At 30.2% G+C, this 72089-nt stretch overlaps 3 protein-coding genes and 1 pseudogene across 9 annotated transcripts in view; 3 read left to right on the forward strand and 1 right to left on the reverse strand.

The window, feature by feature from the left end:
• Positions 1 to 729, reverse strand: part of LOC114194925 (uncharacterized) — a 4839-nt gene extending 4110 nt beyond the window's left edge. The window contains exon 1 of the mRNA XM_028085329.2: positions 191 to 729. Within this exon, the coding sequence (XP_027941130.2) occupies positions 191 to 558 (368 nt within the window). The 5' untranslated portion in view covers positions 559 to 729. The remainder of the gene's footprint in view (positions 1 to 190) is intronic.
• Positions 730 to 6750: 6021 nt separating this feature from the next.
• LOC114193170 (protein NUCLEOLAR FACTOR 1-like) lies at positions 6751 to 24895 on the forward strand (annotated as a pseudogene). Its single transcript, XR_014984232.1, has 26 exons — positions 6751 to 7056; positions 7722 to 7855; positions 8029 to 8065; positions 8157 to 8182; positions 8315 to 8395; positions 8494 to 8604; positions 8739 to 8830; positions 9581 to 9719; positions 10009 to 10132; positions 10425 to 10522; positions 10601 to 10717; positions 11507 to 11587; positions 12968 to 13150; positions 15690 to 15762; positions 16946 to 17005; positions 17129 to 17167; positions 17270 to 17358; positions 17872 to 17936; positions 18393 to 18439; positions 19393 to 19452; positions 20057 to 20128; positions 21370 to 21494; positions 21635 to 21740; positions 22696 to 22758; positions 23423 to 23494; positions 23978 to 24895. The product of XR_014984232.1 is annotated as a protein NUCLEOLAR FACTOR 1-like (transcript).
• A 12614-nt stretch (positions 24896 to 37509) lies between these two features.
• Positions 37510 to 41503, forward strand: LOC114193261 (Nop53 protein). The gene is made up of 12 exons (XM_028082990.2): positions 37510 to 37875; positions 38537 to 38709; positions 38884 to 38920; positions 39011 to 39036; positions 39142 to 39222; positions 39320 to 39430; positions 39571 to 39662; positions 40185 to 40304; positions 40389 to 40511; positions 40742 to 40808; positions 40905 to 40978; positions 41297 to 41503. The coding sequence occupies exons 1-12, from the start codon at positions 37707 to 37709 to the stop codon at positions 41301 to 41303; spliced, it is 1080 nt and encodes a 359-aa protein (XP_027938791.1). The 5' UTR covers positions 37510 to 37706; the 3' UTR covers positions 41304 to 41503.
• A 2034-nt stretch (positions 41504 to 43537) lies between these two features.
• On the forward strand, positions 43538 to 55772 carry LOC114194725 (uncharacterized). 6 transcript variants are annotated; one of them, XM_028085102.2, is made up of 19 exons: positions 43544 to 43671; positions 43786 to 43829; positions 43932 to 43995; positions 45473 to 45587; positions 45855 to 45928; positions 46204 to 46301; positions 47542 to 47713; positions 48368 to 48587; positions 49248 to 49374; positions 50679 to 50788; positions 50916 to 51011; positions 51996 to 52124; positions 52270 to 52403; positions 52782 to 52871; positions 53284 to 53323; positions 54329 to 54579; positions 54752 to 54929; positions 55009 to 55211; positions 55304 to 55772. In XM_028085102.2, the coding sequence occupies exons 1-19, from the start codon at positions 43603 to 43605 to the stop codon at positions 55595 to 55597; spliced, it is 2508 nt and encodes an 835-aa protein (XP_027940903.2). In that variant the 5' UTR covers positions 43544 to 43602; the 3' UTR covers positions 55598 to 55772. The 6 variants fall into 6 exon arrangements, with proteins under 6 accessions (XP_027940899.2, XP_027940900.2, XP_027940901.2 ...); XM_028085098.2 differs by having other exon boundaries at positions 43538 to 43829; XM_028085099.2 differs by having other exon boundaries at positions 43538 to 43829; positions 50919 to 51011.
• The last annotated feature ends 16317 nt before the right edge of the window (positions 55773 to 72089 follow it).

Here is a 72089-nt window from a genome sequence, read left to right on the forward strand (position 1 = left end):
AAAAACAACCCAATCCCAGTTCAGCCACAATGTCAAAGTTTCCATCCACGATCAGCTCCAGACACATCAGTCGCAGGTACAGACTTTCAAAGCCTCCAAACGCACAAAATTTGGAACTTTCCCACACCACCAAAAAAACCGAAACTGCGAGTAAAGATAAAAACTTTGGGCGGCATTAATTTTCTGGGACCTGAGGGGCAAGGAATCATAATGCTTGCGAATGTTGGACATGAGTTTCTCTGGGAGTTGGCTTCCGGGGTAGAGCTGAGTGAGGTTGCGAACGACACTTCCCCAGGCAAGTTTCCGCGAAGAGGCATCAGCTTTGGAGGAAGGAGGTGAATCGAGGTTGAGCGAGTTTCTGAAGGAGGCTATGGCTTCGGAGACGTTGCGGGTGAGCTTCTGGAACTTCTTCTGGACGTTGGGGATGGAGGAGGGGTCTTTAGGGGTGGAAGCCGGGCCTTCAGATCTGTGGTGGGTGCGCATGAGAACCTGCTCCACCGTGTCATCGTCGGCGGCGGCGGTGGCGCGGCTGGACCAGCACTCTAAAGCTGCAGCCATTGAAGGATTGGGTTGAGAGAAGAAGGTGGTGGGTGCAGATGCGGAGAGTGAGTGATGAGGAGTAATAAATGAGTGTAATCATTTTGCAATGTAACCGCCGGATATTTTGATGACAACTTTTTTAGGTAAATAAATCACTGAACAAACAAAGGAGGAAAACAAAAGGGACTTTCTTTCAGTGCCATTGCAACACAACAACATATGTTTTTCAACTATCTTCATTTCTACTTTAACACAGTTTTTTACTCACTGTTTTTTTACCAAGTCTAGCAACATAGAAAAACATGTTGGATGATTCAATAGTCATCAAATGATCCTGTTGTGTTTGTTCATTTTAATTGCTGTTTGCGGTTGACGATTTCATTTTTATGTTTATTTGTGTTCTTCATTTCTCGTTTTCAATTAACTATGTATGTGCTTGGATTAAAGTTTGAAGGCTCTTATCCATGTTTTAAATATGAAAAATGAAAGTTAAGTATTTTCAACTTTGACGTAAATTACCGAATCATATTTAGTTTAATTTTTCGTCAATTCAAATTCACCATATATTTTAACATTTTTTTTATTTTTCTTCTAAGTGTTGCTAATGAGAAATTATCTAATATCAAGAAATAATAGTTACTTTTAAAGCCAACGATGCTTAAGTTTTGCATACATTGTACACTTTTCTTGAGTTGGATTCTTACACCAACTAAAACTCCATCAAGCATTTATCACTAGAGTCGCTCTTACCATGTGGAAAATATACTATAAGCATTTATTTTACATAACTATTTTTTTATAAATATAAATATATAAACTATATTATAATTACATTTATAGCAAATCAATATTTTTAAATGTGTAAAGTACATCTGATCTTAAAGCGTATCATTAGATTCAAAATACTTATCTTATAAGTCATACAAAATCTAATATTATTTAATAATTTTAAAATGCATGAAATTAAGAATGTTTTCTATTGTATACTTATACTTATATACTTATTATACTTTGTTTACTTTTCTTACAAACAATAAAAATAGCATATAATTATAATTTAATAATTTAGTTAATAAAAAATACATTTTACATAAAATGATTCATTATTGACTATGAGAAACTAGTGTAACTTATAGAGTAATACTTCAATTCCTTGTCATAAATAAACCCAGCAATTTGAAAGGGGACATGGTTAAACTTTATATATATATATATATATATATATAAAACATTTTTTTCAGTCCAAGTAAGTGAGGCATGTCAAATATTAGTGAATAATGTCTTCAAAGCAAATTAAAGAATAAATTGGTGACAGTTTGAAGTCATGGATAGTGAAAAAAACCAATTTATTGCTCCTGGAAAATAATCTAATTAAAAAGCGATTCTGTCAAACTAGTTGAACATGTTGGCTTTAGCTTTGATCTTAAAAGTGTTAAGTTTTCTGAATGTCAAATTCTAAGGTTGCAGAAGTCATGTTTGGTTGGCTGCATGTGGAGAAACAAACCTATTACAGTTACCATAAATTTATATAAGGAAATATACTAAGAAGTGCTTTTGGATTATTCTTGTTCAGCCTTAACCATATTCACACTTTTCCTTCAATGTACAATAAACTAAGAAATTAAGATAAAAGGATAAAATGTTTAACTGATTTTTTTAAAACATGTGTGTTCATGTTTTCTGTCATTGATGTAAAGATTATTAACATTTTTTTTTAAATTTTATTGCAAATTTAGGAGGTAATATTTTACAAAAATTGCAATTTTGGTTCTTAACATTCTTTTTTCTGCAATTTGAGTTGTGTAGTTTTTTTATTAAGTTTTACTTTTGTCAAAATTCCGTTGAAAGAAAAGAGAAGCGAAGAGTGAATGCACTGATTACAGTGGAAGGTGGCAAAATAAATGATGATCGATGGTCACATTGATTGAATAAAGTGGGCCCAAGGGGGTTTGATAGGAGGCCAAAGTTGTTGGTACCTGGTCTGCCATGTGGCCCACATCGTTCATAAATCAATTAATAATGGGCTTTATCTGGCCCGTTAATTAGGGGAATCAATCAGTTTTGTGACAAATTACTTGCCTTTTTGTTTCCCCTTCGTTTTCTTTCCAGAGGGCCCACTTTCCGGACAACGAATCACTTTCCCTATACTTTTTCAGTCCAATAAATAATCTTAACTTTCAACTAGGTTTATTCTTTTGGAAATCAGAAAATATTTTTAATTATTTATTACATCATTGTTTGTGAAAAGTCTAACATCTTTGGTTTTTACCTCTAACTCCTCATGTTTGAGAATGTAAGTTTGACATACCAAGAATGATAAAGAGATTTTTAAAATTCAAAGGACAAGAAAATATAATTTATGGATTTTTTTTATAAATAATCGTCTTATTGATAAAAAAAATAGCAATATTTTTCCTTATTAATCTTCTTTAAATAATCAAAATTTCAGTCCCGTCCATACGCATTGCAAAGTCCATTTATAACATAAAAGATATAATTTAAGCAATGAAAAAAAATAGAAACAAGTTATTGTTTATAAATTTTATTTGAAAAACAATATCTTCTTTTTTTTTAGGGCTTTTTATTTTGTTTTTTATAAAATTATTAATTGCAAAGAGTGAGAATATATATATATATATATATATATATATATATATATATAAACTCATGGTTTGTTGAGCCCATGAGGAGGGTGTCATAAATGAAAATGAAAGAGACTCCCATTTCTATTTTCTTTCTGATTTTCATTTTTTTTTTCTTCCTTTTTGTTTTAATTAATTTTTAATTCTAAAATTAAAGGCCAAAAGGACTCTAAAAAAGTTGTTTCAATTTTTTTTAAGATTTATTTAAAACATATTTTTTATTTTTTGAAAAACAAATTTATTTACTTAGTCGAAATTTGGTGTTGACAATTATTTTTTTTAACTTCAGCAATTTTATTCTTCTATTTACTTTAATTCTCACTCTCATTTTATCGGCCTCTCCCTCCTAAATACAATAATTAATGAAATCATTTAGAATAATTACAAGAACACTAAAGATTGTGATAACCATGTTGTGCATGTGTTTTAGATTGTTCCATTTCAGACACCTCAACAATTAAGGGCGGTAATGTGGCTTATTTGGCCCGTTTAGGGCCACCTCGCCTTTGGCGAACAAAATGTTTGCCTAGTTAGCCTGTCTCGTTTTAAAATTGTCGAGATAATAATTTTGCTTGTCCCGCATAACACTGATATTTTCCATCCATACAAAAATTTAGAACATTTATGCAGAAGTTCAAAAGAAAAATAACCAACACACACAAGTGAAATTTATTTTTATGCAACTCGCTGGCAAGCTTGCCTACCTTGTCCCAACATTACACGAGCTACGAGACAATTTTGGTTGGGCCTATGCGGGTTGGCTTCACTTTGTCATCCTATTAGTGATGTATAAAAGGTTAATAAACAAATCTTCAGTTGTAAGGGTTGAAGTTGTAGGAGTTTAACCGCATCCATAAGCAATGCAAAGACCTGTTATAACATAGAAGATAATTTTTATGCAATTAAACAACAAACATAAGTTATTGTTTATAAATTTTATTTGAAAATAAAAATCTTATTTTATTTTTTAGGTTATTTATTTTATAAAATTATCAACAACAAATAGTGGAGATGAGGAGATGTACAAAACTCATGAGTTATTGGATCCATGAAAAGATGTGTGATAATTGAAAACAAAACGATGTCTCTTTTTTTATTTATTTTCATTGTTTTTTTTCTTCCTTTTTGTTTTAATTAATTTTCAAGTCTAATATTAAATTTTAAAACAACTATAAAGAAAACTTTTTTACTTTTTATTTATCATTAATTAAAAACATATGTTTGATTTTTTCAAAAATAATTTTATTCATCCGGAAGGAATTGAGTGTTGATACTTAATTTTCCTAATTTGATTTTTTTTTCTTTGGTTTTCTTCAATTCTCACTCTCGTCCTCTCTTGCCTCTGCCTGGTGAATACTATAATTGATGAACTTATTTTGGGGAATTACAAGAACACTGGAAGCTAGGATAACTGTTGTTGGTTTCAATATAGTTGAAAAATCATTTTGAGCTAGTTTTCCTAAAATTTCAATTGTTACATGTGTTAATTGTGTTATTGTTTTTTTTATAAACTTTTTTTCTTAAATATTGTCTTCATCAGGGTTGTGCAGATGTTTGAGGTTATTACACTTGAGGCACCTCAATAATATGGGTGCCAATGTGGGCCAGTTTGACCCATTTAGGCCCGTCATGTACTTGGCCTACAAAAATGTAAACTCAATAGTCTGACCCATTTTGTATAGGTCTTAGCCCGTGAGCCAGTTAATTGTTTTTTATTTCATGTGATAAAGCTTTGAACGTCTTACAAATTGGGAAACTTTAACATTTTCACCAAAATTAAGTAGAGACTTTGGAAAGCTGAAATATAAATTGATAATCCAACATCTTCATCGTATCCATATCCATAATTTGACATGCATGATGAGTTATCGAAATTTTAGCATATTCAGATACATAAAACATTAATATTTACCTCTTATACATGAATTTGGAATGACCATGCAAAAATTCAAAAAGAAAATAACCAACATACACAGATGTTATTTTTTTTGTGAGGGTCGCAAGTTAACTCGCCCCACTTGTCCCAAGCTCACGCGAGTTGCAAACTAATATAAGCTAAACCTACATGGACTAACATGCCTAGAATTTCGTTTGTCCCGTTATCCTTAATTAAATTATCCTAAAATGATTATTTAGAAACTATTTTTCAATTAGAGATATTTTTCTCACAACTTGTCTATTTGTATATATTTATTTCATCTTTATCTTTAAATTATATTACAATACTTTTTTAAATATCAATAGTTAAAAAATAATCTACAAGTTTCAGTATTTTTTAAAATATCAATAGCTAAAAATAGTCTATCACTTTCAATATTCTTTTAAATAACAATATTTAAAAATAATATATTACAGTATAAAATATTTATTATAAATATAGAATATATTTTATCTGTTCACACGACTTTTCTTGTTTTTATCATAATACTATCCGTGTTAATAGTTAAAAATAATATACAAGTTTCAATATTTCTTTTTAAATATCAATAGTTAAAAATAATCCACCTCTTTCAATATTTTTTTTTTAAATATCAATAGTTAAAAATAATATATCACTTTCAATACTTTTTTTTTATTATCAATAGTTAAAATAATATATCACAGTATAATTTATTTATCATAAATATAAAATACATTTGAGTGTTCACAATACTTTTCTTGGTTGTTGATTTCTGCTATTTAAAATAAGAATATTATAATCAATGCATACACTAAAATATTAGTTTGCCATGTTCATGAAGTTCATTTTATGTTGTTTTCATTTTTTTTTTCACAATAAAAATACATCCATCAACCACACACTAAAAAAAGAAGATTAGTCGTTATAGAAAAATGATATGATATAAGGTTAGTTATAAATGGCAAGATAAGATAATTGTATGTTTTATAAACCTAAGAATGATTAAACAAATAATATTTATTAAAAGGATATGGAAGTGGTATTTGGAGGAAAAAAATGCTTTTCCTTACGGTGATATAGCTGAATGTCATCCATGGTTTGAAGAGATTACATAATATTTTTTTTCAAGGTATGATTGAATTTACCTTTTCTCATAGGTTATAATTTATTTATTTATATACTTACCCTATTAATTCACACACATACACACACGTGTATATATATATATATATATATATATATATATATATATATATATATATATATATATATATATATATATATATATATAAATACACTTATCTTATTCTTTTATAACTGTATTATTATGATTAAAATCCTACTTTGGTCTACTAATTTTCATAAAAAATTGAATTACATTATTCAATTTATTTAATTAAATTTAATCTTTTAATTTTTTACAATGATTTAATCAGACGTTAATACTTTTTTTTAATTTATACATCAAAGTATTCTAATTAATTTGAATATTTAAATTTTTTAGGTGATGAAATTTAGTTAACTTTTTTATAAAAATTAAAGGATAAAAGGAATATTTTATTCTATTATTATTATTAAGGAATTTATAAATTAAGTGAGAGAAAAATAAGGTTATCATATTGGGCTGAGATTATTTATTATTTATAGGCCCGAATTAGAGAGCCGGAAGGCTAGCCTTTGCAAACCAAGTTAACAACATAAACCTCGTTGTGTTCTGCCGCCATTTTTTCCGAAAACCCCGGTCTTTGAAATTCACCAGCAAAAAACTTGAAGTGGAGTGAAGCCATTGCGTTGCAGAGTTGAGAATGGGGAAGAAAGCAAAAGGGTCAAGGAAGGGTAAGAAGGCGTGGAGGGCCAACATCAGCACCGAAGAGATAGAAGATTTCTTCGAGAAATCAACGAAGGACGCTCTTTCTGGTGGCTCTCTTCAAGCCCTTTCCAGTGATTCCCTCTTTTACGAAGACAAGTCCAAAGGTAATTTCTTAATTTCTTTCTCGCTTTCTCTTTTCTGGGTGTGCTTCTTTTTTATCGTACATGTTGCCTGTATCTGAAAATCGTCATTTTTATTGTTAGTTTTGATGTGAGTGGTCACGTCTAAATTACACAAAAAATAAAATTAATTTGGAAAATTAACGATTATAATTATCAACGTTTTACCATGATTTGAATAAGATTTCTTCATATGATTTTTTCTTTCAATTTTGTTGGAAACTGAGGTTTCATTATAGTATACCAACTTAAAGTTGAAATAGCTTGACATAATTTATTGGTAGAATTTTCATTTTAATTTGAAGTATAACGTTGGCTCACTCACTGACCATGAGTTAATTAGCGTGGATTATTCTATTAACTTGAACTGGATGACATTCTCCGGAGGATACCTGTGGTTTCTAAATCTAAAATCTAAAATAGTATACATTTGACATATTTCTTAGTAATTTCATCTTAAAAAAGAAATATAAAACCATACATAATACCTTATTTATGTAATGAGGATTTATGTTTATAGTGCTTCTGCTTAGGTGTTTGTTATGAAAAAAACTGTATTTTTTCATCAGAATGGTTTACAGCTTATAGTTCTTGTTCATCCCTGGATACATTGGGTTTGCCTAATTTAAATGATATGATTAAACTTATAGATCTTGCGGTGAAGAAGAAGATCGAGAAGCACAGGGAGAGAGTGCTGCACTGTGATAGTCTGCTACAGAAAAAGTGTTCTAAAAACCGGAAAACTGTGTCTGATGTGAAAGTGGTCAATCAAGATGATAATAAGGTCAGTATGTTGTACATTAATGCAGAAAGGACGGAGTAATAGTAGGAGGAGTTGGCTATGCAAATCTGTGTGGACATAAAGGAGGGGTTATTTATTTATTTATTTTTTGCTTTTTGTCTCAAACCCAATGTAGAGTTTTTTTATTGATATTTCTTGTTTCTAACAATGTTCAGGATGAGTCTACCATGTTTGATCTATGGAATGATAAAGGTACCTTCTATGTTTATCATTCAATGTTTTGGTTACTTTTTTGTGATAATTATGGATGTTAAACATGGTTTTATCTGATATCATCATGCAGGTGAGGATAACAAGCAAGTGAAAAAGGTATATTTTCAGTGCTGATTCTAATCTGTGGATTTCATATTTCATTCTATCTTTCAGTGCTTTAGTTCATAATATGATGGCTACCTTCTTTCAGTGCTTTAGTTCATAATATGATGGCTACCTTATTTACAGGTATCAAAGCCTACTCTCATTCCAGAAGTAGAGGTTGATCCTCCAGGCTGCTCTTTCAATCCCTCGTTTGAAAGTCACCAGGTAGTTTCAGAATAAATGACACTTTTCCCTGCTATTTTGATTCCTTTTTTTGTCATGAATCTTGATTGACAATTTTAAATTTGTTCCTGTTAAACCAGGATACATTAGCTTCTGCTGTTGCAGAAGAAATGCAAAAAGTCTACAAAAAGGAATTGGGCCCTGAACCTGTGCCATTAACTGTTCCTGGAGAAGCTATTGCTGAAGAAGATGTGAGTCTCATCATCTTCATTTATATAATTATTGGAGTTAAAAATGTTTGCTACATTTATTATGCTTTATAGAGGTACTTTCATTTGTATTGCTTCTGTGATTGGTTCTGCTTTGCTAACAATTTATTTGTCAGATGTATTTTCTTGATGTGGACGATGGGAATGATTATGATGATAGTAATCTTGAAAATGAGGATGAAAATGAAGATGCTGCATCAGACAAAAAGTTAGTATCATAAATTATAATTAATTGGACTGACTTTGTTTAAATATTGTTTTTGTGTAACATTATATTTTCCTCCATATTATTATTTTTGGCAATATATATTATTCGTCTTGTCATTATCTTTTATGAACTACATTATTTTTTCTCTTTATCTTCTACTTATTCTTTTTGTGATTAATTGGAGTTAGACGTTCTGCATAATAATTACTGTCTTTAAGTGTCTATCTATTTGTGATCTTATAATTTTGCCATGGTGGTCCTTAACATGTACTCAGTAATTTCTCTTGCTAATCTTTATCTTCTACTTATTCTTTTTGTGATTAATTGGAGTTAGACGTTCTGCATAATAATTACTGTCTTTAAGTGTCTAACTATTTGTGATCTTATAATTTTGCCATGGTGGTCCTTAACATGTACTCAGTAATTTCTCTTGCCAATGTTTATTAAGTTTCTTTGATGCATAATATATTACTGATTTCACATTGCCATTTTTGGTATGCACTGTCTAAATGTTACTTGTTTCTTACAGAATCTTCATTTTTGAATACTGTATTATACATACGTAGTATATTTGCACCTAATAATAGTGTATAGTTTTTTATTTTGTGAATCAATTATTCATGGATCGTTCTACGTTTTGGGTCGTGATTTTGACAACCATGCACCGGATCGTTCTACATCAATTGTATATACTTTTGATTTTTATTCTAGCTTAGCCGTCCTTTAATCTGACATTTTTGTTCCATGCAGCTCTTTTGATTTACATTTGCAACATAATTTATCGAAAGAAGAAATTGACTGCAAAAGTAATGTGAAATTTAGCTGGGAGACTCCAGCTGTTGGTATGAAAAATTGTAAATGGATAGGAACTGGAGAGAACATTATGGAGGTATTTCATGTTAAAATATTCTTTTTGTATATCTAAGATTTCATGTCTTCCAACCTCTGAAAATGCAAAATTTAGCACATTTTCATAGCCATTTGCCAGTCTGTAGCCTTGAAGGAATGGTTGGCTCTGGCACATATCTTGGCTTTATTGTAATTCTGTATTATGTATAAAATCCACCAACATGCACAAAAGTTCATAATCTTTGGATAATAATAGATATTCTCATCCTTCATTTGGCTGTATGCCTTGAAGTACATATTACATTGTTATCTCTTGCTTTCTTGTTTAGGATTTGGATATCAGTTCTTGTCATGGTCTCAAGGCAAAGTTGTCTGAGCATTGGATGGATGTCTACAAGACATCTGGGGGCAAAGATATCAGTTCACCTAAACAAAGCATGTTTTTCTCCCTTTGTAAGTTGATTGTGAATGATAATGATCAATTACAATATGTTGTGCATTTGAAATCTTAATCATTAATGGCCTAAATCTTTCCACTGTCTTCCCGTGATTGTAAATTCTGTGTATTCAGAAAATTTACTATTTCTTCTATTTTCTATTGGGCATTTGGTCTGATGGGGGATTACATTTTGGTTGTAGAGGGAAATTAGCAAAATGCTAAACCAAAAAGAAACAAATGACTTTTGCACTTTTAATTATTTTTTATAATTTTGTTGGCATTGACTTCATGTTGACTTGGTTTCAGGCAGCAGCTACCGGGATATACTTTACTGTAATAAGAGGCCTTTCTATTTCAAAGGCCTCGAAGATGCAAGCATTATGGATGCATACATAATGCATTCTGTAAGTATATTTCTGTATCATTCTATATGAAGTTATGGACTTTCTGAACGTCTTTGATATAGTGATTTTTATGCACAGCTCAATCATGTCTTCAGAACTAGAGACTCTGTGAAAAAAAATGATGCCAAACTGACCAAGCTTAAAGAGTATACTGAAAGTGATAAATTTCGAGATCAAGGTTTTACTCGACCAAAGGTAAAGGTTCTTAATTGTTTTGTTATGATGAATATTTTTATTTTATTTTTACTTTAATAGCATTACGCAATCAGTATTCTCCAATCTATTTTTTCTAGTACTTTTGACTTCTGTCATATGAAAACAAGTCCAAAAGAAGCATTTTATTTCTTAACATTTTTAAGGGTTAAATAAGTTTTTGATGCCTTCAAAATTGGTGGTTTGTATTAATATTGATACTTCCAATTCTTTCCCAGTGAATTTGGTCATAATAGTTATTTTGTTACTTTTGTTTATTTGGACAGTGTCACACGCAAGCATACCTAGCAATATCTTACTAGTGTGGCATGTCAACACAATTAATTCAAGAGTAATAAATTTAGTGTCAGGACCAAATTTGCATGTTTATTAAATTTTGGTATAAACAATATTGAAAATTTTTTAGAGGTGCAAATTTAAACATGGGTCAATTTTGGAAGTATAAAAAACTTATTTAACCTTATAATTAATAGATTTCTTTACTTGAAATTCATATTTCACGGTGGATTTGATAATACTCCCCCCCTTTCACCAATTCTTTGTTGATTGTTTAATTGATAAACTTAATATTCCTCTGAAATGAACTTAAAGTTAAAAGTAAGCTTCTATTTTTAAGAAATGCTAAACATATCTTCATGTATATATGCTTTCAGTTTCTTGTGGTAGTTCTTGATAAACTTAGTATTCCTTTTAAATGAACCTTAAGTTAAAAGTAAGCTCTTATTTAATGATTGCTAAGCATATTTTATGTATACTTCTGTGTTTCTCTAGGTTTTAATATTATTGCCATTAGCAAGTATTATGTATCGTGTTGTAAAGAGGCTTATACATCTTACACCTTCAGCTTACAAGGTATGTTGGTATTCTCACTTTCTAATATATTTTATAAAGTATAGTCATGCCAAGCATAATGAGTTAACTGAAATGACACACCAATAAAGTATAATGGCATAAAATTTATCCATGTCTTTACTTGTTGATATAAGCTAGGTATGTATTAAGGAAGTATATGATCTGTCAAACTATGAATACAATTGATTTTCAAATATAGAAAACTAGATCTATCTCCATGCGTTGTTTTATAATGATCTAGCAAGAACTCATGAACAAAGTAAAACATAGAAATGATAGAAAATGTTGGAGATCCCATATCCATTAAAGATGTGATCAAATTATAATATATAAGTGGGTGCAAACCTATTACTTTACAAATTGGTTTTGTGAGGTTGAGTTAGACTTAAAGTCCATTTCTAAGATGCTATATGAGTTTATCTTATTAGGGGTTGTTGGGCTTTTTTTGCTATTCGTTATTTGTTATCAGATCACTCATAAATATCTATTTCCACGCTTGAGATGTATAGTTGTTGGCATGTGAGGATGAGTTGGAGATTTTAGATTGACTATAAATGTGACCAAATTATTATATATAAGTGGATGAAAATCTTATCATCTTACAAGTTGGTTTTGTAAGGTTGAGTTCAGTTTAAGTTTACTTTTTAAGATAAAACATGATAATACTCAGTTAATTACACTTAGTTTCCCAAAAGGAGCTTAAAATTAAGAGAGCTTCATGGATTAAATCACATGTATGGGTATGAAACTTATTTTCTTGTCTCTTTTGGTCTTGGTAATTCAATGGAACATATAGAACAATTCAACAATTTAGATTGAACAATAAAAATGAATAGAAACAAGATTATAATCGGTGCATACCAAAGGAAACACAAGAAGAATCAAGAAATATTATGAATGGGTACACAACCCATTTTTGGGGTTTAGTGTCTCACAGCCAACACAGGAACAATTAACAAAGGAAATGAAAAACATGGAAAAAGACACCATTTGATAGAGTCAAGACCAGTGCAAAAGCAAATTCCCGCTTGAAAGTAAGATATTCAAGATAAGATTCATTTGGTGAGTAGTTCATAATGTGAGAAGGTCAACAAATGTTTGTGTAATGGATATAACCAATTCATATTATTGACTTTAATGCATGTCAAATTTCATTGGTGGCAAAATTCTAATGTGAGGGATAGATGTGTGTATTGAACCTTCATTATTACTTTGTAGGCCAAAATATTGCATATAAATGTAACTTTAAACTGAAATTTTGTTTGTTTCATTGATACTAGTGTTACTTGTTAATATTATCTCTCGTACCTAATTGTATTTTCCTTGAGAAAAATAAATAATTCTTTTGGTCCTTTATGGTAATTGTTTTCATTTTTTCAGGTCAATGTTGAACATAAGGATCGTTTTACCACTAAATTTGGAAGTGAAGAACATACAAGTGATATAGAAAATGTTGACGACGAAAAATGCGAAACCTCATAAGTCTTCCAAAGCATCTGACTTTCAAATGCTTTTTGGTGGAAATAACGAGGATGACTTCATGATTGGCATCAAATTCACGAGGTAATTATACACTTATAGTGTAGCATTGTTTAATGAATTTATTCTTTGGTGCATAAGAAGTGCACCTGAACATGGACTATGATATTAAGATTATTTCAATGCCAAAATTGTTTGTTATTCTAGTCCCAATTGGGTAGGATCACCATTTGATAGGATATCCACTTTTGGGCATTTCCACCAATTGTTTGTTATTCTAGTGTCAAAACCAGCCTGTAAGGTGTGATTTGCATCCACTTGTGGTGTAAATTTGTTTTTATCTCTATTCGATGTGAGATCTCCAACAGGGTAATCTGTTCATATTGGTGGAAATGTGATCTAATTGAGAGCAAGAAGCAGAGTATTGTTGCTAGATCGAATATCGAAGTTTGATATTAGTTATAACTACAATTGAGACTTCATGACTTTGGCAACCTCTCTAACAACTAATGTTTGGAGACATTCAAGATACTAAATTGTCTTTGATAATCTAAACACTCTTTATATTTCATCAAATCTAGTTTTTCATGGATGGATTCTCACTTTGTATTGGAGATGTTGAAGGTTTGATTGCATTAAATAGAGAGATATGATACAATTTGATAGGGAAATCATTATTAGATATTGGTTTTGTTCTTTATTATTGTATTATTGTATCTTTTGTTTGTTATAAATTAGAATTGGAATACTTGAGTGTACACAACACATGAAATTATTTATATTCCTTCTGCATTTCTCTCTCATGATCTATTTCGTCACTGATCCTTACAACATTTTATCAAGAATCTAAAGAGATGGAAATCCAAAGCGGTGCTTTCGCTTTGAGCCCATTGCACATTTTTAGCTTCCATCACTTATTTGGCAAGCTTTTTCTATTGAGTTTCTTTTTTTTGGTGAGCTCTTTCCGGCCAGCGACCACGACTGGCTTCACCTTGTGCGAGGACTATTTTTGCTGTTCGACATATGTCTTGCCTTCTGAACAATTTTACTCCCTTGGAGTTGCCTGCCACACTCTGAGACTTTTACTTTCTTGCAGCCGCCTTGTCATCTGAGCACTTTTGCTTTCTGACAACCGTCATGTTCTTTGAGCATCTTTGCTTTTGGTAGTTGGGTGTCCTTTGAGCATTTTTGTTTGCCGACAGTAACTGTTATGTACTCTGATTTGTTTTCTTTTCCTACAACCATCTTGTCCTCTGAGTAATTTTTGCTTTCAGACGGCCACAATGTCATCTATCCAGTTTCTCTCTCTGGATACATAATACATCCCAACTTCAGGTGGGGTGTTGATGATATGATTTGAAAGGATAAAACATAAGATTGGTTGTTACTTTGACAATGAGAAAGTCATGTTTGGAAATATCTATTAGCTTTATCATTTTTACTTTGTCAGCTCTAGCAACATATTGACTGACGAGTTCATTAAATCTCTGAGGGGATCTTGTGTTGATGACATTTGTAATAAGCTTGTTTTATATGACACATGCTCTAACTTGAGGGGGGAGGGAGAGATATGATTTGGTTACACAAAATAAGGAGATATGATATGATTTAGGGAAATATCTTACCTAGTATTTTCCATTATTACATATTAATTTTGTGCCTTATTATTTTATCTATTCCTTATTATGTATAAGAATAATCATGTGTATGCCGCGCATGAAATTCATTATATTTATTCTCAGTTTCTCTCATTTGAACATGGTACCAAAGATCCTGTGTTATTTGTTTAGTCACCAAAGCTTTCAACAGGAGAGAAAGGCGTTAGGGAAAATCAGAAATGACTTCTTTAGCCCTAGTGATCTATTTGACATGTTGACTAAGTCATTCAGACTCTCATGCTGGTTACATTTGTAATAATTTTGGTTCATGACATATATGGTTTAGTTCAGCTTTTGTAGAAGAGTTAGAAAAGTATTTTGAATAGTGACATTTATTGCATATATTCTTTATATCCAGGATTTATTCTCTTGTACCCTATTATGTGATTATAAATAACTAACATATGCTGTTATAAGACATCAATGTGTGTATACTATCATTTTAAATTCTTCCAATTTTTTAACTTATTCTGCTGTATTCCTCCAGTAAGTGAGGGCAGGGCACTATAAATTATTAAGGCTAGGCAGCTTGTATTCTATAATACAAATTCCGATCAATGAGACTCTCAGTGATTTAGTGAACATGTGGGTATAGGACAACCGTCATTATAGACCGTCTATACTATCATTTTAGATTATTCCAAATGTTTAACTTCTTGAACTGTATTCTTCCATTATCTCTGCTACTCTTTCTCTTAACTGCCCATGCTAAAATCAATTTGCTCACTCCCTATTTATTCCGTTACATTTATTAGAAAAAAGAAAATTTTATGTATGGTTCCTTTCAAATAACTATTTCAGACAAAAAGGGATGTATTAGTACGCTGCTTAGTTACATATGCACGATATTACTATAGCATCCTCAACCCATGGGAAGATGATTTTTCAGTTTCTATTTGTTGTGACTTGCAACATGAGATGATACTTTAGTTCTAATTTAACTTTTATGCTTTTGTTTTCTACAGGAAGACAATCAAATTGTTCAGTGATTTCCATACCTCAGACATTATTATTGCTTCAGCACTATGCTTGGTTAATGTAAGCATTTTTATTTCTGTTTATTTTAATTTTTTTATTCATATCTGACTCTAGAGATTTCTTTTGCCCCCTTTACATGTTTTTTAGATTAACTTCATATTTGTTGGGAATTAACTTTATTCCGTTTTGGGCATTGTGTCCAACCTTCAAGTTCATATTCCTTGTGGTATAAGTAAAAGGTATTAGGTATTCTAATGCCGTTTGTTAGTATCTATTTGCATTTATTTTATAAGATAAAGTTTGGGCCATTTTGTATCCAGTTGTTTGTTAAAAACATTGTATATGAATATGATATTATCCTTTGAGGCGACAATCCCCATAATTTTCCTACATACACAATGAATTGGTTCTATTGTTTTTCTGGCGAGTGACCCTAAATAATAAACAACTTCTGTCCTAGTTGTTACAGTGCAACCTTTTAATTTTACTTCTTATAATAATGGAAAAAGTCGAGCTACTATCAACTCTACATAAAAATAAAAAATACAGAGCAGTCAATCTCATCACCACTTTGTATAAAATCATCAGAAAACTTCTATACCATTGTGTAATTAAGCAGAAGTTAACTTTTCCTTATACGTTAAACTAAAAATCTAGTCCATATACCCAACACATCTTTTTTTTTTTAATTTTAGTCGCTGTATAAATAAGTCTACATTTTTGTCCTTGGAAAAAAATATTTATGAAGAAGTCCCTGGTATTTTATTTATGAACCATTGACACTGTTAGATTTTTATGTGTTCTCTACCATCTCTACGGAGATGGTATGATTAGATGTAGGACAAAACAATAACTAATCCAAGGAAGAAAAGTCTGAAACTGTTATAACTCAGGCCAATGCTAGGGGCTGATTCATAAACATCTTTCCTCTAAGAGAAAGATGTAGTGTTTTTTAAACTAAAAATAAAAATAAAAATTATGTCAAGTATAGAGACCCAACTTTTGATTTTGAAAATTATAATTTCATTGTAATACAGTTGCTTATTATCGTGTGGCTTTTCTACTAAAGTATAAAATACATACACATGCTTTTTTTTTATTTTAAATTTTCTCCGTATTTTGTTCCTTTTCTAAAATATGAATCTAAAGAGTTTTTATTTATTAGTTATCCTTAGTCTTATGAATGTGTGCTGAATCTTTTACAAACGTATTGCTTATAACATCAAATTGTTCAATTTTCTAGAAAATTGAGGAGGTTGGGATTAACAAGGAAAAAGATGTAGATTTTCTTTCATCCATAGAGGTAAGTTTTCCTAACTGTAATTGTTAGATCATATTTAATTAATAACAAATCTATCTCAATATGTAGTTACCCTGCATGTGGGGCATAAAATATGTAGTTGACAGTATTATTTATTCTAAACAGGTTCTGATTATTGATCATGCAGATGTAATATCAATGCAGGTCTGTAGTGTTCTTCCTTTAAATTACTGTAACAAATTGATTGTCCCGTTATTTTGACTACTATATGAATGTTGTTTCTCATTGATGTTTAAAACTTGCCAGAATTGGTCTCATGTGCATACAATTATTGAACACTTGAACCGCTTACCATCCAAGCAACCTGGAACAGATGTAATGCGCATTAGACCTTGGTATATTCTATTGTAACTATCCTATGCTAAAGTTGTGTTATTTTTTTTACTCCTATATTAGTGTTGACCTACAATTTTTTCCCTTGTTTTCATTTTCTTAATTTAGCACATAGCAAATATTAGCACTTAAATAATTGGAGCTATTTATCTTTAGATGAAGCTAACAGAATAAATTATAATGAAGGGTCTGCTTCAAGTCGTAGTGGTGTTTTTATGGAGAATTGGAGGTTTTCCATTTTCAACCATGCCATTGTGGTATTTTGTTTGTAAAAACTATCTTACATTTCTCACCAAAACCATTATTGTGATTGGTAGAGTTATGTTTCATAGCTCTGCCAATTTAAATTATCTTGGGGAATATTGTGTACAATACTTTAAGAACTGTTCAGTACCATCATTTTTACATTTCAATTGCTTGAGTTTTGGCGTTATATATCTGTCAATATGTTTTTGTCGTGTGAGATGGAGGAAGGGTTTTTCTACACCAGAATTTTGAGATTTGTATATTTTTAGGTATCTTGATGATCACGCAAGATTTTACAGGCAAACAATAATACTGGGTTTTTATTCGAATCCAGGTAATGATCCTTGCTTCTTGTAGTGATGCCTTTTGAGAGAAAATTTACATTATTCTTCTGTTTGCCTTTACCTTTTATAGAGGAAGCTAAATCCGTTGAGCATATGTATTTGCAACATTTTACCTTTTAATTCTGTTTAATAATGGGATGTTAGTTTCTACAAAAATGTAGTTTTTATTTTTGTTTCACAAGGTCCATCCATCTCGCCTTTTTGCGTGCATGATTTTGTCTATTTGTGTTTACATTTTACATTACAATTATCATAATAATCAGTTTTCGATTACATTGGTGAAATTTTGATTTTTTAATTTTCCTTTTCTGAAATTGTTAAACTTATGCTGCATTGCACCTTGATATATAGGGTGCCGAGTTATGACGTTCTCATTCGATCCATTTTTTTGTGAACATTTGAAACATAGCGAAGTCTATTATAACCTCTGCATTTCCTTGTTGCAGATATAAATGCTTCATTCAATCATCATTGTGTTAATTATGAAGGGAAGGTATGTAAGATATATGGTTTCACTGCCTAGCTTTTTCATAGGTTCAAGGTTTTTGTATTGTTACCATGCCATTTCTTTACAGCACTGGATTTTAGTAGAACTGCAATTCGTCATTGATGGCTTTTGCTTTCCAGCATTTTACCATTGGCTATTTAAACTGCATCAACGATATGGTTGATATGGCAGAGATTGGCCATCTTACACAATTGAATTTCTTCTTGTTTTTTTCCCTTTTTAAATTGCAATACTTTAGGGATTTAGAAATAGGAATCTGCACCCAGTATTTTGTGGGATAGGGATTATGTACTTGAATAGCAATACTTCATCTACTCTTTATTGTTTCTTTTTATTTTTATTGGAGTGTGTGTCCTCTTCACTCAGTCTTCTGTTTGTGAACATTATTTGTCTGTCATATTTGCCTTTATCATCTTTTTCTATTCCAACCTTCATTATTTATTTATTTATTGCAATCTTATTTTCATTGTCAGTTCTAATTTGAATTTGAGCGGTCTTTGTTTCGTGATTGTCAATGCTTTTGCATCCCTGTTGTCAATTTTCGAGAATTAAGAATGAGCAATCCTTTTTATGTACATTTTAAAACTTGTCTTTTTCTGAACGCAATACACATGCACACACTTTTGCTTTTCAGTAGAATCATGATCAGCCATAGGGCTAGTCAATTTTTGTTTTTGTGTGGTGGTGGGCTGCTATTTTCTGTTGGTAGCCTTCAACCTTGGAGGGCTTAAAGTTAAAGATGCATCATGACTGAAAAGTTCTCAATCTTTCAGACTTTTTTATGGAGGACATCGTTGATATGCCTTGTGAAATGAAAACGATAATCAAATTATGTTCATGCATGTGTCTTCCCTTCCTGAGGCAATTACACAAAAGATATTGTTTCTTTTTAATTTTTAAATATTCTAGTCATCAGTACTTCTATTTGATACCTGCAGGTGAAACTGATGTGTGAATTCAAAGGTGTCTTACACAAAGTGTTACCGGAAATAAGACAAGTAATCTTTTTTAGTATTGCTGGCTGCTTGAATAAATATTCTGCGTTTTGGTCATATACAATTGTGATGCAATTAAGGTCTAGTTGGCAATGTTATTGCACTTCAGTTACCTTGGATTTTATTACTAGACAGTATATAGGAAAAGTATTCATTCTTTTTTACTATTAAACAGTACAGTACATAAGAAAAACAAGTCACTTATATAATATTATCTTCCTTGCTATACACATTTTATTGTTGTTATATACTCTGTAAATAATTAAAAAATAAGTAATATTTTTGAAGATGGTTTATTTTCTTTGTAAATCCTTAGGAATGACTGTAATATCAAAATTAGCATCTTTTAATCGATGTTCAATAATTTGAAAAGTAGGGTGCTAATATACTCGTTTCAAGGATCTGTGAACAAACTAATTGGTTTTCTTTTCATGATTAGTTAATTTAATGTACTAACGTTGCATCATTTCTTTTTCTTCTTGATTATTGTGGTCAGGCAATTAATTTTTTGTTCAGTGTCATCAATTTATATTCAGATTTATTACTGTAGGTTTGTGCCTCACTCTAATATTGAGCTAACACTTCATTTAAATTTTGAACCCTGTAGATTTATGAACGATTTGATGTAGACTCGATAGTACAAGCTGATGATGCCCGTTTTGATTATTTTATTACAAAGGTATGCATTTTGGATTTGTGATTTTTAAAATATTGATATGTTGAATTGGTTTTGGAGAACTATCTATCCATACTGAGAATTTGATGTCACTGATGTTTTTTTTTGAATAACTTGGCTCAAGCCAGATTTCAAATGACCATTGTAACACTTGAGAAAGGTACACAGGAATATAGAATGAATTTGAGAGAGTGCATTCCTCTTTTCTGGAATTTCATCAGAATGAACTTGGGATATACATCAGATACAATGTGTGAGAGGGAAAAGATACATCTAGGACTTAGGTCTAGTACAAAGCACATAGTATTTTACAATAAATCATCCTATTGAAGACTATTTATTCTAACAGTAACCTATAAGTGTGAAAACCATTGCTCAAATAAGCCTGTATGCCAAACTATAATATGGATTTCCATTGTTACTAAACTTTGCGGTGTTAAGAAGCCACTGTCCGGGTCCTGTCTCCATGATTTCTAATGAAAATATTTTTGCCACATGCCCTTCTCATTTAATGTTCACTCTAATTCATTTCGACCCAAATATGTTCTTTCTTCCACCATTACTTTTAGAAGCATTACTTTTAGAAGCAGTAGGAATGTTTATAATCTGAATTTATAACTAAATCTTAGGATTTCATATCAAACAATAGCAATGAACTGATTATGTCCTTGAATGATTATTTTTGAATTATTGTGCTTGTATTTATTAGGCCATATTGGATTAGGGTAAGAGTAGTGACTCCCGGACTCTTAACTCGTCAGTTAATTTTTTCTTACTCATGGCATTGTGTTAATAATGCAGTTTAAATTTTTTCTTACTCATGGCAATGTGTTAATAATGCAGTTTAAATAAGTCACGTGTGAAAGATGAGATAAATACAATATAGCAAAAAGGTGGTTTTACTTTTAATTGCTATTATCTGTGTAATTATGGACATTAGAGGAATATTGCTTATTATCCCTCATTGAATGAAAAGTAGTTTAATCATTCTTTGCTTAGGACTGCTATGCCTTATTTGTGTTTAGTAATGATGCATCTGTGTGTCAATTACTAAAGCTTACCTTGGTAGAAGTCTTTATTTTATGCATATCCTTTTACTCTGTCGTGACCAAAATTTCTCTGTTGAATTTCTTTAAATAGGCGCCTTAGGATGGTCCAAGTGGTATAACCATTATGTGCTTGTTATTATACATTTTTTGACAATTGGATCATTTAAATAACTATCAATAATTATTGTCTTGCAGGTTTTCCCCAGAATAAAAGATTTAGATCAAGGAGGGACGATGTTGTTTACCAATTCTTACTTTGAATTTATTCGACTCCGTAATTTCTTAAAGTCACAGAATGCTTCCTTTTGTTTGCTTGGGGAGTACGGATCCATTTCCATCATTATGCCATTGTGTTGTTTGTTTTATAGTTGAATATTATTTAATAATATGGCAGTAGCTTTTTTTTCCCAAGTTACTAGTAGTTCTTCTGTTGATGGCTGGTCTTTTTTTGTTAATTTAGGTATACAACCCAAAGTGATATCTCTCGTGCACGTCTTTGGTTCTATGAAGGAAGTAGAAAAGTTATGCTTTACACTGAGAGATCTCATTTTTACCACAGATATAAGGTTATGGACTGAAATAGTTTTTTCCCCTCTCCCTCCTTGTCATTTTTTTTCTGCCTTGATTATTTTTATAGATGTTTTTTGTGAAAAAATAAAAATGACAATTTGTGGCCCTTTTTCAAGTTCATGGCATGGCATCCAGCAACATACATGCTGAAGGGTTGAACATCTAATCCTGAAACTGCCAATTTGTGTTGTTTTTGTCCCTGGAATTTTTGTCCATACAAATTGGTCAAGAGATGACACAGGCCACTTTTTGTGGACATGCATTGTCAAGGTTGAAAGCAACCAAATCTTTGCGGAACCAAATTATATTTTTAAGTAACTGTTGAATTTGAAGTTATAGAAATAGAAAAAGGTTGTCAAACTCTTCAGTTAACTCTTAAGAGTTTATTATCCCAAACTGAGAGACAAGTTAAAGAGTAGACTTGTGAACTCATTTGAAATCTCGAGTTAAAAAAGAAATAAATGAGTTTCAAATCGAATGTAATTGTTGTCCGACTTTTATTGAACAATGACCGTATTTTATTAGACTAATATTATTTGAAAAAACGAATTTCCTTTTGAATTCTTTTCACATCAAGAACAAAGCTTTTTGTGAATTTATGTGATTTATTCATTTTATGACACTTTATGATTGTAATTTGTTACCCATTTTTAATGTCATTAATAAATTCGTTCATATTATTTTTATATTAAGTAAATTCTTATGTGTTGAATCTAGGAGTTAAATTTATGAAGGCTTCATTAGTTTATGAAAACTCTGAACCTTAATTGGAATAATGAACAATTAAAATCAGTTGAATTCATCGGACTATGTGTACTGTAGAGTATAGACCATTACAGGAAATTGTGCAAGCATAATTTGTATTTGATCACCGTAGTTTTTAATCTTATGGGGGTGTATCCTCTGCTTTTATATTTTTATTGATAATAAATATTTATTTCTTGATGGCAGATTCGAGGGGTTCAGAATTTAATCATTTATTCACTCCCAGAGAGGAAGGAATTTTACCCTGAGGTAAGCTGGTTTGTAAAGTCAGATTCTTTTTTGGGTTTGACTAAAATAATTCACTAAGGGGTATAAAACTGATGAAATAGTAATCCTCTTGTGGCTACGCTAATGAATGAAATTGAGAAAATAGATGAGTTCAAAAGAACATTCTTGTTCTATAGCATGGTCAACGTTGGAAAACTGAAAAATCCAACATGCAAAGGCTCCTATGATAGATAAGGAAACAAACCTGTCCATAAATAAATTATGGCTAAATTTTGGAACTGTTCTCCAGTACAATCAACAGACTTTAAAAGGCACAACCAAAAACGCCCTCTTCAGTTTATTATTCTTCAACTGTCTATAACATGCATTTCATCAAATTTGGTGTTCATGGTTTAACCTTAAAAATATAAGAAAATAAGGAATTATTTAATAAGAATCAATCCAATCACATTCTCTTCATCTCTATTTGTAATAATAAAAACCTTTAAAGAAAGGAAATACAAATATCTTGAATTGAATCGGAGGTCTCTGCCTACATTTTTTCCTAATTACTATGGAGAAATTGAAAATGTTTTTATATTAATAATCTGCTATTTAGAACCTTTTTTTTTTTGTTTTCTATAATTGCGTAAAACAGAAAAACACAATGTGCCTTTCCTTCATTGCTATCCTTTTGCTATTGCAGATTGTGAATATGCTTTACGGGTCTAACAATATGACTTGCACTGTCCTATTTTCCTGCCTCGACAAGCTTCGGGTAATACTATTCTCTTTGTTTCCCCTTTATATTGTTACTTGAGTAAAAAGTAGAACCGGAGATGTAAATGTAGAGACTGAGATTTGATGGCTTTGTTTATTATTGCTTCCTAATTTGTCTTACTGCTACATTGTTGATTTGAGTACGCCTATAGTTAATAGATGGGCTTTTTCATCTCTAAAGCTCAATGGATTTTCTCTGTCTAGAGCTCTGTTCTTTAACAAAAAAAATCCGTCGACAACCTGTAGACTTTTGTTAACTCGTATAACTGATTAAACATTCTGGATATTTTCTCGCATCTAAAATGTTTATTATATGTTGCACCTTTGCAACAGGGAAAGAGAATTTTCGATATTGTGGCGACATAATTGGTTTTGCTCTCAATATATATATTCTGTGTGTGTAGACTGCTAGTCCTGCTATATTCTTTCCTTTTTTGTTTCTCGTTATAATAACTACTTTCCTTTATGGATTACATTTCAGCTGGAAAGAATTGTTGGCACTACTCCAACCAAAAGAATGGTGGCTGCGGAGAAGGGTGTTTTTGTTTTCTGCCACTAGAATTCTGCCTCGGAAACCATGCAAAATAACTCGAAAATTATTGTAACACGAGCATGACTGGAAAATAACTTGCTGCAACACCAATTGGATCTGGTCCATCTTCGTGTCCTGCGATTTGGATTGGACTGCAAGAGCTGCTTTGAGTTTCTTCACCGTGAATGACAAACAACGCAGATCCTCCGCCTGGTGTTTGACCTCAGTTCATATCAATGAAAGCACCAATGAAACAGTGCTAAATAGACGAAAACAACTTGTTCTGCTATTAACAAAAGAGATTACGTATGACCACAATCAACAGGGCAAATTAAACAATCACAAAAGTAATGATAAGGACAAAGGAGGTGCAATGGAGGTATAGCAATTGTAGAAATGAATCATTCCAGAAAAGGGAATAAAGGAGGGACAAAATCAGTGACAGAGACGCAGAGCAAAGGTTGAGGAACAATGACAGCAGAGAGAGAATCATACCACACTTTTGCGCTCTCTTAATTTTATGTTCTCCTTTCTATTACGTGAACTTTTGCGTTCTTTCTGACCCTTTGTATTGCTTGCCACGTGTCCCTCACGCTTTTGTGCGTGTTACAGTTTTTGGAGGATGCATGGAGGGACATGGCTCGACAACTAAATTCATGGAGAGAAATCCCCGGTTGGTTTTTTGTATATCAGTGTTCATTTAAGGCACTACTTCATACACAATGTACGTTCCTAGAGTCAAATGTATCAGAGGCTATTTTTATGAACAAATTATATCATAGATTGAATTAGGAGTTTATAGGAAACATTGAGCCAAGATTTTGAAGTTAAATGAAAACTCTATCTTTTAGTGTTAGTTTTATATAAGGAGTGTTGAATTTAGCAACCTATTGCATACGCTTTTGTAAACCATTGTAAACTAAGTGTTTTCGTATTTAACATCTTTGAACAACCACCGCTTGTTAGTGACAGATGCAAGAGACAGATGGAAAGGCTGGAGCAATCTGAAAAAATTGAATATCCTGTTAGAACATATTTTGCATGGTCCTCTGCAACGTGATTTGACTACAGTATGCTTAATCATACTTTGGTTCGAAACAGCACTAAAAAATGACGGGCTAAGTTCCTTCGTGCACCCTTCTCAAGTCAGTTTCTTCCTGCACCTTGATACACTGTTTTAAGCTTTCGTATTACACTATCAATTCTTAAGACAAAAAGTGGCTTTCAGATTATACAGTCTCAACATGGCAAAGTAGAAAATTTCTTTGTAGGAGGGTGGTGGAAGAAAGCTATGGAGGTGCAGGAAGACACTGTCCATTCTCAAACCATCATAGGTGCCCATTAAAACAGCTGTAGCCCCTTAAATCATCATAGGAAGACTTTTTACTAAATACAACCCTCATTAACAAAGAAAAAGACTAAAATATCTTCCTCCAATGTGCCATGCTGCAGCCACTTGGTGAAAGGAGAGAACGTGTTGCGAGAAAAAGCTTGTCCTGAAAAATTCTTCTTTTCAGAATACGTTTCATCTATTCTAAAAATTGTTTGTTTTGAAAAGTATTATGTTATGAAAAATTTAATCTAAAAAATTTGTTCTAAATCATATGATGGGCTGCAGGAAGAAAAATGCTCTTTTAATTCAAGAAAAACTATAATGAAGGAACTACTCATCGGTAGGGTTGTCAAAACGGGTCAACTAGGCCTGATATTGGCCCAATTTAAATGAGTCGGCCCGGCCCATTATGAGAAATGGGTTGAGATTAATAATCTGGCCGTGGGCTGGCGGGCCAACCTGCATTTTTTCCCAGATGTGTTAATGGATGCCCACAATCAGATCTAATTTTTTTTATTCCAGATTTTGTTTAGTGATCATTATATGAATGTTATATTACCAAATAAAATTCTCCTTCAATTAAGAATATAATAATGATATGTTAAACAAGAAAATAAAATGATCACAACACAAAGAATTTAGCTAAATCAAATCAAACAGGTTCAGTTCAATATTGGCAATGATATGACTATTCACGAAGCCAAATAAATTTGTCTGTCATAAAGACAAAGGCAATGATCATATTCAACTAAGCATGAAACATAAATTTGTCACTACTTCACAGTCTGCATTAGTACAAATACAAAACAATAGTCTAATGTAACCTAAAAATGAGGAGCATCATCAAAGTTCAAACAAATTTAAAATATTGAAATCAAAACACATATAATATGTATATGCATAGTAATTAATTTAGTACAAAAAGTAATATGACTTACATGAAAAGCATTTGACTTGATAAAATGAGGATGATGTTGTATCAATGTCGTTATGCTTACACTTTAAGAGAGGAGAAGTGTAATTCTTGGAGCAATATTCAGAGAACAACTTGTACAATTTTTCTTTAATCTTCTCTAACTTTGCTTCCCAAGTGAGAGGGTCTATCTTCTCAAAGCAATATCCCAAGGTATCCAACTTCATCCTTGAGTCTAAAATTGCCTCAAATGCAAGGACATTGCTATATTTATCCCAGTACTTATCAAACTTAATTATCATCTTTTACGTTGTATCTTTGATAACTTGATCTTCATCTTTTACACTTTCCGTTAAAAGGATTGGATGTTCCACACTTGTAAAAAATACAAGTTGGTTGTAGGGTAGCTTGTGGCAGAAATCATATTTGTTATCTCATAAAAGGGCAACAAGTTTTTCACTCTTTTTCGTTTCTCCTCAGACAAACAATACTTATAATTCTCATCAACCATGTGCAAACTTGTAAAGACCCATTGATATTTAAGGGCACTTTGAAGCATAAAAAAACTAGAGTTCCATATTTTAGGAACATCTATAGACAAAGCAGTCTTCGCATCAATGAGTCTGGTTCATTCTAATTTTCTTTCTATATCCCACGCTTTAACCTCAACCCCTTTTATGTAGTTGTTGTTAGTGTTGCAATGACATTCATATTACTTGACCCATATTTTCGCTATCCTTTTGCATTGGATAATGATACTTTGATACTTTTTCTCTTACTCACTTTTAACATCATTTATGTGTCACTAAGTTAAAGCATTTTTTTTGTTGCACACATATATGGTCGTTTTGGGTAGAAAAGTTGGGAACTTCAGAAAACATAACTTCAAAGCTTTGGCATGGGCATATGATATCATCGAACACCAAAGTAGGTCATCTTCTTCTTGTTTCGTGGGGTTTGGCCGAGAAATGTTTCCTCTTGGTTACAGCAAAAACCCATTTTGAAGAACGATGAAGGTTCGTGAAAAATAAGGCATGTCCCCGTCTTCTTTTGCAATTGATTGGATTGATTGGATGGAAGAATTATAAGTATCTTTGTGAACTAGTATGGTCTTGGTGGTGTTGAAAGTAGGACATTTTGCTTTCCATTATTCTCGCATTTAAGGGTTGTTTTAGTGTGTGTGTGTGTGTGGGTTCTTCTCTTATGGGTGTTTTCCCTTTTATTGTTGTGGGATTATAAATGTGTTGTGTTGTGTCTGTTATGGTCCACTTTATGTACACAAATTATGGTGTGTGTAAATTTAACATTGTTGTAAGCATGTACAAAAACTCCAAAGCAACTCCTCATTTATTTGCACATAACTCCCCACATGTGTGTCAGAGCTAGTATGACACTTTTTTGTCAAAAAGATTGAATCCAATCCATTATTTTTTTGTTCATAATCACTTCAATGTAATCAATATGGTCCAATTTTAAATTTAATCACTAGAAGTTCATACACTTTTGTGGTCATTTTTGTTACTAAATATATTAACAAACATCTTCAATTTCCAATAATGATAATACATAATTATCTTTTTATTTGCAGGTCTTACTCATTATGGGAACATGACAATATAGCAATATGTATGAATGTAAGAAGGAAAAACTTGAATGCAGTTCAAGAGTCGTGCAATAAGAAATCTGTTTGTTGGATATGGGAAGGAAGAGAAGGGATCGAAAATAGTTTGATAGATTTATGATTGTTGTAAAGTTCAGAACATGTACAGATTGGTAGTAATTGTTAGGGTTGTTGTATGACTAAAAGACTTATCTATTAACCATATTTTTGTATAAAATAGTAATGCATTTACATTTTGTTTGATTCAGTTGTGATTATATTTGTCAAATTGTTGTCCATGTAGGAAATTGTTAATGTACAACCGTACAATTAGTTGTATGTTGTTTAATGTGTAGTTGTATTATGAAAAACTCTGGTTTGTAAAGTTCAAAATTTGTTGAAAAAGTCTAACACAATTTCCCGTTTAATTACACTGTGCTCCCCACTTAATTATGATAGCAAAAACCAGTTCATTTATTGTAATGAATGTTAAAGGCAAATTTAATGATTATTTTATGTTACAATTCAACTTTGATGAAAACGACTAACAATAAAGGTGAAGTTTGAGGGCAAAACAAGTGTAGGCTATAGAACATATAATTGGAAGTTGAAATTAATTGTATTTATGGTAGGAATTGTAAATGGCAAATGTATAGGAAGAAGAAATGTTGTTGAAAATATATTTTGCTGCACAATGCATTGTAAATGGATGTTGTATTTCATATTTGTATGCATGTTAAATGTGGTATTAATTTAAAACATACAACATACTGTGTCATAATTTCAAACATGTCGAAAAACTATACAAAAACTCCAATGCAACTCCCCACTTATTTCCAGACGACTCCCTACATGTATTTGTGACAGTTGGTGTGGTATTTTTTTAGTAAAAACTAAATCTAATGTACCATTGTGTTGTTTATAATGACTTAAATGTAATGTGTATGGTCAATTTTAGGTACATAAAAGATGAGGTGTGTTAATTTTCAACATGTCCAAAATTTGTTCTAAAACCCCAATGCAACTCCCCATTTATTTTCACATGGCTACCCACATGTGTTTGTGGCAGCTGATGTGAATTTTTTTTTCGTAAAGATAAAATTCAATGCACCATTCTCTTCTTCGTAATGACTCCTATGTAGTTTGTGTGGTGCATTTTAGGTACATAGAACATGTGTCATAATTTCAAAGTTGTTGAAAAATTATACAAAAACTTCAAAGCAACTCCTTACTTATTTCTATATGGCTCCCCACATGTGTTTGTGGTAATTGGTGTGGTATTTTTTTAGTTAAAACTAAATCTAATGTACTATTTTGTTGTTTATAATAACTGAAATGTAATGTGTGATAATGTTAATTATTACCATTATCTAAGTTATATTTCATTAGCAAAATCATCTCTTCCAAAGCTTTTAACTTACTTAATCCTCAATTTTACCTTACTTTTGTAAATAAATACATTGTGGGTTACATTGATCTAAATATACCATTAATCCCCATTTTTTGTGTCCTTTTTGTAGATTGGAAGCTTTGCTCCAAAAGTCCAGATAAATGAGTGACCCAGAATAGCAAGGAGAAGAGCAAAAATATCAACAGGAAGCGCCCGACGACATAGAGACAGCGCCAGGCGCAACAGGACGCCAGCGCCAGGCGCCAGACAAGCGCCAGCCAGGCGCCACTGCTGCTCACCGCCTGGCGGCACCTGGCCACCGCCGAGCAGTAGATGAGAAGTTTGCCCCTGTTTGATGGCTAGCGCCTGGCGGTGAGACCCTTCCGCCAGGCGCACGTTTTCGCTGATGTGGCAAGTTGGCTCTTTTTCTTCTGTTTTCGCGAGGGGAAACGGATCTTTGGCATTTTGGAGGCACGGAGAACACATTTGGAGAGCTTGGAGGAGTGCTAGGGCTTGTGGGAACAGCTCCATCTTCCTCTTTGTATCTCTTTCTCTTCCATCTCTTCCATTTTTAAGCTTGAGCTCTCCATGGCAATGGAGAGCTAAACCCATTTTTGTTGGGGTTAGATGTAGCCACGAAACTCTTGTGTAAATGCAATTGTTTTGATTATATATATGACTCTTTCATTAATTGCTAGTCTTCTTATTTCTTCACTTAAAGCTTGCATTGATTTAGCCATCTCTTGCATGATTTTTGGTTCATTGGGTGTGGAAATATCTTTTGAAACCTAGATTCGGAATAAGAAAACTCAATGGAGCTTGTACCTAGGAATGGGGATTGACCCATTGGTTGTCTTAAACCTTTGTGCATAAAGCAAATTTACTTATTAAGAGTTCAAGGAATTGGTTTTTAATAAGGAAATTTAGGCTCAATCTATTAAGGAATTAGGGTTTGAGTAATATTGTGGGTTGTCATTAGCATATTAATGAAGAGGATGTTAAATTGTAGTTGCATGAGAGCATAGTTGGTGAATTCTAACCCCGGCAATATCAAGTCATATCATTTCTAATCTTTTCCATTCACTAAGTGTCTTTAACTTCCAAAGTTCAATTTTAATTATTTATGCAAAGTTTAATTTCATACATTAAAACTCAAAATATGGATTTATTCATTAGTTTAAATTAGTCACTAATTACGCAATTAATTAGTATACACGAGTCTCTTGGGAAACGATATCCCAGTCTTACCGGTTACTACTTGCGCGACTTGGTACATTTGCCAAAGTCATAACAATGTGTATGGTCAATTTTAGGTATATAAAAGATGGAGTGTGTTAATTTTCAACATGTCCATAATTATTTCCAAAACTGGAACGCAACTCCCACTTATTTTCACATGGCTCCCCACATGTGTTTGTGACAGTTGGTATGAGATTTTTCTTCATAAAGATTGAATCCAATCCACTATTCTTTTTATCGTAATGACTCCTACGTAATTTGTGTGGTACATTTTAGGTACATAGAACATGTTATGTCATAATTTCAAAGTTGTCAACAAACTGTGTAAAAACTCCAAAGCAACTCTCCACTTATTTCCCCATGGCTCCCTACATGTGTTTGTAGCAGTTGGTGTGATTTTTTTTTTTTGTAAAGATTAAATCCAATGTACTATTTAGTTATTGATAATGACTCAAATGCATCATTTGGTGATCAAAATATATGAATTTCACTTTTTGTTTTCAATTTTGTCTACACATCACATTTAATATTTTGATCACATAATTAGCGTATGAACTATGTATGTTACTAAGTTTGAATGGACGTCTTTGCTAAAAAATGTTATTTAGTTGAAGTCAGTCAAGTGGAAAACAAAGCCAAAATAAGTGGGAAGTTCAAACTTCATTTAGTACACAACAATGTCATTAACTTTGCCTTTAAAACGACGTTGTCCACAAATGTAGTTACACACTTTTATGCGAAATTGGGGAGCAATGGAAAATTGTACTCTTCCAACTTCAGTATGTGGATAGCAAAATCAAACATTTATCATAACATATTACTTCTTATTGTTTTTACTCAAAATAATTTTGTAAACACAACAATATTTTATAGTTATATATATTAATCACCAAAAATAAAATACTACTTGTTGTTGTCATGCCTAAATGGGGACTACAACTTTAACAAGTAGGGACCTACCACACACATTTTGAACAAGTATTGTTTGTTACACTAACTTTGGTTTTATCATAATACACCTGCATATAAACGAACATATACTTATTCATACAACTGCACATAACCAAATTCATAACATTTAAAAATTTATAGACAAGAAATCCATAATCAATTAACCAAATACAATTGCCAAATTTAAAGTTCTTTTCGCCCATTTTTGTAATCCACACCACGGACACAAGAAAATCAGATCACATCACCAACGATAGGTCAACGACAATGTACAACCCACCCACCACAAATCCAACCACTACCACCACAAGGCCGACGATTATTTTTGAAACCAAGGATTTTGTTCTTCACGAAGCTTTGTCGCTCTTCCAAATTGGTTTCTCTAAACCAACAAGTAACCAAGATGAAACTTTTCCAACTCAAACCCCCATGCAACGACCACCACAAGCTCTTCTTTTGTGTTGGTTCTTATCAGATCTCCATGCCCAAGATTTCACCTTTTCATTTGGCTGCCAAAATGAACCAACAAAGTTTCACCTTTTCATTCAGCTGCCAAAATGAATCAATGAAATGTTACTTTTCAACTTTCCCACCCAAAAGTGGCATAAGTGTGTGAAGGAAAAAATATTTGAATTGTTTATAATCGGTGACACATAGACAATGTCAAAAGTGAGTAAGAGAAAGGATGTCAAACTATCGTTATCCTTTTGACCTTGCACTTCTACTTGACTTGGTCCCCGTATTTTAAAACTTACACCCTTAATAGACTATCCTTTTTTATTTTAATTTTCATTGCTTTTTTTCTTCCTTTTTGTTTTAATTAATTTTTAATTCTAAAATTAAAGGTTAAAAGAACTGTAAAGAAAAAAAATATTTACTTTTTTATTTACCATTAATTAAAAACACATGCTTGATGTAAGGCCCTATTCTTTATAACCCTTTAATAAAAGGGCTGCCCTAAATCTGATGGGCCAAAGAACTGGCCCAAAGGATATAGCTGCTCCGAAAGTTGCCTTAATGTTTCCACTCTCACTCTCTCACAGATCCAGTCGTCACCTCTCTTTTCCCTCTCACGGAAGGCTCTACTAGGGTTTAGGTTTCTGCCATCTTCAAGCTAGCCCAAAGCCGATTTCTACTCCATGTAAGTACTGTTGCTAGCCCATACTAGTCTCCATTGTTCCTTTTCGCATTTTCCAGTTAGGGTTTCCAAGTAACCCATCTCGTGTTTCTATTTCTTCATCCTTTCAGCTTCTCCGTTCGTTCCTCGAGCTGCTGTGTTCTCCACGCTTGCCTGCCAAAGCCCTTTTAACCCATTTCCAGGTAAGGGAAGCTAGAACCCACTCGTGTAATGCGTTTTACGGCTGTTTTCGCTCTTGTGCTATGAACTTGTGGTTGATATGATGTTCTGGATGTTTGGTTGGTTCTAGTGTGTGGTTTTGGTTTGGTTTGAGTGGTTATCGCAGGGAAACAGCGGCGAGGTCTGATAATCTCGTCCAAGCGAGTCCATCTCGCCTAGGCGAGATGAGTAGAGGTTCGCCCAAACTTTTTGCGTGAAGGGTCGCTCAGGCAACCCGCTCAGGTTTTGAGCGAGCGAACGTCTCGCTCAGGCGAGGGAAGTCTCGCCTAAGCGAGAATACGCGAAGGGCCCCTGTTTTGTGTGTCGAGCTCTCGCCTAGGCGAAGGGAGCTCGCCTGAGCGAGAGTCGTTCTGGCCTGGGCGAGGCCTTTCAGCCTGAGCGACGAGCTGGGCGAGACTGCATGTTGGTTTGACAATTTCTCTATTCTTGAACGTATGGCTTACATTAAATTTGTTTATTTTATGATGGTATGAGGGAAAGGATTATGCATGTGTGAGAGGGTGTATGAGTTATGAGTGGTGAACTTGAATGACTCTTGGCATGTGATGAATATGGAATGATTGGTTATGAAAATGGCACGATGATGAGGGGAATTGATATAACTGTATATAAGTATGGATTTTGAGGAATTGGAATGGGTTTGGTCTAGAACACAAAAGGAATTGGCTATAAAGGTTGATACTTTATATATATGTTGTATGAGAAATGTTAGTTGGCTGTTTGGATATTCTTGGTCTGTGTCAGTGCGTAATTCCTTGGGATCTCTAGGTGAGATCTTCGGGGTCGCGCTTCAGTGGTCGGGACGTAATTCCATGGCCCCTGTTAGTGGGTGTCCATGGTGGTGCCCCATCTATATGGTCTGGTAAGGATTCAAGGTAAGGTTGCATTCTGACACTCTAAGGGCATTGGCGGAACTAGGTAATGATAAGGGGGAGCCACGACTCCCTTTTTTTTTGAATTTTTTTTACATATATTTATATATTTTTTAAAATTATATTATATATTATTTATATTAAGATTATATTATGGAAAATTATAATAAAAGATAAATAAAATTTGTTAATAGAGACATTAATTTATAAAAGAGATTAGGTTTTTTTTTTCTGATTATAAAATCTTTCTACCATGTAAATTATCATGAAAGTGTGTGAAGAGAGATAAATACAAATTCTTGCATGATCTCTCACAGATCAAGGTTAGTATCTTATTATGATTTATGTATCGCTACCTATGGTAATTTTTTTTTAAGTTTTGAATTTATACAATATTGCTTATTTAATTAAAGTAATATGAGTTTTGTTATGTTTTGCATTGTGATAATTGTGATTTGTGAATATAAATTTTATTTTTTCTAAATATGCAAGTGGTGATAAATTTATATTAAAGATTATGATAAAAAGTAAATTGATTCCTTTTTTTCAAAGAGGAAGGTTTTAATAAAGATGAAAAAAATGCATTTACGTTAACTAAACTTGAGAAATTTAATAAGAACCAAGAATTTAAGACAATAAAAAACAAATCTCTAAAGTTCTCAGAAATCAAATTGATGAGATACGAATGACTTATCTAAAATGGTATTCATGGTTTGGTATAATGATATAATAGCGAATGATAGTAATATTTTTTTGAATTCTACTATTATGTGTGTTTGTTTTAAGGAGAGGAAATGAAGAGAAAAAATGAAGAGTTTTTCTTCTAAAGAAATATTATATATAACAAATCTAATTTGGCCCCCCTACATTTTTAGTCCAAGTTCCGCCAGTGTCTAAGGGGTCAGTTAGTCTCACTTAGAGCGGACTGACTCCTGTGGTGAGAGTAGCAGGAGGCCCGAAATTCATTAAGGGTTAACCTTGTGGTGAGGGAAAATTGATTCATTATAACACTTGTAACACATAGCTCGGGGGTGAGCAGAGGTATCCACCACAAGTGCAAGTATCCACTGAATCTGATCAGGCTATATGTATCCAGATGAGTCGAGTCGAGGTCTTAGTGTATTGATTGAAGAGTCATAACATGCTTGGATGGTGTATGTATATTGGATGGTGAAAGTATATTTGATTGTATGATAAAAACATTGTCGGCTTTAGCTTACCCTTTCTTGTTGGTTGCTTTGTATGTTGTGTTTCTATCTTTGTGATGATCATCAATTTATTGATGGGAGCAGATGCGAGGGATAATCGTGGTCATCAGGGGAGAGACGACTCTGCAACTGAGTTTTCTTGGGATATCTTTAGGGCTACGGCCTATGTACTTGTCAGTCTTTACATTTCTTTATGGTTCCAACAGAATGTTTATCATGTTCCTTTATTTTTGGTGACACCGTGGTGTGCCTTGGTTGTAAGGCATTATGTTCAAACTCTAGGACTGCGTTGCTATATTATAATTGTGTGACGTTTTCTTTAATTACGCTCATTAATTAATTGGGACGCTACACTTGATTTTTTTCGAAAATAATTTTATTCACCTAGATGAAATTGGGTGTTGACACTTAATTTTCCTAATTTCAACCATTTTGTTTTTCATTTTCTTCCATTCTCACTCTCATTCTCTTTGCCTCTGTTTCGTGAATACTATAATATATGAACTCATTTAGGGGAATTACAAGAACACTAGATAGAGGCTAGGATAACTGTTATTGGTCTCGGTATAGTTGAAAATCATTTTGAGGTAGTTGCCCTAAAATTGTAATTGTCATATGTGTTAATCGTGTTATTATTTTTCTTATAAACAATTTTTTTTTCTTAAATATCGTCTTCATCGAGGTTGTGCAATTGTTTGAGGTTATTACACCTAAGGCACCTCAACAATTATGGGTGGCAATGTAGGTCAGTTTGACCCATTTAGGCATGTCCCGTACTTGGCATACAAAATGCGAGCTTAATAGTCTGACCCACTCTGCATAGGTCCTGCCACGTGAGTCGATTCATTTTTTTTGTTATAAAGCTTTGGATTTGCTACAAATTGGGGAACTTTGACATCTTCATCAAAATTAAGTAAAGACTTTGGAAAGCTAAAATATAAATTGATAATCTAACATTTTTATCGTATCCATATCCATAATTTGACTTGCATGATGAATTCTTGAAATTTTAGCACATTCAGAGACATATAACATTAGTCTTTTCTCCTCATACAAGAATTTGTAACATTCATACAAAAATTCAAAAAGAAAATAACCAACATACACAAATACATTTTTTTATAAGGGTCGCAAGTTAATCCATCCCACCTTATTCCAACCTCACGCAAATTACATACTAATACAAATTAAAACTATGCGAATTGACGTGCTTGAATTTTCGTTGATCCCGCTATCCCTAATTAAATTGTCGTCTACAGGTGAAAATTAAAATGATTATTTAGAAACTATTTTTCAAATATTTTTCTCACAACTTTAGTATTTGAATATATTTATTTCATCTTTATCTTTTAATTATATTTCAATACTTTTTTAAATATCAATAGTTAAAAATAATCTACAAGTTTCAATATTCTTTTAAATATCAATAGTTAAAAATAGTCTATCACTTTCAATATTCTTTTAAATAAAATTATTTAAAAATAATATATTACAGTATAAATTATTTATTATAAATATAGAATATATTTTATCTGTTCATAATACTTTTCTTGTTTTTATCATAATACAATCCGTGTTAATAGTTAAAAATAATCTACAAGTTTCAATATTTCTTTTTAAATATCAATACTTAAAAATAATCTCTCTCTTTCAATATTTTTTTTTAAATATCAATTGTTAAAAATAATATATCACTTTCAATATTTTTTTTTAATTATCAATGGTTAAAATGATATATCACAGTATAAATTATTTATCATAAGTATAAAATATATTTGATCTGTTCACAATACTTTTCTTGGTTGTAGATTTCTGCTATTTAAAATAAGAATATTATAACCAATGCATACACTAAAATATTAGTTTGCCATATTCATGAAGTTCATTTTATGTCGTTTTCATTTTTTTTTTTTCACAATAAAAATACATCCATCAACCACACACTAAAAAAAAAGTTTAGTCGTTATAGAACAATGATATGATACAAGGTTAGTTATTATAAATGGCAAGATAAGATTAGATATCAGGTTAGATAAGATAATTGTAAGTTTTATAAACCTAAGAATGATTAAACAAATAATAATATTTATAAAAAGGATATGAAAGTGGTATTTTGGAGGAAAATAAATGATTTTTCTTATGGTGATAAAGCTAAATGTCATTCATGGTTTGAAGAGATTGCATAATATTTTTTCCAAGATATGATTGAATTCATCTTTTCTCATAGGTTATAATTTATTTATTTATATACTTACCCTATTAATTCATATATATATATATATATATATATATATTTAATTTTTTATGGTTATATTATTATTGTTAAAATCCTATTTTAGTTTTATAATTCTCATAAAAAAATCAATTAAATTCCTCATTTGATTCAATTTAATATTTTAATTTTTTATAATGATTTAATCAAATCTGTTTGAAGTTTAATTTTTTTATAATTTATTTGAATATTTAGATTTTTTAGGTGAATTTAAATAAATATTTTATAGAAATTAAAAAGTAAAAGAATATTTTAATCTATTATTATTATTATTATTATTATTATTATTATTATTAAGGAGTGATAAATTAAGTGAGAGAAAGATAAGTTTATCATATTGGGCTACCATTATTTATAGGCCTGAATTAGAGAGCCCGATACCATGGCTAGCCCTTGCAAACCAAGTTAACGACATAAACCTCGTTGTGTTCTGCCGCCACAGGCAGGATCGTGAATTCCTGATTTTTTTCCGAAAACCCTGGTCTTTGAAATTCACCAGCAAAACTTGAAGTGAAGTGAAGCCATTGCGTTTCAGAGTTGAGAATGGGGAAGAAAGCAAAAGGGTCAAGGAAGGGAAAGAAGGCGTGGAGGGCCAACATCAGCACCGAAGAGATAGAAGATTTCTTCGAGAAATCAACGAAGGACGCTCTTTCTGGTGGCTCTCTTCAAGCCCTTTCCAGTAATTCCATCTTTTACGAAGACAAGTCCAAAGGTAATTTCTTAATTTCTTTCTCGCTTTCTCTTTTCTGGGTGTTTTTTTTTTTTTTTTATAGTACATGTTGCCTGCATCTGAAAATTGTCATTTTTATTGTCAGTTTTGATATGAGTGGTCACGTTTAAATTACAGAATTTTTTTTTGGAAAATTAACGATTATAATTATCAACGTTTTACCATGATTTGAATAAGAATTTTTCATATGATTTTTTTTCTTTCAATTTTGTTGGAAACTGAGGTTTCATTATAGTATACCAACTTAAAGGTGAAATAGCTTGACATAATTTATTGGTAGAATTTTCATTTTAATTTGAAGTATAACGTTGGCTCACTCACTGACCATGTGTTAATTAGCGTGGATTGTTCTATTAACTTGAAGAGGATGACATTCTCCGGAGGATACATGTGGTTTCTAAATCTAAATCTAAAAGTATACATTTGACATATTTCTTAGTAATTTCATCTTAAAAAAGAAATATAAAACCATACATACTACCATATTTATGTAATGAGGATTTATGTTTATAGTGCTTCTGCTTAGGTGTTTGTTATGAAAAAAACTGTATTTTTTCATCAGAATGGGTTTACAGCTTATAGTTCTTGTTCATCGCTGGATACATTGGGTTTGTCTCATTTAATGATATGATTAAACTTATAGATCTTGCGGTGAAGAAGAAGATCGAGAAGCACAGGGAGAGAGTGCTGCACTGTGATAGTCTGCTACAGAAAAACCAGTTTGTTAAGCCAGTCCCATCTTCTATTCTGAAAAAGTGTTCTAAAAACCGAAAAACTGTGCCTAATGTGAAAGTGGTCAATCAAGATGATAATAAGGTCAGTATGTTGTACATTAATGCAGAAAGGACGTAGTAGTAGTAGGAGGAGTTGGCTAAGCAAATCTGTGTAGACATAAAGGAGGAGTTATTTATTTATTTATTTTTTGCTTTCTGTCTCAAACCCTATGTAGAATTTGTTTTATTGATATTTCTTGTTTCTAACATTGTTCAGGATGATTCTACCATGTTTGATCTATGGAATGATAAAGGTACCTTCTATGTTTATCATTCAATGTTTTGGTTACTTTTTGTGATAATTATGGTTGTTAAACACGGTTTTATCTGATATCATCATGCAGGTGAGGATAACAAGCAAGTGAAAAAGGTATATTTTCAGTGCTGATTCTAATCTGTGGATTTCATATTTCATTCTATCTTTCCTATACTTTCAGTGCTCTAGTTCATAATATGATGGCTACCTTCTTTACAGGTATCAAAGCCTACTCTCATTCCAGCAGTAGAGGTTGATCCTCCAGGCTGCTCTTTCAATCCCTCCTTTGAAAGTCACCAGGTAGTTTCAGAATAAACGACACTTTCCCCTGCTATTTTGATTCCTATTTTTGTCATGAATTTGATTGACAATTTTAAATTTTTTCCTGTTAAACCAGGATACATTAGCTTCTGCTGTTGCAGAAGAAATGCAAAAAGTCTACAAAAAGGAATTGGGCCCTGAACCTGTGCCATTAACTGTTCCTGGAGAAGCTATTGCTGAAGAAGATGTGAGTCTCATCATCTTCATTTATATAATTATTGGAGTTAAAAATGTTTGCTACATTTATTATGCTTTACAGAGGTACTTTAATTTGTGTTGCTTCTGTGATTGGTACTGCTTTGCTAACAATTTACGTTTATTTGTCAGATGTATTTTCTTGATGTGGACGATGGGAGTGACGATGATGATAGTAATCTTGAAAATGAGGATGACAATGAAGATGCTGCATCTGAGAAAAAGTTAGTATCATAAATTATAATTAATTGGACTGACTTTGTTTAAATACTGTTTTTGTTCAACATTATATTTTTCTCCATATTATTATTTTTGGCAATATACATTATTCGTCTAGTCATTTTCTTTTATGAACTACATTATTTTTTCTCTTTATCTTCTACTTATTCTTTTGTGATTAATTGGAGTTAGACGTTCTGCATAATAATTACTGTCTTTAAGTGTCTGTCTATTTCTGATCTTATAATTTTGCCATGGTGGTCCTTAACATGTACTCAGTAATTTCTCTTGCTAATGTTTATTAAGTTTCTTTGATGCATAATATATTACTTATATCACATTGCCATTTTTGGTATGCATTGTCTAAATGTTACTGGTTTCTTCACAATCTTCATTTTTTAATACTGTATTATACATACACAGTATATTTGCACCTAATAATAGTGTGGAGCTTTTTATTTTGTGAATCAATTATTCATGGACATCTGGTCTGACATGTTCATTTTGTTTGAATAATCATTGGGCAGGTCTATTAAAAAAAAGAGGGTGACTAAAGTTGAGTTGAATAAGAGAGCTAGGCGGAAAGAACAACTGAAAAAAGAAGCAGAAGCTAAGAAGATAAAGGAATTGTCAAAGGAAATTGATAGGTAATATTATCACTCTTTCTCATTTCTCACCCTGTCTCACTGCAAAAATTGATTTTTTAAGCATATTTTGTTTTCTGGTTCCAGCATACCTGACATTATTCAGGAAATTGAGCAAGAAGAGGAGGAAAAGAAGAAAAAACATCTTAGGCGAAAAGTTGCTAAACAGGAAATGTTAAAGATACGCCCACCACGCATAGGGAAACACAAGTAAGTAGTGTTTTTTGTGTATATCTTACTTTAGTTCTCTTCCACAGTTCAGTAGATGATTGCGTTGTTAACCGTTATTCAACATATTAGTAAATCACTATCACTACATTTGTAGTTTTGTACAACGAAAATTTAGAGTTAAGTTTTAGTGGAATTTCTCTTTTACTTGTTCCTTAAATAAAGTTCTATACTTTTATGAATGTTGTTTACCAATTCTATTTTCATAACAGGTTTGAGCCTGCACCTGTTCAAGTTTTATTAAGTGAAGAAATTACTGGATCAATTCGGAAGCTCAAGGTCGATTTGTGATCTCTTGATCTGATTTTGATTGTTTTGGTATCTCAGTTTTGGTGAACATGCAAGTAAATTTTCCTGTTTGTTTTGGTTATCTAGGGCTGCTGCACCCTTATAAAGGATCGATATAAAAGTCTGGAAAAGAGAGGATTGATTCTTCCAAAAAAAAGAAGGTTAGTTCAAGCTTCTGTGATTTTGTCAAACAGATTTGGTTGAAGGATCTGCGTTTATGTTTTTGGATAAATAAGGATCATGATTGTGTTGCTACTTTCTTCTGACTTCACTTACCCTTTATTTATTTCTGCATAGTATGGTTTATACAATTCTACAATAGAAATTGCTGCACAATTTTTCATTTGGAATTTGATTATGATGGACCTGTGCATTTGTTTTAAACAGAACTAATTCATGTTTTCCTTTCCATAACATAGTGTGTTATGAGATAATACGCATGGAAAACTCTGATCTTATTATGTGTGTTCATTGTACAGGAATTAGAATTCCCAGTATCAGCTACATCTTGTGTCACTCCAAAAGTTCCAAGGAAGGGATCATCTTTGGCCAGTGTTTGGCTTAATTTTGACAATTTTTGTTTATTATTTTATAACAATTTAATTTAGAAAGTGAAAGTCTTCATGTATTACAACAAACTTCATTATGCATGTTATAATAGTAGTAAAGAATTTGTTCACCTGTTATTTAATTATTGTGATCAATTTGAGCCTTCTTGACCAACAAATATGTTGAAGATTGATTTAAGTAATGCGATTGAGCTGTGATTATTTCACCTTTTAACCATTTACCAAATTTGTCTCTTTATGTATAGTGACAATGATGTACTATATTAGTTAATGCAGAAATAAAAAAATTAATTGCAAAATAATAATTAGTTAGAGTTAATATTTTAAATAAAATAAAATAATTAATAGATGTAAAATTAATATGTTAATATTTAAATATAATTTTCGTTCAAGAAAAATAAGTAATTTTAATTGAGTTTTTATAAAAAAAAATTCTATACTTTTCTTCCTCTAAAATTTAAAACCATTATTTTTAATTCTTCTAATATGAGTAAGTATGGGTTTAGTCCATATAAAGTACTTTTATTTTATTTTCATTCTAAAAAAATTAAAATAATTTTTTTCCAACATAATAATATAAATAAGTTACATTTTACTCTACATATCATAATCTTTTAAAGAATTACATTTTGAGTATGATCATTACTAATCCCTGAACATTATTTTAAGGAATCAACACATTATTTTCAATCCAAACAATTAATGTGTATAACATAATGTTAAGATAAAAAATATTGATTTTCACTTTTAGAAAAATAAATTTATATGACTACACAAATTTATTTGCCCTTATTTTGATTTATCTTCTTCCCATGAGATAAAAAGCACATATATTATTTAACACTATTTATGACTTCCTCAAAAAACCTTTTGGTTGATTTTGTACAATATAGTTTTTGTTTCAGCTTCAATTAAAGTATATTTGATTTAAATTTTGATAAAAGAATTTCCATCATACTTTTCACAAATATATCTTAATAAGTCTCAAATAAAGAATCTTCAACATGTTTGGTTACTTTATATCTTGATTAGTCTCACTCAAAAACATTTTATTTTCTCGACTTCAATTAGTATATTTTCATGTTGTCTTGCTATATATATAAAAAATTATAAACTAACTTTAATGAGAACATACTTCACTCGACTTTAGATACATTACATCATCATTATTAACTTAAGTTTAGTTCTAACATCATCAATTATGACAAAAAAGAAATTAAGCATAAGAAAACATGAAAAAAAAATTGATATTATTTCGAATAAAGATATAAGACTTAACAAATATAAATATTTAAATATTATAAGAATATAATATTAAACTACCCTTAATATATTTATATTATATAACATTTCAATTAATCTTGATAAGAATATCTTTAAATCTACGGAAAATTTCACTTATTTTAATCCGATGTCTTTTTGACAAAAAAAGTTCAATCGAAACATCTTTAGCTACTTGGAGAAAACATCCTTAAATTAACTTGTGGTAACTTTTTAACAAATCGAACAACTTCTAAATTTTATCAATTCAAATATTGAAGTTATACAATTACAGAATTTAACTTGAACTTATATAATTGAGGGAATAAAATGCGTAGAAAAAAGGAATATAGTTTTAGAAATTTAAGTGTAAGTTGAATCCTATATTAAATAAAGATAAACAAAATTGACTTTTTTTTTATAAATTTATTACTTAAATTTTTTTAATATCAACTCATAATTTACTTCATTTTACACTATCAATCACAAGACATAGACATGAGAAAGAAACAAAAGATTGGATTATTGACCCATTGCTTACATAGTATTCACAACATATCTTGTAATAAAGATGTGAATTTTTTCTATAAAACTTTAAATATATTTTCTAAATATATTTTGTATTATTTTTTCTTCTTTAAATTTATTTTTTTACAGCTTTATCAATAATAATGATAAATAGAAACAAGGGTCTTAAATATAGTATTAATTATATCTATAACATTATATTATCATTTTTCATTTATCATAAAAAATATTTAAACTTTAAAGATTTACCGTATGTAAAAAGTACTTAAACTATTTTTAGAATTTTAAACTTACTTAAGCTATTTTACCCTAGGTAAAAAGTACTTAACCTATTTTATTACCAAGGAAGAAAGAACAAGAGTTGATATATGGTGTTTTAAGACACATTTCGTTCTCCGTCTCCACCCTTGTGTTGTATACCATTTTTCATGGCTTCGTTCTCCGTCTCCACCAAGGTTGAACCTGACGCCGACGAAGATTGCGTTGCAGAGGAAGAAGTGTTTCATTTTTCTTATCTTTTGCATTCTTTAGTTATTCACTCGTTTCTGTTGCTCCAGTGTGATTATAGAATTAGAGCCAATGCCAATTTACTTCCTCTCCTTGCATTGCAGTCTGAGAATTTTGATGATTTCACTATTGCTTCTCCATGGGAAAGGTTTGTGTTCTCCTAATAAAAATTCCTCTGCTCTTAGTATGCTTATCGTGGAAACTGCGAGAGGAATGGTAAACGGAATATACCTTTATTCTTTTTAAGCAGGTTTATTTATGAAATAGAGGCAGTTTGTCGGAATTGGATGGCCGATACTCCAACGAGGTTATTGGTAAGCTTGCTTAGTTTCGAGATAAATTTATCCTTTAATTAATATTTTTGGGTTGATTTTGTTATTGAGGAATGCAAGTTAGTTGTTCTTAGTATGGATAATACTTAGGGTTTATATCAATAAAATATTTCACCAGCACTTGGACAACAGAGTGGGTTAAATGAGTTGAGCTTCGTTATAATCTAAAATCAACTTGTACACTTAACTTTTATGGAAACTCTCATTCAATTTCTCCAAAGACTGAGATACATAAGTTAATTTTAATTTAAAGTAGAAACTCAATTCATTTTTTCCTTTTTATTTTCTTTTTCCAGAAGTTTATAGGGAGAACTTTATCTAAATGGGACCTTATTTTTATTCAGTTCCCATATATATTATTAGTTTATGTTGCGAGTTGCACAATTGTCCCATGACAGAGGTGAGGTGGGCCAAGTCACAATCTAAGTGTGGGATTCCTTGGAAGACAATTGCTGAGAGGGGAGATTGTTGCATGTGGCATCAATTGTTCCGTGATAGAGGCCCAGTGGGTCGGGTCACAATCGAATCGTGATGCTTGGGCTTGTGTTACATTCTTAAGTAAAAATAGTTGTGCCCTGACTAAAGACTATAGCTTTTGGCCTAGTGATAAGCATTTGATCCTAACAATTTAGCCCCCAAATGGGTTTTTGACTTCTTCATATTTTATTCAATAATCACCACCTTTATTGAGGTATGACATTTCTTATAAAGAGGATTTAGGCCTTACTTAACTCAACAACCTTGTTAGAACAAACTTTAATATTATCTTAAAAAGTGAGTTTTAAGCCTAACTCAACCTCAAAAACCTTACTAAGACTGACCCTAATATCATTTACTAGTTGGTTTTGTGAGGCCTATTAAGATGGTACCAAAGTCTATTCTAATTAGGTTTGTTGAGCCTATTATGTCACCTACTATCTAATGGCTAGTCCGATGCTTGAGATGTCCAATCCTTGGTGTAAGGGAGTATGTTGGAGGTTCCATGTCAGTTGAAGATATAATCAAATTATAGTATATAAGTGAATGTAAACTTTACTTTGTAAGCCAATTTTGTAAAGTGAATTATTCTTAAATCTACTTTCTAAGATCAGTAATTGAAGATGCTTGTTGTCATTGACTCCGTTAAAATGTTTAGGGTCCATCCTTATAAAATGGGAAGCAAAAGTGGTCATGTCCTATTATTCTTATTCATACATTTTCTTTTTGGATAATAAAGCAAAAAAATACATTACAATTCACATGATATCTATTCTATCCTTACTTGCTGGATAAAGAAAAGTTTATACATCATGTAAAGACATTCATATGAAAATAATGAAGTCTTTAATTCAGTTGTGTTTGCTACAGTACAGTGTCTTAATATGCAATATTAGTGTACATAGTTAGATGTTTTCTTAAAAGTTACATCTCCCCTTTTAATTTTTTTTTACCTTATCAAACATCTTTTCTTTCGATCTAGGATAAAGGTGCAGTTGCATTAGGGTATTCCAAATATTCGTACAAGGTCAAATCTGAATTGAAGTATGGCACAGAAAGTTACTGCATGGAGTACTATTTTGAGACCAACATTAATGGTAATATGGAAATATTTTTGCTAATCCATCGAGTAAGATGAACATTGACACAAGGGTAAAGTTACTGTTTTTCTAGACTGGAGATTGTGTGTTTAGATAATGGAACTAACCTCTCTGCTTTTGGGGGTAAGGCCATGCATATTTGACCTATGGTCCCCAAACCCACTAGGTGGGAGCCTTGAGCACTGGGTTGATGTTAGTCAGTTGACGTCGGGTTGGGCTGATTAAATTTTATTTTAATCTAACTGGGTCTTCTGGATGATACAGGCAAACCTGGCATGGCGGACTGGAGGTCTGCTTTTCATGATCTGCAACTATGTTTTGGTGTAAAGGAATTTTTGGTATGCTTTAATGTTTGAATAAAAAGGTTATGCACTGACAATGCTGTATAGTTTTATCCTGCCATCCAATCACAAACTTTCGAGTATGATAAGTTTGTTGCGTTATACAATGAATACCTAAAAGGTCATACTAACTGTGAATTGTGATTAAATGACGGTAAAACTATTTTACACTTCACTGCATCAATTTTATACACTTGATGTTTTTATCTAGCCTTTCGTTGAAAATTTAATGCTTTCACTAAGAACACACTCATTACCTTGCACAACACTAGGTGATTTCTCCTAAAAGTGCAAGCAGTGCTGTTCTTGATGCACCAGAAGCAAGCAAGCTACTGAGTGCTGTTGCAATTGCTTTGTCAAATTGTTCAAGGTAACTATTGTTCCTTGTTTTTTAATGTTTATCTAGTTGAGAAATTTACAATAACTTGTGTGCATAGGCACATCTATTTTGCATTTGCATTTAATGTCTGACTACAATCAGTTACTAAAATGCTACTTGTTAGGATATTTGGTTTTATTAAGTCTCTTTTATTTGAAATAAATCACACTTGCACCTTCAGTATTTTTCTCTAGCTACACCCGAAAACTCTCTATTTTCTCAACAAACATAAAATCCCTTAATTGTTTGGTCATACCCACCTCACATAATTGTAAGCCTGCACATTTGAAAAAAAGTTGGAAAAAAGACTTCAACAAATTTATTGTAACTTTTCCATTCTAAATCCGAGTCCCTCCTAAAAAATAAGGATTTGCTGGAAGTAGAATGGTGTTAAAGATTAAGGATTTATTATTGCAAGTAAATAGAGAAGCATACTGAGCAAAAAGAAGATTAAAGTAGAATAGTAAATAAAATCTAGTTATATTGGTACGTATACAAGTGTAAACCAATACAAATAATTCATAATTGATGATCTGACAACTTGATCACTGAATTCGCCTATGAATTGATCAATCTTTCTGTGCACTCAATTTTGCCACATGGCCCAACCTTCATTGCCACATCCATGCATGAAACTTCTCTGGCAACACCCACTCGCTGACAGCATCTTTTTTGCCTTCCTGTACCTCTCCTCTGGTGAACATACCCATCAGATGTTTTTCTAATTTCCTTCAAGTGTTCATGTTGCTCTTATACTTCAATCTTATCATGTATGCGTTTCTGATATATATCCACATCTAATATTCTAAGATATTTTATGCATAATTTATCGAGGAAGTATCTAATATATAAAATACTAATATTTTTATAATGACAATAATTTATAATTTTTTATCTTGACAATTTTAACAAGTGTGATTTTAATTTGGATTTACACAATTGTTATTATATATTTATTTATTATACTTTTAAACTAGTGGGTGTCTGCATTTTTGTTATAATTAAAATAACAATTAGCATAATAGGAAAAAAAAAGCTTTAATAACAGGGTAAAATTGTAAAAAAATGTGTGGACCAAAATAGACATAAAAGTTAGTATCCTCCTTATATTAATATAGAAATGACAGGGATTGGTTGTAATAAGAGTAAAGAACGTGTGAGTGTAATTTCTCTTATTCTTATTGGAAATGTTACTATATTATTTGGTGTAGTTTCTTATAATACTATGTAGTTTATGGCCAGCATTTGTTCCAGTTCATGAATCTTCACGTAAAGCATATATTGGAATTCAGAACATGAGTACTGTATTTACAAGAAGGTTTGAAGCAGATTGGATTTGTAGTCAGGTTCCGAGAAGACTGATGCATTTGGAAGGCCTGTATGACTTGTTTGTATCTAAGTTTGTGAGTTCCTGACCCATGCTGTTTATTAGACATTTATTTAATTTTTTCTCAATTTTCGTGGTTTTGCAAGAAATTTTTTAATGAGATCTACTCTTTGTGCATTGTTCTTCCATAAATTCACTCTCGTAAACTAATACCGACGTAATTACTGATATGAAACAAGTGGGTCACTGTTATGACTAGAATTCATAACTAGAACCCAACCTAAAAAGACTAGTTTATTAAGTGAGACAGCCTCATTGTTTAAGTATTGCATAGAAAATTTTTTTGTTCTACTCAAGATGGACTTGTAACTGTTACCAATTCATTAAACTCTCTCCCAAGGGTGGCCCGTGCCATGGAGTGGGTAACTAGAGATAAAATATGATAAATGGGTATATAAATAAATGAAGAAATACCTATCATTCAAGAGTGGACACTCTTAGTTGGTAATGCTACACTGTTCTTAATTAATGTTTTATTTTATGTTTATGTTTGCATGTAAGAATTAACAGCCTTCTGTGAGCTTTGTACGGAAGTTATTTATTTGATCTATTCTCTTTCTCCTATCTATTTTATGTTTATATGTTGATGTGAGAAGTTGTATGCTGACTTCTAATCAGCAGTGTCGCTGGAACTTTACCTGTAGTAATTAATTTCCATTTGATACTGAAGGCGTACTCCACATTGGATCTTCCTACTAATCTTTTCAAAGTGCAATTTGCAATGAGGCTAACATATAACATGCTTCCTCATGATGATTACAATATGAAAGCCATTGATGCTCAAAATACAAATTCTGGAGAAAATCTTACTGGTGAAACCTCTAATGAAACACTGTGGGATAATGATTGTCCTTGGAGTGAGTGGTATTCTGCAGAAGATCCTGTTAAAGGTAAATCCCTGGGATTGGGAACATGTTGGTAGAAGTAGTTTAGGTCATTGCATGGATGCTTTTGTTAGATACAGCACGTTTTAAGACTAAAACATGTTTTTGAATATTTGTGCCACTTAGCATATAGAAACCACAATATAACGTGAATGGTCCCCTTAATTTGCTTGGATATCTTGGCACTTAGGAGCCTGAGAAGCCAAATGGCCTTTTGGTGTCTTTGACTACACTGTTAGTCACAGAAGCCGAGGTGTGATGGGATTATTTGCATACACGAGAAAAAACGATTCAGTACATTAAATGCTTTTAACTCTTTCCAATAGCCTTCCTGAAAATGTGCCTTTTGCATGTGCTACATGAAATTCTCATCACTGAAATAAGTTTCTTGTGATTCTTCTTGCCATTTCCACTGTACCCGATATTAATTTAAAGCCCATATTTATTTATATCTATTTTGTTCTTTGTGCATGTCTATCTATTATGAGAACTTTTGCCCCAATATTGTTTGGTTACATTTGTCTTTTCGAAATTTTTATGTCAAAATTTCATTCTGGTTTTTAATTATTAAAAGCTATGCAAGCTTCATTTTATTTTTTCCATGTTATTCTTTATTGTGAAATGTAAATGCCACTTCCATTTAATATAGGAATAGGCTGCGTACAGGTTTTGAGCTGATTACGATATGGTCAAAGAAGATGGTTGAAAGTTCTTTGGAAATGGATGAACTGGAAAATGCTTCACCTTATGAAGCTGAGAAGTGGTTGATCTCTCCAAGTTGTCCTCCAAAACTGTACGGTTTTTTCACTGGAATACGGATAACCAAATTCCAATGACAAGTACTGTGATGAGTATTGCTTACTAAGTATATACTAAACGGTAATACAATATCAGACCCCAAGTAAGAGAGTGTATACTGTATACTAGAAAGAATTAACGAGTAGAAGGAATTGGAGGATTTAATTAATTCAGTTAGTTGAATTACAACTAGGATTCTGTCAATTAGTTAAAAAGTTTTAGCAATAGGAGAGAGAAGATTTGGTTCAGGTGTGGAGAATAAAATAGAGGAAGAGTCACGAGTTTTAACTTTCCTGGAGGGAGATTTTTCTTTCTATTTACTTGCTCTTTATTTTTCTGTCTCTGACCTGTAATGTAACCTCCCTGATTTTAATCTTGAGAGCTGAGCACAACCATTCCCATTCTTTCCATTCACTTAACTTTAAATCGAGTTCTGACAAAATCAGGGAAATTATACTTTACAAGTATACATTTCTTCTATTTTTGCTTCCTCCTCATAAACTTAGTAAAAATAAAAATCCATACGCTCAGAATTTTCATTTTCCTCCACATGAATCAATATTACAAACTTATAAAATTATAATGGATAGATTAGTTGTAGTTCTACGTATGGTTTTTGTTATAACTTGTAATTATAGGAGACAATGGTTACCATCTGTGAATTTTGTTTCCTCCTTGTTAGAGCATTAACTATGGTTCCTTGCAGAATTGCACGATTAAGCAAAATCGAGAATCTTTTGGTAGCAGCAACTGGCAATACATAGATATAGTCTATTATTGTTTTTTCATGCAATTATGAATAGAGTTCATTATTGAAATCTGATCAGTTTCTAATACTTCTCAATGGATCATATATCCAAGCTTTTAAAAAATGTGATTCGTTCTGAGATAGTTTACGAGAAGTTGAAGCTATATTTTGTTGGATTAAACTGCAAAAACATATTTTTTTATGTAAAATAGTAGTTATAATTAGTCACAACTTCTTTTAAGAAGCTACTCAAAGTAACTTGTTAGGATACACACAGAAGAAGAATTAGTTAAGATAGTTAGAATATTCATGAGTCATTTACTTGAGGTGTTAGTCAGATATAAATAGGAAAGAAGGAGAGGAGAGGGAAGGAGGTGAATTTTTTACTCTGGCTTTTTTAAAGTTTAGAAAAACACACAAATATTTTGAGAGATTTTTCTTTTTCAAAATAAGAATGTTTTTCTTTGAAATAAAAGCTGAACTGAATGAGGTCCAAATAGGTTTTGCTATTTAACTTTCTATTGATTATTATATTTTGTTCAATCATACAGGCTTGAAGGTTCTGAATGGAATCAAAATGGATTTGCATCCCGGTTGCATATTCTAGTTGATGCATTGAAAACGTCATTTGAGGCCCGATTTATGGGAAATTTTGTTTCAGGTTTGAATCTGTTTTGGTGTATATACTATAGTATATTTTCATATTCCTGCAGGTTTTGCATTAATAGTTGATAATGCTATCAGTAATTGGTATAGTAGTTCAACATTTTCTCTCTTCTGGCCTGTAGCAGATGATAACTCTGGTTCTGAGAATTTGAATTCCTCAATGATTATACCGCCACAAACTGTCAGCGATCAAGTGCTGAAAGAGCTATTTCAAAAAGGCACTTAGTTCTTCGCCCTTTATACTTTGTTTCTCATTTATATGAATGCTTCGGTGCACCATTGTCACTGGCATCTTGCATTGTTGGCAGTTTATAAATTCTGCACCTGTATCCAATTGATGGTCGATAAATCTGCCAACAGGACAAGGTGCAAATAACATGGTAGCACGGTAGAACTGGCCTCCAAATTGATATTTTATCAGATTCAAGCACAAATTATAGTAGGAAAATAGACAAAAAGTAGCTTTTATAAGGCATGTAAAATTCTCCTTTGATTATGGGCTGTTCTGATTTGTTTTGAATAATAGAAGATTGAATATTTACTACGATTTTACTTAGTAGTGTTTAAGGCATTTAACTTGTTTGATGTTTCGATATATCATCATTAAGAAGGTAGAGTGTTTCCTGAGAAACGGAAAAGAGATTGAGTAAAATAGGGAAGGTTTACAAAAAAAAATCGTGTATGGACAGGTAAATGTAGTATACAGAAATTGAAATTGACTGTTCTTGTTTCAAAGCTACTTTAGTGACTCTATTGTTGCATAGGACATGGAATTCTGTTTACTTTATTCTATCCAACTCATCGCACTATTCAACTAGTCGCAGTAGTCAATAGGGCCACTATTGCCACATAGATATATACAAAAGGATATTATGAATTCATTACCAAACAACTAAGAAATTTACAAGTGTTATATTTCAAGTTCTTGAAAAGAATCCTTGGTTGTCTTACATGCAGATCATGAGAAATTATAGAATATTTCAATCTATTGAACTACTTTGGGCCTTTTCTTATTTCATATTCTTTTTGTTTACCACATGATTCATGAAACTTATTTTCAGGATTATGATTTATATCTGATTGCAGCATTTTCCAAATATCCTTGGCATGCCTAACATGGCATTGAGGGTTATTTGGATGTTAAAGTTCAAAAGTAGATCATTATTTATTTTGTTATAAAATTGCTTCCATAATATCTACAGGAGTACAGGTCACAGAGTCTGCTTATGGTGGAAATAGGACTTCTCGAGCAATAAAAGGCGCACCTCTTGAATCACTCTTTGCACAATTTTGTTTACACTCTCTTTGGTTTTGTGACTGCAACATTAGAGGTATGTACCGAAGTGAGGGTTTTATTGGTGCATAACAATAGAAATTAGCAAAATTCTGACCACCATGGTGGGATTGAGTTTTTGAGATATCTTGCTTGTACTGTATATTTTCAATTGCATGACTTCATTTTGGTCTGTATATCAGCTATTGCTGTCCTATGGATGGAGTTCGTACGAGAGGTTAGGAGGTGTTGGGAAGAGTCACAATTAATCCCTCGAATGACAGCAAATGGTTCAATTGACCTTTCCACTTGTTTGATTAACCAAAAACTTCAGATGGTAATTTTTGTTTAATAATCTTTAAAGGATATTTGATGAAATGTATTTCACGTAATCTTGTTTATTTTACATATATTTTAATGTGAAATTTTGTTTTAAATGTTAATTTCCTAGAACATTCTTAACTACCGTTTTTGAATTTGTATTGACTTTTTCTCTTCAATAGCAGTGCATTTTGTATTACGATAAATTATATATTTACTTGCTCTGTGAATATGGGCTCCTTTTTTTTAATCAACTTATTGTTTTTTCTTTTATCATCCTTAATTATGGTGTATTATAAATGTTTTATCGAGCTTTTAAATTGGTGTTTGTATTGTATAGAATACATGGTGATATGCCTAAGATGGGAATTCTCTTTTTCGCTTTGCTATTCAGCTTGCAGTATGCATTGAGAAGAAATGCGAAGTGAATGAGGATTATCAAGACTGTATTGGTAGTGAAGATCAAATTGAGTCTATAACTGAGGTCACAAACTTTGCTTTCCTGTTGTTTGTAGTTAGATTGAATATTGTGTTTCTCAAGTTATTAATTTTTTAAAATTAATTTGTACTGTGGACATAAATAGTTAGCGAATGTAATTTCAGGAGGAAAGTGTGGTTGGGGACGACTCATTGTTAGTATTAGATAAAAAAAGTTACACGGAATTTTAATACCAATTTTCTTTTGTCATAAAAATTAGTTTTTGAGCACTCATCTAAGCACACACTTGTATAGATAATGTTGTGAGTACTGACTTAGTTCCCGTGCATATTTTGCTTTCAGTTTTTGGAGCAAAGAGAACACACTTTAGGATTCAAATAGTAGATGCCATACACATGTGATTCGACCTTTCGTACATTACATTGTTTCTAACCATTCCCTGTTATTCTTTTTGCAGAATTTCTCTACCCTGGTGGTAAAGGACAGATTAGCTTCAGGTAACTCTAATAAGGGCGTCTAACTTAATTTTAACATCCATTAGTGGATAGAATCAAATGGCTTTTGATGGCTTTTATTGTCATGTAAGCTGCTTGCATTAGGAGTTAAATCACCAGATTGTCCCGTTATTTTAAATCACTATTATTTTAGTTATTATAATTTATACATGTTACGGTTATCTTTTTCCGGAGAAAAAAATGTCAAATCTGGATGTAGAGCTATGATATGTCAAAAAAACCTAAATGCTTGGAATACTTGATCATGATGCTTTGACATTTCTGTAAAGATTTGATCTACCATCATCATTGAATATACAAAAAAGTGAGTTTTATGTTTATTCATTCTCACAAAACTAACTAAAATAATCGTGGAACAATATCTAACAAAGTCTAACTCATTGTCACAAAATTGACTAAATAATCGTGAGTGGTTTGATAGTGGGTGACATGACAGACCCAACAAACCTTGTTAAGACCGACTCTAATACCATATTAGGAAGTAAGTTTAAACTTAATTCATCTTTACAAAATAATTCTGTTAGGTGAGGATTGTGCTCACTTATTAGTTCTAATTAATGTGAGATCTCCAATAGATTTAAAGAAAGAAGATTTTCATATACCTAGTATTGAATTACACGTATTATTTGTTGACCATATCTACCAATTTAAGACAACATGCGCATGTCTAAGACTGAATGAAATCATTCATTTTTTATTCCATTTTCAACTGTTGCATGTTAATTTTTCAAGATAAACCAACAAACTAAACTGGTTTTCGACGTAGTTTTGGCAAGGAAAGGTTCTATAAAATCTTTTTAATTGGTGGGATGTTAGTGCAGTGTATCCCGTCCTCACGAAATCCTCTCCTGACCCTATTTTGTTATGAGTAGACTGTATCTATAAATATGTATTTTAGAAAAGAATTGCTATAATAATGAATGCAGGATTCTAGTTCATGATAATAATGTCATATGACGAAACAGTAATTTGCTTTGATAATGCTAGACATGTCAGCATTTAAAGCAGCAAATCCAAATGCTGTTTTTGAAGATTTTATTCGCTGTCATTCACCTGGGGATTGGATAGATGATGACCTTGAGGTTGAGATGTCTAAAGATAATCCGTCTCCAAGAGGAAAACTTTCAGAGAGAATGTCTGAGAATGGGAACTCGTGGAGAAATATTTGGAGCCGCTCACCTGCTCTTCCTGTTTCTGGACAGAAGCCTCTTCTAGATCCAAATCGAGAAGGAGAGAAGGTACCTATATTTTCTAGACATGTGTATGCTTCCTATTCATTCCATGTTGGGAAACATATTGTTGTGAACTCGGTAGTTTCATAGTAAAAGCAAACACTAGAGATAACTTTAAAAATAATATTTCGACAAAAAAAAATGTTTAAATAATTTTTTGTTATCAATAAGTTTCTAGGTTCTTCAGTATCTGGAAACTTTACAACCACATCAGTTGCTTGAGCAAATGCTGTGTACTGCCTTTGGAGCAGCAGCCGACACCTTAATTCAAACCAATTATGGAGAGCTGAAACAGATGGAATCTATGATGCAGCACCTTTACCTTACTTTGGCTCCTGCTTTGAAGCCCTTGCAAGGCATATAGTATATACATTCTTTAATCTAACTCTTCCATGGAAAAGAATTATATTTTACTCAAGCTCCATTTTGTTGCAGAAAATCGTTTATCCCCTGATAGTGAGACTATTGAAGACCTAAGACGACTGTGTATTGTTTTCCAGCACGTAGAGAAATTACTGACTCTTGCAGCTTCTCTTCATCGCAAGTTCTTACAAGCACCACGCCTAGCCCGAGAAATTTTCAGTGATTTCTATAACTTCTATATTCCTAGATTGGGAATAGGCCTGGTAGAAGAAAAGGTGAAATGTCTCAATACCTTGAAATGTATAATGGAGAAAATATCAGCATGGACTTACATACATATTCATTCCTCTGTCTTATATATGCTTAGGAGTTTGACAAGAAACAAGCAGTGTGGAATGAAGAGAGAGAAGCGGTGGCAAATATGTTTGTTCAACCCACTGCAAACCAATCTTGGAGAAAGGTTTTGAGTATGGGCAATCTTCTCAATGGTCATGAACCAATTCGGAGGGAGATTATTTTTTCAGTGCATGGAGTGAATGGTAATCACTATGCTATTCCTACTGCTACTGTTTCCCAACAAAACGTTGAAACTTACCGCATGTATATATGTGGAACTTCTAATGATCTCAGGGTCGCTCTCTCTGTTGTCTCATGTGATTAATTTTATGGTGTTTACTGGTTACATTTATATGTTCGTTAGGAACCAGTATCATAACATCTCTAGCTTTTGTTGATTAAAATGTTCATGATGTACTTTCCAATGATTTTATTTCTAACTAAAAATTTGTATATTATTTCATTGAAAGCTCATTAGTAAATAAATACCATTTTATTTATTTGTTATAATGTATTTTTTAGTTTCTGAAAACTATGTCTATATTATTATTGTTATTTTTAATATGATTTGCATGCAACAATTTAATTTTTTCTTAAATTATATTTTTTTAGCCCTCTGAAATCAAAATTACGAGTTCACCCAAGTTGAATGAAAAATGGTGGAAAAGGCATGAATTTTGACATGCAGTTGCCCCCACCAGAGACACCAAAGACAGATTCCTTCTGATCATTCAATGTGGAAAGCAACCTATATATATATATAAGGATAGGATAATGATACCTAAGCCTACCCATAGGATAACGACTTCATCTTTTCTCATTACGTTGACGTCGATTTCTATTTCCACCATTTTAGAATTCAAATACTTTTATGTTTACCCTACGTTTTTTTCTTGCTTATTTAAAAGTTTTTTTAATTGAATTTTTATATTAAATTTTAAAATTTTTTTTTTATTTTTTTTTTCTGAACTATTTGATTTTGTAAATAATAAGATGACTTGTTGATTAATTTTTTTTGTTCTTTTCCTCATCTTCTAACTCTATATAAGGGAAAAGAAAGACTTGACTGACTATTTAAAAAAAATGCAAAATAGAATAAACGAGTAGATCAATATGGAGTTTGGTTTCTCAACTGGGATAATAAATGCCGAATTTCTCCTGAGTTATTTAAACGGTGTGGTTTAACTGTTTATAATAATAAAAATATATATGGTTTTTAATATTACAACGTTTTGCTTTAAATGATATATCTTTCATGTTTCTTATAATTTAGCCAACTATTGAGACGAACAAGTGAGAAAAAAAAAAAAAACACTCTTAAACTGTAATATTGAGAAGAGGGATGATAAGGGATGTTAATGGGGGTGCAGTTGCCGGTAGTAGTCATCTGGTATCGTATTCATCGGATAAATATACGTTCTGTATTCATAAGGGTATTTGTTATATGGATATTTATATATCTTTTTAATGTTTATGAATATTTGTGAATACTTGCAGGTATTTTTAACTTTTTTAATATTTAACAACATATTTTAACTATAATTCAAGTAAAATAAAATATACAATATTCATCTAACAAAGTAAAAATAAATCATTTAAATATAGTGTTTAAATGTAAGTTTACAAAGAAAGATAAATTGTATTTTAAAATCAATAAATAAAAAATAATTCATTCACAATTAATGTGTTAATATTTTAATCATGTTTTTTTATTTAATTTAAATAAAAGTATAACGGGTACAAGTATCTACAGATATAAATACAATGATACCTATACACGGCCATTTAACATGTGCGTATACAAAATACATATATCCATTATTTGCGGGTATCCATTTACAATATTCATTTTATATCCATTGTGAATTTGATCTGTGGATAACCACAAATATGAATATTTTTTATCCTAATGATATTGCTGGACCTACAGTCGTGTAAATAATCAATATTATTTTGGAAATATTTGTTGCATACATAAGATTACTAATACTAACCAGAATCCTACCAAAAAAGCACACTTTTATTTTTTCATATTAGTAACCCCACTAGCTTATCTTATGAAGTCGCCTATTAGCTTTCATCATTCTTTCTTATTTACATTATTTTTTAGGCTAAATTACTGTTTTAGTCCTCGAATTTGTTGTGAAGTTTCAAAATGGTCCTCTAAATATTTGGAGTCTCAATTTAGTCTTCTAATTTTCATAAGTGACTCAATTTGGTCTCCAAAGTTAACATCGTTAAAATTCAAAACGAAATAGTGACATGGCTTTATGATTGTGTATGGGTTTTAATTACGTGGCTCGTAACAATGGTTATGTACAAGATTATAAGCTGAGAAGTGTTCGAAGTTCTTGATCGTGGAGAAGGCTAACCTAGGGTTTGATTGTCATTGGGATCAGAAGGCACTGCATCAAATTGATTTTTGACATTGTGATCAAAGGCGTTCAACAATCCAGGTGAGCTTCCAATTTTTTCGAAATCAATTTTAGGGTTTTAAGCTTTTGAGTTGAATATGATTTTGGGGTTTTGGGTGTACTATGATGTTTGGGTTTGTTTTTGATTTCGATGCTTGTATATCATTTTGTGATTGTTATTTGTTTGCTGAGTTGAATCATTTTCTAAACTACAAATCTTCCTATTTTGGCTAAAGATAACACTATCTCTTTTGTCAATATCATCTTCTGCACACCACTTGAAATAGTTACACCTAACAGATTCTTGATTTCCTCCCTGTTCATTAAACAAAGACAAAAACCAATAAACAATAATTGCATTGGATAATTTAAAAAAAAAAAAATCTGCAACAACACTCATGCAACTAACCTTGAAATTTGGGCATCTCCAAAATTTCTTCCCAGCATTCCTAGTTGTTCTGGCAGTTCTGATGACAGCAACATCTCCACACTAACAAATTGGAGTTACACCCAACCCTTTCCACCCACCACCAGCAAAGGAGAAACCACCATTTCCATTGTCCGAACACGTGCAAGAACAACAAGAGTTAACTTGGGACATGCTTTAAAACACAACAAACTCGCCACAATATACTAGCAGGATTTCACAAGAATTTCACAACAACAACGAAAAAAATGGAAGGGGAAAGAAAACCTTCTCAATTTGGAACGTATCCAACATTTAGGGTTTCATTACAACTCATGCCACGTCAATTACATCCCCTTTTAAAATTTTTGACACGTATCAGTTCAATTATGCTACGTGAGTACTGTGTGAACAGCGTTTGTTTAATTTAAACAGAAAGAATCAAATTAAGTCACTTATGAAAATTAAAGAACTAAATTGAGATTTTAAATATTTAAAGGACCATTTTGAAACTTCACAACAAGAACTAAAAAAGTAATTTATCCTATTTTTTATTAACATAAAGTTAATTAATTAATATTGTAGAGCACCTGTGCGATGCTCTAACATTTCATCTTATTTACATATTTAGGGTATATGTTAAATTTAGAATTAAATTATTTAAACAATTCAGAAAAATCTTATTTTGTTGAAAATGACATAGAGATTTGATAGGGGAGAAAACATTGGATTTTCTTATTTTTGATCAAATTGAATGTTCTATATATCCTTCCTAGTACGCGAAACGTAAAATGGTATTTATATAATAAACGGATTTCCATATAATATAAAATTGTTTGTTATTATTTGTTAAGAACAATATTTTATATAAAATTTTTATAGAGTGCATAACATAATAGATATATAGTTTTTTTAGATATTAGACAATTTTTTTAAATAGTTAAAAAAGAAAAAATATATTTAATAAAAAATTGTTATAAATTTATCACAAATCTGTTGGAAGCATTCCGATTATGAAAAAACATGTATTTTCTTTGATGAAATTGTTGTTGGCCTTTCAGAACTATATAAATTGAAAATAGAGAAAATATATTTCATAATATGATTTTTGAATTCGCACTTCATTTACCTGTTCTCATGAGTGAAAGCTTCATCATAGCCAGGCATATGATATTAGCACTGACTTAATTTTCCACCAAGCGATTAAGATGTTGATGAAGTTTATTACTTACTCAAAATTAATAAATTAAAATAACTAATTGTACATATTCACTTAAACAATTTATGTGTGGCTAAAGTGATTCTTATTTTCCAAATATATAAATACTATAAATATAAATAATAAATGAAAGAGACAAAATCGGACAGTGAATAAATTCAATTTATGATATTAAATGTATCGTGATAGATATTATAGCGCCACGTGGGTTATTTTTCTCTCATCTCAATAAAAAACAAATTAATTAGGATATATATATGGTCTATAAATGTGTTTCAGGTTACCCTGTTATTATTTTGAGTTGGGAGAAATATATAACAATAAAATTAAATAATTATTTAACAAAAATTATCACTCAAGCCCATAACTAATCAATGTTAAGTCATCTAGACTCGTTTCTGTGTTCTAATATAAGTATATAAAAGAAATTAAAAAAGAAATAGTTAAATTTATTAGAGGTATAGGTATATTTTGGAGATCCTACTAAAAATAAAAATAAAAATAAAATTAAAATGAACTTATATTATATAAATAGATAAAAATCTTAACATATAAGTCAAGTTTATAAGATTGAATTAGATTTAAAATTCATTTTTTAACATGGTCATCTTAAGTGTTTTTGAGTTTATCTTTATCTTTTTCTTAAACTTTGTTTTCTTTGGACAGTAAAACCAATTTGTACTAAATTTCAATTTAGTGTACAATTAATATTTTGACATTGCATTGAGTTAGTTGATATCCTTGTATGTGACTAATTGTGAATCAAATTGATTATTTTATTTTAGATGTTATCATAAGATCTTTCATAAGAAAGATTAGAATTAAAGGATCCATGTATTAATTTTTGTTTAGATTATATATGTTAAAATAGATAGGTCAATCTTTCATAAACCAAGAGAAGAGAAAAGTTACTTTAATCTATTAACAAAGTAAATGGATGATGCACAAATTAAAGACCTAATCAATCACCAAGAAATAAACTTAATTATGAAAGAAAGAGCAAGTATAATGAAGGAAAGATAGAACACACACAAGGGTTTATAATGATTTATAATGGTTTGATTTCTTGAAATCTACATCTGTTCTCCAAATAAACTACACCTAGATAGTTTCTTCCACTATGTCTCAAAGATTTACAAAAACACTTAGAAAATCTTAACTCTAAGACAAGAAAAGAATACTTAAGCAAGGTTATATACACACTTGCATCATACAATCACTTTCATAATGTTTCAAACAAACAACATAATACAAAAATCACAAATCAGTAATCAGATTCAATACACCTTGTTCAAATATGATTTTCCTTTATCTTGCCAAGTCAAGATCCATGTAGTTGATTCTAATCTTGAGGGATCATGATGAACTTCAACGAATTCTTCCAATATGCTTCAAGAATGCATCTTCTCAATCTTTGTCCGAATTTCCAAATTTCAATTGCTGCAAGATATGGATATAGAATGCCAATTTTCATATTTAAAAACTTGTGCTGAGAAATTTAATTGACTCTATTAATTTTCTAAATGATTAGATTTCTAATCAATTAGATTGTTCACCTAACATATTAATGGTTTAGTTTTTCAAATAACTTTCAAATTTTTGTGCCATATTGACTCATAATAGATTATGCACATGATTAAGATTCTAATGAGTTATATTTTGACCTAACTCTAAATACATCTTTTATTCACTTGGACATCATAAAAAATAACAACTTGATCTTCTTTTATATAATATCAACAATATATTGAATTTAAAAAAAAAGGTTATTTTTGACCGGAGATAGATGCATAATATAGTGATGAATGATTTGGTGATAAAGTTTTTGACTTTGTGTGAGAGGATCAAGTGACTTGTGAATTTGATGGACAATTAATTTGGCTTTTGAAAAGTAGCAACTAATTGGTTATGCAAACACGAGGTAATAAAGATGTTGGCGTGGAATCTTTCTAGGGTTACTTACCCTCATTACTATTAGTAGTACTTTGATTCCAAATAAGATTTCATATAAAATGTTCCATTGATTTTATTCTAGACAATGCATCACGGGATCAGGAATCAAACCTCCACTACTGTGGATAAATATTAATTATATAATCAATTTTTCAATTTAATTCTTCATAATCCCTTTTATCAAACCAAAACATCTCTATAATAGAACACTAAAATAGTGGTTTCATGATTATAATCGTATACGTATTAAGATCAAATTTAATTATTCTTCAAGACGGTTTTTTTTTATAAGGTTGAGTTGTTGCAAGTTGGACTATTTTACTTTTATTTTGAAGTAAAAATTTATTTACATTCTTATCTTTATATCTTATTGATATGATTTTTGTTTTCTGATCTTCATAGTTATTGGATAGCAATACTACCGATCCCATTATTATTCCAAGCATTATTTAAAAATAAAAATGATAAAAAATTTAATATCAAGAGATACAGATTTTTTTAATATTAAATATTAAGAATGAAATTATAATAAAAACGAAAACGAGGCAGATATATAATAATCATCTCCATCCCCCTGTACATTTAAAAAGTTGAATATATTATCTGTATCTATATTATACCCATATTTAACCAATCACAAAAGAAGATTTATCTATGAAGAAAAAAAAAAACAAACAATTGATTTGATTAAAACCTGACATAGATAACTTAATTACGAAGAACATTCAGAGACAGAAAGTATGCATTGATGGTCCTTGACCTCTGGATTATTTTTTATTTCAATTATATATATATATATATATATATATAAAATTATTTTTATATCGAAGTTTCACTATATACACAATATCATATAATTGTTATTTAATTTTACAAAAATATAATATTTTTTTAAATTTTTTTCACTATTAAAAAATCTCATATTACATGAGAATTTTCTTACAAATTTGTTAAAAAAAATTACAAGAAAAAACTTTTTTCTACTATTTTTTCTAAGATTTAAATTGACCGATAATTCTTTCGTGGATAATTATCTCCTAAAAAATTATAAAATTTATAAATATTTCTTATAAAATTTGTTGCCAAAAGTGTTTTATATAAAATATTTAGCCAAAAAATTAACAGCACTTTCCTGTATTTTTTTTTTATAACAAAATTTATAAATATTTTTTACATAAAAATTTCAAACAAAATTGACAGAAAATATAAGTTTTTTTAATAGTGTTTATGATAAAATTAATTTTCCTTTTCTAATCGTTTTAGATTAATTGAAGTATATATAACTTATTTTTCAATATTTTTCCTTTCTTTAGGATTATCATCATTAAATTATAAATAATTATAGTTTATAATTAAATATTCTATTTACATTTTCATGTTAAACTAAGAATTAAAAAATTACTAGCCTTGTTAGTGATCAAATTTACTTTATATATATATATATATATATATATATATATATATATATATATATATATATATATATATATATATATATATATATATATATATATATATATATATATATATAATATAGCTGGCAAATTAAGTTTTGCTAATAAATATTTTATATCTATATGCATTTTTTTTTCTTGTATCTTTCTCTCTCTGTAAATTTCACCAACTTTCAGTCTCGAGGGTAGAAGTGAAGCCCCATAAATTACATAAATATTATAAGAATAAATTAAATATCAAATATTTATCAAAAATTTTTCCAATAGTTGGAGTCTTTGCTAAAATGTAATATTTCTTTTCTTTTGTTTTCAATTTTCTAAGACAAAAATTATTCTATGATTGGCTATGGAATATTATTGTCTTAAAAAATGATTTAGAGTTCATAATGTATAGTAATTTAGTTAACTTTTAAAGCATATAAGTAGTTAGAAATTTGAAAATAAGTGGAATAGCAGAATACTAATTTCTAGAATAAATTTAGGAAAAACGTGTAATTGACGATTTTTATATATTAATATATTTAAAAGATATTATCTATCATATATATTCTTTGGTTATTTTGAAAAGTTAAAATATTTTATATGAATTATAATACTTACATGTTAATTGGATTTTAGACCCCATCTACTAAATTTTATAGTTTGATTCTTATTAGTATTTGACACAATTTATATATATATTTAGTGATCCATGAATCGATTCATGATGATATTATTTTAGTATGAAATAAACCTTGGTAAGAGGTGTATATACCCATATTATGGTTGGATTAAAGATTGTCATCAATATTAATTACTAATACTTGATACCATAATAGTATGTATTAAAAATATCATTTAATTGTGTGGCTATAATAAGTTGATTAATGTAGAAGATTTAATTAGGATATGATCTAGTGAAAGAATAATTAAGATGTTAAGAATCCTTTAATACATCATTTGATGGGTATTTGTATAGTCAAATTTAGATGAAAAATGTATCTATTTTCCATAGATTCGGATTTGACAAATCTTAGAATGTATTCTGATTAGTCGTTGTACTTAATCCATTTGGCATATATCTCTTCTTCATGCTGATGGAACATGATATAGCTAAATATATAATTTCAGATCCCTTTTCTGACTTGTCAATCTCTTTCAAATAAATTAATTATTATTTTTCTTTCTCATCTTTCTAAATTGATATTCTCAATTCAACCATTACACTATTGGCCCTCACATAATTTATTTATTTGATCCCACTATTTATTTATTTTCAATTTGGTACTATTATTATAAAAAAAATTAATTTAACTACTTTTATAAAAAATAATTCAATCTATTTTCTTTTCTTGAATATTTATTAAAGAATGCAATATGACATTTTGAGAGTTATGTATTTCCTTTATTCTTTGTTTTATCAAAACCTCAATCTATAAATTCTAAATCAAAATTGTTAAACTAGATAAGGTGTGAAAATAAAGTGTATATCTTCTGATATAAACACTTAAATTTTTGTTCAACTTATGAATAGATTAAAATTAACACTTGGAGATACAACAATAATGAGCATGAACCCAACCCAGACATAAGGACACCCCTCTTAACTAAAAATCTTAAGGATGTGATAGGATTATAGGCCTTGATTCTTATATGGTGTTCAACATTCTCATTTTTATTTAATGTGGGACTTAGACTCATACTTGGATTCTCAACCGTTTGACTATAAAAAAAAATCATTATGAATATTTGTGACATACAAAAGAGTTGAGATAGCTAAACAAAAATCACTGACTATGAAGTTTTTAAACTTGTAAACTTCATACATGATTGCATGTGATTAAAGAAAGCTTTTTAACATAATAGTTCAATACATTTTGAAGGTTCACCACCAAATATTACTTTTTTAATCCAAACATATCATACTACATTATTAACTACAATTGCACAATGGGAATTAGTATTTGAAATTGTCAAAAGTGAAACAAGGACACATGAAGAGACAAGTCATCAACAAAGGTAAACATTTCCACTTTCATTACAATTTTATACGTATAATTTCATGACATTTTATAATTTACTTTTTTATTACGTAGGCTACAAGATGAATCAATCAACAATTAATCTAAACTAGGTGTTAATGACGTTAGAGTTTTGACAAGTCCTTGTTTGATTACATCTACCATTGAAAAAAATGGAGACAAGCCTACGATGAAGATAAAAGGTGTTGATCTAGATGCTTCCAAGATGATGATGATGCAAGTGCTCAAGATATTTGATCTTGGGTTTAGGTTGCAATTTATAGTTTAAAGTGTTGTAAGTGGTTTATTTATCATTGATCTTGTTTTGCTTAAGTAGGTAATTCATTTGGAAGTGAAATGTTAAGTTTTGTTTTGATGGATTAAATGTGATATTTGCATTTTTGTTCTTACATTTCATATTAAATTTAAATATTTAGTCATAATTGTGAATAGATAAAAAATAGTTATGAATGAAATTGGTAATACATTGATTTTAAAGGATTAAGTATATGATAGCTATCTCGTAGCTGAGACGTTCACGAAAGAATGAGAAGAGAATGTTAAATATATGATAGCTAGGGTTCCCATAATTGGATAGACCAATACAATAGAATCAATCATTGCTTAGTTTCTTTATACATATTATATTATAATTGCAATTTCTATTTGTTTCTCATTTCTAATTTTCTGCGGGCACATGATGATGACTCATTTCATATAGCCCTATGTGTCAATCACTATTGCCCTTTTGAGGGAACAATAATTCCCAAGCAAGGGCTACATACCCGATTTAGTACCCTGCACACTCTATCCTACCTCTACCTTCCACCAAACTGTTAGGGTTTATTCATTCATGGAATATTTCCTTTTTACACTTAATTCTATACCGTTCTTAATTTATAGAATACTTATTTTAAATTTAAGATTAAATATTTTTTGTAGTCTTTAAATTTAGACATTAAATTAAAATTTGTTTATATCTCAAATTTTAATACATTTTGGATGTTAAACATAAAAATAAATGAATATAATTTTATTAACTCATCGATGTTAATTTTTTTTATATGTTAAACAATATTTTACACTAACATTTGATTTGATATTTTTCAAACCAAATCTTAATATGTTATTTGACACTCTTGTAGTAAAAAAAGAGAGATAAAAGTCCCTTTTCCATACTTCTTACGGTTCATGATCCTTTATTTTTGTCTAGTCCTGACCTTTTTCCTTCCCTCTTGCCTTTCATTATCCCCAGATCATTATTACCTGACTCTTCCTTTAAAGGTTATTGAATTAATTATCATTAAATCCTGATTGATTATATCAATATTGGATCTAACACCATAAAGACTCCTTAGCTTCACTTAACAAAACATAAGACTACAAGAATGTCATTTTGAACCACTCACCCAACTGGTGTTGGGTCTAAAAGCACGAGAAATAAAAAAAATTAACACAATTTGACTAAAAGAAATATATGTGTTAGCTTTTTAAAATTGAGAACCAAATTTTATCAAATGTGGTACACCGATAAATTCTAATTTTATACGAAAATTTAAGAATTAAAAGCATATTCAATTCTAAAATTTATGTTTAAATATAATTTATATTTAAACATATATTTATCACACATTTTACTTATATAAAAAATAAACGTTTTTCTTGTTTGTGATAGAGCTTAAAATACTAATTTTGTCAAAATTGAGTCCGGGAAAGTACTCAAAGTTCAAAATCTTTTTTCTTGAAAGATGACAGGAAAGTGGCATAAGCAACAAGATGAACAAACTGAGGAGTTATAGGAAGAATAGTAGCCACCATTTGAAAAAGTGATGCACTTTCCTCCCACCATTTTCTCACCTCCTTAATGCCCTCAAAGCAAGGAACAACTACTTAGTGCCTTTTCATAATTGCTTATACAATAAGTAGGGACATGCTCCATGCACTCTCAAATTCAGTCTCACATTTTTTATGTATTAAAACAGTTTCATTATTTAGAAATCAAAATTGACTCCGTAATCCCTTTATTTTTGCCCTAACTCCTCCATTTATAAATCTCAACCGTCATCAACCATAGGATTCAAAGAAAGACACGATATGTCTAAATTTTAATTAACGCAAAGGTTTAAATTTAATTCATTTTCACCAACTAAATTAATAAGATAAGATTTACCTTATTTTATATTATAATTTATTTTCATCTCTAATTAAGATGGATCTCCAAAGATAATTAAATCTCACGAAAAACAATTCGCTTTCACAATTTTAAAAGTCAATGAATCCTCCTTTTGAATGGATCGGTGAAACTATTTTGAAAGGAAGCCCTATGATTCATGCAAATCTCTAAAACGTGAAATAGCTGTGTTTGTTATCATTTAACTGTGTGTTACCATTTAAATATTATCATTGCACCTTATCCAAATGTTTTTTCTTGCACATTTTATTATTGTATTTGTTAATTTTCCTGGATTGGATAAATCTTTTATAACGTCAATATTCTATCTCAACCTTTTTTTGTAAAGCAACGTGGTTTTATTAATAATATAATTACAAAATGTATAAACATTTAAGAAATAGGACGGTACAATGTAATGAAAAAAAGTATGGGTGGTAAAATATGAGAAAATTTGAAATTTTGTCGATAAAATATAAAAGTACCTTGATAATCAATTTTTGAAAAAAAATAAATTATATTGGTTACTTTATATATTCTCCAATTATATAACCGATGTAGATGTAGTCCATATAAAAGTGAAAGAATATTTACACTACTTATTAATTGATGTAGAAAATACATGCAAAAACTGAATATATCACATCTATTTACATGATGAAAATGTTTTCTTATGAAGGTGGAGGTGATGGCTTTTTGAGAGTAAGTGAAAAAATGATTGAAGTTGCAAATTGAATAATGATTCTATTTAAGGTATTTTTCAATTAAAAATGACTCTATTTTTCATAATTTATTAGAATAATGATTATTAGAAATATCATATCATGATGAAAATAATTGTGTCTAATTAATGGAGTATTAGGTATTTTTCAATGAACTATATTAAGACACTTTCAAAAAATCTTATTTCAAGTTTAAAATTGTTGCTTTATATTATATATTAAATGACACTAGTTGTTGTCGTTTGAGTTGCACCACCATTTTATCCTTTGTGATAGCAAGATTTATAGTGGTATGAAAAGCTCTCACATATAGTGGATTGTAAAAGACATTATATATGATAAAAATTATCATAATTAATATGATTTTTTGTTGTGTATGAACGAGAAAATTTGGGACAAAAAATTATTTATATAATTAACATTTATAATGTTTATGCATAAATATATGAGGTGAACGAGGTAAGTAATATATAATAAACGTAAAAGGACTTCAAGATATAAAACTAATTATTATGTTTATGAAGATAAAAAAGAAATTGTATAAAAATCTAAAATAAAAGATAAAACTAAGCAACTTTAACGGTTGCATCAAAACTTAAAGATCTGATTTATTCTTTAAAATTATACAAATTATTTTATGAACATATTTTAAGTGGCAGATATTCAGCCAATATTTTGGGATAAGAGTTGAATTAATTTTTGTTCCATCTTTTCATTCAAAAATGTTAGATTGGTCCTTTAGATTTTTTAGTCTCAAATTAATCTCAAATTTTTAAAAATTGATGCAATGTAATCATTTTTGTTAAATTTCTTGAAACGAACCAATGATTTTTCATCAAAATTGAAAATAGGATTATGTCAATTACATCAACAAAGAAAATCAACATTGTTCACAACTTTAATTTTTATGGAAAAACCTTGATCCAATTTAAGAAATTTAACAAAAAAAAGACCAAATTGCATCATTTTTTCAAGAATTGAGAACAAATTGAAACTAAAAAATACTAGAGGACCAACTTGATATTTTTGAACTAAAATTAAAACCAAAAGAGTAATCTCAAATCTTTTATATAAACTAAAGTATTGTATTTATTTTTTTATGATAATAAAAAAATAATAATATTATTATTACTATTATAATTATAAAATTAAATATAAATAATTTTTATAATTTTCCTATACTTAATTTTTATTTATATTGATTAAAATTAAAAATTAATTAAATAAAAAGATGGTTAAATTAAACAAATGATCATTTAAAAAATATTAAGAAAATAATTATTTTATTTAAAAAATATTTAAAAAGTCAAATTAAAAAATATCAAATATATAAAATATATTAAAAATATCATTTTTTTACAAAATATATTTAAAATTATATAATAAATTATGTAAATATAGAAAAATTTGGGAGGTCATAACGTAGGTCCGCCTATATTTAGTGAGTAGTATAAGAAAGTAAAATAAATTGTACTATCATAATATATTTCAAAATGAAGTAGATAACAGGGTAAGATGTAAATCATGTTTAAATGCAAATAAAATGATAAATTCAACTTATGAAATAGTAAGTTGTGTTTGCCGTTAAAATATCTTTAAGTGTTATTTCATGACCATGTTAGTCTAATATTAAATTCAAACATTCCAAGAGATATTTCTTCTATTTATAATACGAATATTGATAATTTGGTATTATCATATTTTATTTTTTATTTATTTTTATTTTGTATTATTATTTTATTATTAATTTTTTAGATATTTTATGTTTTACTTAATATTTAATAAGTATTTGGTTTATATATTTAATATTTTATTGATAAGTAGAAATATAAAACAAATTAAAAAATATTGATAGAATTTGGTTATCAAAGTTCTCAATAAGAGGAGATATTGATAAAGTTGGTTATTCCAATATAAAATCAAGTACAAAGTTGCAGACTCAATCTAATTCAAAAAAAATCTAAAAATAAGGAGTTTGTCAGATGTCAAAATGAACAATCCTTCTAGAAAATCATCACCTCTTCTGGGGGAAGAAAGGGAAAAATAATTATTTTCGGGAGAAGGACACTTGACCTAAAAGGAAAGAAGGTAGATGCGCATTCTGAATGCTGGATGCATTTATCTCCATCATTACTTCAACATCCTGAATGTTAAGGAGTAACTAACCCCCTTATCCATGATGGTTGAATATAATGTATTATTAAATCTTTGTGAATTTCACTACTCAATATAATTTTTTTCATCACTCTTGTGTTTTATTCTTATTTTAAATGTATGATAATTATTGATTGTATATTTGTAGGTATCTAACCATTGGACACGATATTAGAACCTAGACTAGAATAAACAACTAATTGACTTTGTATCTAGACATAGAGTACATCATTGGTCATTCTTAACATCAATTTTTTTTTATCTTAATGTAAACGTATAATAAAAATTACTAGACAAAGGGTTTTTATTGTTCAAGTTTAGACTTGTAGATAAAACATGAATGCTTGTTACAAAAGGTGTGACTCCTAGACAAGGAATCAAAAGTATATTTTTGGTGTTTTTGCTTTGAATAGAATCATGAAATCCAAATTTAGTGAAGCCTTTTATCATATGTTGTTGCGCACCATATGTTTGATAAAAATACAAAAAGAGTTTTATTTTTGTTTATATGAAATTTGTTGTCTAATTAATTTTCCTACAAAAAAGCCTAAGATAGTACTTTATAGATGTAACAAATTGTCTGATTGTGACACTCGTAATTTAAGTGATGATCAATTTCTTAGGCTAGAAGCTCTAAAACTAGAAACCTTGCTCTTGGATCAATATATTACTTGAGTGAAATAAACTTAACTTGAACAATATATGCATAATCGACAACCCCTAAAATCTCATAATTTGCTCAATACAACAAGTTATTCAATTCAAAACCTTACCATATCCTCTTTACTTAAATTATAATCTATTTAAACTAGTTTAACTCCAATCTCACCAACTAAAATACCATAATACCCTATATAATTAACTTAAGACACTTTTCATCAAATTCATAACTCATTATATTAGAGTATTATATTGAAAATCCTATTACATTCAACCAATTTGAACTATAATACCATTTAATTTTACTTAATTTCACATACTAATTATTCATTAAACCTAAATGAACTAATTCACCCTTAACCTAGATTCAAATTTCAAACAAAGTTAGTTTCCTTGACTTTAGGTTCATTGTACACTAAGATATTTATAAATTGAATAAGATGGTGAAGCTAAAAGCACTTTGAGATTTGCTTGGTCACTTATAAGCTTAAAATGCTAACCATAAAACATCTACAATAATCTCAAACTCAACAAATGCTCATTTTTATCCACAATTCTAACATGTATACAACACTTGAAATGCTAATTGTTTTTAAATTTTTTTCATTTCAAAAAAATTGTACACGTGACAAGTCATAATTGTACCACGTGTTAATGCTAGTGTCTCGTGTCAATCCCGATATTCGTTATTTTTGTTTAATTCAGTCCCTATAATCATTATTTTTGTTTAATTTAGTACCAAATTTTGTTAAAGTAGGACAATTTAATTTTTTAAATTGACATTATTATTAGTTATTTTTGAAATTCAATTATAAATTATTAATATTTAATTATAAATTGAATATAATTCTTTGACTCAATTGTTAAATAGAATATAATTATTTAAATATTATTAAAATTTTAAAAATATATATTAATATTTGTAGAATTGACATTAAAATCTAAAATATTTATTATTTTTATTTCATTTTAGATATTAACATAAAAAATATTTTATATTTAAATGTTAATTTTACAAATATTAGTTTACTTTTCTAAATTGTTTTGAATATTTAAAATATTTTTAAATATCAATTTTAAAAGTATTTTCGAATATAAATATTAGAAAAAAAGCATTTAATAATTATGTTCTTATAATATTTTAAATAATTATATTCTATTTAGCAATTAAATATAACAATTTTATTCAATTTATAACTAAATTTAATAATTTATAATTGAATTTAAAAAATAATAAATTCAATTGTCAATTTTAGAAAAAATATTAATATAATTTCTATAAAAGATATTAAATTTGATGTCAATTTGAAAGAGACAAAATTGATTTATTTTAACAAAAATTGGGACTAAATTAAACAAAAATAACGAATATAGGGACTAAAGTGAACAAAAAAAATAATACTACCACAAACTGACACATGACACTAGCATTGACATGTGGCACAACTGTGACTTGACACGTTGACAAATTTTTTGAAATTAAAAAAAATAATTTTTTTAGAAAATTTAGAAAAATAAAAAAAAATTAAAAAAAGGAGATACACGTAGCATGTACTGTTCAAAAACGTTAAATGTTTAAATACTGTTAGTGAAAAGGACCAAATTGACCAAAATTTGATGAAAATGAGGACCTAATTGAACACAAAACGAAAATGATGACCAAAA

Source organism: Vigna unguiculata, chromosome 8 (assembly GCF_037176805.1).
Source record: "Vigna unguiculata cultivar grain cowpea cultivar isolate G323 ecotype 2 chromosome 8, ASM3717680v1, whole genome shotgun sequence".
Lineage (NCBI taxonomy): Eukaryota > Viridiplantae > Streptophyta > Magnoliopsida > Fabales > Fabaceae > Vigna > Vigna unguiculata.

Bases quoted from the DNA above. Each gene is read 5' to 3' on its own strand.
- LOC114193261 (XM_028082990.2), top strand. From the start codon at position 37,707: ATGGGGAAGAAAGCAAAAGGGTCAAGGAAGGGAAAGAAGGCGTGGAGG. The intron at 37,876-38,536 runs GTAATTTCTTAA...TTAAACTTATAG, and splicing joins TTACGAAGACAAGTCCAAAG to ATCTTGCGGTGAAGAAGAAG. The intron at 38,710-38,883 runs GTCAGTATGTTG...AACATTGTTCAG, and splicing joins TCAATCAAGATGATAATAAG to GATGATTCTACCATGTTTGA.
- LOC114194725 (XM_028085098.2), top strand. From the start codon at position 43,603: ATGGCTTCGTTCTCCGTCTCCACCAAGGTTGAACCTGACGCCGACGAA. The intron at 45,588-45,854 runs GTAATATGGAAA...TGGATGATACAG, and splicing joins TTTTGAGACCAACATTAATG to GCAAACCTGGCATGGCGGAC. The intron at 54,580-54,751 runs GTACCTATATTT...ATAAGTTTCTAG, and splicing joins CAAATCGAGAAGGAGAGAAG to GTTCTTCAGTATCTGGAAAC.